This window comes from Phoenix dactylifera, chromosome 17 (assembly GCF_009389715.1).
Source record: "Phoenix dactylifera cultivar Barhee BC4 chromosome 17, palm_55x_up_171113_PBpolish2nd_filt_p, whole genome shotgun sequence".
NCBI lineage: Eukaryota > Viridiplantae > Streptophyta > Magnoliopsida > Arecales > Arecaceae > Phoenix > Phoenix dactylifera.
Genome location: NC_052408.1, coordinates 356,557 through 428,645, shown reverse-complemented (window position 1 = coordinate 428,645; position 72,089 = coordinate 356,557). Strand labels below are relative to the sequence as shown.

Here is a 72,089-nt window from a genome sequence, read left to right as displayed (position 1 = left end):
TTTCTATGACCATTGTGGAGTCAGCTCTCTCAATTTTAGGGGTTGAGTCGTTTGGTAATAAGAGTCGACTCTTTAATGGACTAAGTTTTGGTGATAAGAGCTCTTTCCGCTATGGTCGTTCAGAATTGACTTATTATTTTTTGGGATCGACTCTAATTTCGCTAAAGCTCGTGTTTCTAATAGGTCACCTCGCCAATGCGATGAATTTTCTATCTCTCTATCTTATCTCTATGGCCATTCAGAGGCCGACATGTTTGTCATGGGCTCGACTCTTGTTAGACTAGAGTTAGCTAGTGCTAGAATTCCACAACTCTTCATGTGCTTACTCACCACAACTTTGAACTCCATAGTTTCTTATCTGTCTTTTGAGACCAATTTAGAGTCAACTCGCAATCTGCTGGAGTCGGCTCGTGAAAGTGTATTGGATAGTAATAGTGTGCCATAGTCAACTCATTGTAAACCTAGGGTTGACTCTTGAGGTAGCTCAGAATAAAATTTTCTATAGTTGTATGTGAGCTTCCAATGATTGTTTTACGGCCTTTTTGGAGTTAAGCTTCTTGATGTAGAGCTTCAGATAGATGATCTACTGTTAAGACTTTTTAAAATAAATCAATTAAACTCAAAACAATAAGTTAGTTACTTTTTTACTTAATTATTTTGTATCATCAAAATCAACCCTGTAAGGTTAACATTCTCTTCCTTTCTGATGATGATAAAACTTTTGATTTCCAAAATAGAGTAATATAAACTAGTGATAATATCTTTTAAAACTGAGTGAAAATTTGCAATTGAGAGAGTGATAATGTCTTTTTAGACTTTATATCATTCACTCTTTGTACTTGATTGATTGAATTTACTTTTATAATAAAGTTGTCTTAATAAGTATTCTCCTCCTTTTTTATGTACAAATAGAACTTTTTTAAAGAGGATTTCAAATTACTATTTTCAGAGATTTTATATTAACTTGCTTGTTTTTCTTGAACTTTTCTTCCTCTTTTTAGTCTTCTTTTTGTTTAAACTTTTTACCTTAAACTTTTCTCCCCCTTTAAACTTTTCTTTTACTCTTCTTTTGAACTTTTCTCCAATTCCTTTCTTTTTCCCTTATTTTTTGTCATTATCAATAAGGAGGAAACTTAAGAGATGAAAATTTCACAAGATAAACAAGGAGAAACATTGAAATATCCATTCATTAAATAGAATTGCAATATTGAAGTATATCATAAAAATAGATAGATAAGCACAAATCACTTAAATTTAATTTGTAGATAGTCATTAAAGAAAATTCCCATAGATAAACACATGTCACTTGAACTTAAATAGTAAATTTTGATTAAGTAAAAGAGTTTAAATACAAGTATGATCTTTCAAACTAGGAGTATGAAGTATGGAAGTTAGTTTCAGTTCAAAATAACTAAAGAATCTATACAAAATGAGAGGAAAAGGAAGGTTCCTAAGTTCTAGATTCATTTGAGGAGGTAGAAGAAGATGAGGAAGAGGGTGAGCCATGATAAGGATGATAGATGGTGAATTTTCTAGCTATAAATTCAAGTGGAGGACGAGGTGGTCGAGATAGAACAGGTTGTTGGGTTCGACCGACTCTCAACTCTTGTGTGAAGTATCTGATCATCTCAATAAGAGTGGAGGCCAAAGCAGTAAGAGATTTTGTAAGATGCCTGATTCATCTTGAACTTCTTTGAGTGTTTCCAAAATCTGCTCACTGATCTACTAAACATTTGCAATGAATTCACTAATTTCTCTTCTTACTAATGCATGCAAGTGTCTAGTCTCTCCCTCATTATCTGCAATCCTCTTATACTAGCTAGTCACCAGGAACTGAATGTCACAGACGTCATGCCTCAACTCAGCAACCATCTGGGTCAACAAAGAAATATGAGGCTCCAACCTCTGATCAGTAGAAAGAGTGCCATGTGGTGGCTCAGGGGCTTGTTGTCTCCCTTGACTAGTAAATCCAGCAGCCTTCAGTCTGGTGAGCACTTGCCATTCTGATAGTGTGACTTGAGCTAGTCTTTGGATGTGGAGGTTGAAAGTTAAAAGATACCATGAAGTCCTCTTCTCTATGCTCCTCAGCCGAATGCATCTCCATAGGAGCAGGTGGCTCAATGTGCTCATCAATAGGGGCTATGGGCTCACTCGGTCTAGCCTCTGTAAACTTATTATGTCTCCCAGCACCACCACGTCGTATCCAATAACCGTCTATCTTGGAATAACCCATTCGATATAGGGACCGATCATTGTAGATGCCGGTGTGCAGCAGTGCCCTTGAGGTTTCTCCATCAAGCACTACACCATATTCCTTGAATACCAAGGTTAGAATCATGCTATAAGGTAGAAATACCTTCGACCTACTTGTTGCCTGGTGTATATGGTGGAACATGAGTAAAAGCATATTCAGGAGACTCACCCTGAGCACATGAAACATCACCAAAATGTCTCTCTCTAAGACAAAATTAAATCTTCCCATCTTAGGGAAGAAGATCCTGCTGATCATATAATGAAGAAGTCTCATCTCCACTGAAGGTTGGCTTGCACTGACTTCTTCTTGTCATGTACTTCTTCTTTTTCCAAAATGAGTTGTAGTCCTATCCGACGCTCTTTAAAGTAGTCATTTGAAGGTCTAGTAATCAGCATGTGCAAAATTCTTTCCAAACTCGATATGTCTAGCTAGATGTGAGCTTTGACTGTGGACTCCAAACTCCCAACCCCAAACTTTATATGTCATAGAGCTCTCTTACTAGGTTGGGGTACATAGGAACATCTAGAGAGCACATGAACTCCCAACCCGTCTGCTTTAGTTTACTTCCAATAAAGAAACCCTCTCGTTCCAAAAATTAAAAATCAATCTTACGGCGGGTAGTTACTGCTCTTGAAGAGAGGGAAAGGAATAAAGAGAAAAAAGGAGCAGAACAAGGAGAAGGAACCGGAACGAAGAACCAAGGAGGCCTACTGAAAGCTTAAAGCAAAGAAATTTCAGTAGGAAAATAGAAAAACAAACATCAAGAATGAAGAAGAGAAAGGATTTGAGGAGAAATGCTGGTTCATCCTCAGCCACTTTTCAGACGACTGGTTGTAGAAACTTCAAGATGAAGATGAAGCACCAACCACAAGCATTATATAAAGCCTCGAGTGGTTCGAATCGACATGGCCATTTAACCAATTGATCCGATCTCCACCATATGTCGACTGGGCATTTGATTCCAAACCATTGCTAAACTGGTATGCTCCAAATTGGTACAGTACAACATATCTCATACTATTCTGTTTGAGTCGGTATAGCGTACTATGGTCTAAACTATAGAGTAATGATATCATCCGTAGTTCTTTTTTTTTTCCCTATAAGAAAAGTAATACCATACGAATTTATCAACTAAAAAATCCCTGCTACTTTGGTTAATATCCACTACTGCTTCTCTCTCTTTCTTGTTTTGATGTGTAATATTATTTAAATATTCATACACATTCTATTTTTGATTTACTCTTTTATTTTTAGTTTTTCAATTTTCTTTTAAAAATTTAGCTTTTCCCTTTTTTTTTCCACCTTGTTCATGTGATATGCACTCGAGTATGGCTTCTTTAAGCATCACCATTCACTGAGCTGCATTAAAGACAGTCTAAATATACTTGGATGCATTTGCCATCAAGGAAAAATCCTCCCTTATACCAATCCCTATCTCCTTCGTCCCTTCACCTCCCCATCTCCCCTCCTCCATTGCGTCAAACTTCCAACCTCCAGGGCCGCACAAACATCCAAAACAGAAAGAAGAAAAAAGTCGAGCACTTCTCTAACAACAATGCTCAACGTCACGACCACGACCACCCCTCTCTCCAATCCACAGAAGAAGATTCCCAACCTCCTCCCCCTCCTCCTCCTCATCGCCTTACTCTGCTCCGCCTCGTACCTCCTCGCCGCCTTGCAGCGCACCTCCGGCGGCGGCGCCGCCCCCTTCTCCTACTCCCTCCACCCCTCCCCCCCATGCACCAAACTCTCCTCCTCCTCCTCCAACACTACCGCCACCGCCATCTCCTCTACCGTCATCGCCGTCGACTTCACCGCCCACCACGGCTCCGCCGCCGCCGCCGGCCGCCGCCACTTTCCCGTTTGCGACGCCATGTACACCGATTACACCCCATGCCACGATCACAGCCGTTCGTCGAAATTCCCGCGCGAGCGGCACGCCCACATGGAGCGGCACTGCCCAGCGAAGAACGAGCTCCTTCGATGCCTGGTGCCGCCGCCGGCGGGGTACCAACGGCCGCTGCCGTGGCCGGAAAGCCGGGACGCGGCGTGGTTCGCGAACGTGCCGCACCCGAAGTTGGTAGTGGACAAGGGGAAGCAAAACTGGGTCGGGGTGGAAGGCGACCGCTTTCGGTTCCCCGGCGGCGGGACGACGTTTCCTTGGGGAGCCGACGCTTATATCAAGGAGATCGAACGGCTGATTCCTCTTCGTGATGGGTCCATCAGGACAGCGCTGGACGCCGGATGCGGGGTGGGTTTAGTTCTTTAATTTATTTGCTTATTTATCCTTATACTTATTCTTCTTCGTGGTAGTTTTGTCCCACATATATCTGATAATGTCGTTCATGGGGTAAACCCAATTTTTTTTGGCATCAAATATGACCATGGATGATTTATTAGGGATAAAAATACTAATTTTATCCTTAATGGTTGACATAGAAACATATGTTTCAAGGATATTTTGGGAGAGATGAAATTGTTTTCCTAATATTTTTGAGATTATAGAAAGAAAATCAGTATAATTGAGGATAAATATAACCCTGAACTTGTGTTCCTCAACACCTTCTCTCAATTGTAGTGTCCAAGGGACAAAATCCGGAACGAGGGATGATACTCGTATTAATAAATAAGAGCATGGAGGTTTTGTTAGGCAGAAAAAGATCAGTGGGCTTTGATACTATGTTGATGAAGATTTGGAGAATCAGTTTGATCCCCCATATCAGTATCATTATCATGCCATAATTAAAGGATAATCCTGATTACGTAACATTATTTGTAAAGATTGATGAGTTTCTAGAATTCTTTTGGAAGAAGGAAAAGATAATAAGAAACCGTATGATGTGTACATATTAGCTCAACTTCCTTTCAACTTGGCTGCCATTTAACCTTTAATACCTCTTGGCTGAAATTTTTATTTCTAATCCTTAATTTTGATGATTTTTTTTTCTTTGTAGAATTTTGACGCCATTTTATGTTTAATTCCTCTTCCATGTACAAAGCTGGAATATCTGTTTGTAGAACAAACATAATTACATATAAAATATGCCTAATTATGTAGATGTGAAGTGTGCAATTTGTATTAGAAGTAAATATAAAATACTAATTTTGCATCAGCTAACCATTCAAATAACATCCCAACAAAGAACTGAGGGGTAAGTTCCCTGAAAATTTGTAATACCATAGTTGTATATCATCATTATTGATAAGTTATCCTGATAAACAATTAGCTATTTCTAATTACCAAAAAAACCAAGAAGCTATTTCTACCCTTCTACTCCAGTCCAAACAAATTTCACTTGTTGTGGATCCATGTTGTGGACTAAAAATGGCTGCCAGTTTATAGGTTCAATCCTAGTAGCATGAGAATTCCTCTCATAGCTGGCATGCAACAAAAGAAAATTGAGGAAACAAACTACATAGAGCTAGGAAAATAATCATTTTTAGATTTACTAACATTGTGGACTAGTAGAAAGCATGGCCAGGAAATATGCAAGTGCTGATAGCTGTGCTACTTAAAGTTTTACAGAAGGTGACAGATCAAAGCTGTTATTTTAGCAGTTATTTCCAAGGAACAAATATATGCTTCATAATCAGAAAATCCTGTTTTCTAAGTACCAAATTTGTGAGGGCCCATCCATGAACAGTTCGCATACATATCTGTTCAAAAACAACTTACATGCATGCAATGAAGGCTCCTCCTTCCTGCTGGGCTTCCAATGGAAAAGGAGTGAGAGAGAGAAAGAAAAAACCCAAGGAAAAATCAATATTTCTAATCTTCTTTTTCTTCTTAATTTCTTCTTTCTTTTTCTATGTTTCATTTTTTTCGTTTGAATGTTATAGATTTCTTACCTTGTCATGTTGTAAAGGTAGCTAGCTGGGGAGCTTACCTTCTATCTCGGAGCATCCTTACCATGTCCTTTGCACCGAGGGACAGCCACAAGGCTCAGGTCCAGCTCGCCCTCGAGCGCGGCGTCCCTGCGATGCTTGGCATCTTCGCCACCGATCGCCTCCCCTACCCCTCGAGGGCCTTCGACATGGCCCACTGCTCTCGCTGCCTCATTCCATGGCACCTCTATGGTATTACCGTTATCTCACTCCCCTCTTCCACCACCTTTTGATCTCCTTTGGCCTCTAAGAATCATCATTGCTGATGTTTACAATCCTTGTCATGCTTCGATACAGACGGGCTCTACCTAATTGAGATCGACCAAATCCTTCGGCCTGGGGGGTACTGGATTCTTTCAGGGCCACCAATCAATTGGAAGCAACACTGGAAAGGCTGGCAGATGAAACAGAAAGATCTAAGGGCTTTGCAATCCACCATCGAAGCCATCGCAAGGAGCCTCTGCTGGAAGAAGCTGAAGGAGAAGGGAGACATCGCAATATGGCAGAAGCCCGCCAACCATATCGAATGCAATGCTACCCGAAAGGCCTCGCTGATGCCGGGGTTCTGCTCAGCTCAAGACCCGGATGCTGCATGGTATACTTGTGGCTACGAAACTTTATCGGCTTGAGCTTGCTAAAGCTACTGTTAGTAAGTTCTGACTGAATTCTTTTAAGGTACACAAAAATGGAAGCCTGCATCACTCCCCAGCCTGAGGTGGCTGGAATGCAAGAGAAAGCGGGAGGAGAACTGAAGAAATGGCCTAAGAGACTGATGGCAGTGCCGCCAAGGATCGGTAGTGGAAGCATCAATGGTGTTGCACCCAAGATGTTCTTGAAGGATACTGAGCTGTGGAAGAGGAGAGTGAGGTACTACAAGGAAGCAAGTACAGAATTAACGCAGAAAGGGCGGTATCGCAATCTACTCGACATGAATTCAGGGCTTGGAGGATTTGCTACTGCGCTGATTGATGACCCAGTGTGGGTCATGAACATGGTTCCGACCATTGCGACGGCTGACACCCTTGGAGTCATCTATGAGCGTGGATTAATTGGAACGTATCATGATTGGTGAGTTCTCAACTTGAGAGAGTTGCTGAAGCGATTCCTCCTGTGATTCTTTAAATCATAAATGTTTCCTTTGGTTGTAGGTGTGAAGCCATGTCTACTTATCCCAGGACTTATGATCTCCTCCATGCTGACTTGGTGTTCACCCTTTACAAAGACAGGTAGTTAAAGGATGCTGTAAGCTAAAATTTTAGTTTGGATTGATCCTAACGTGCTGCAAACTGCCATTCAGATGTGAGATGGAGGATATTTTGTTGGAGATGGATAGGATCTTAAGGCCAGAAGGCACGGTGATCTTTAGAGATGATGTCGATATTCTGGTCGGGATCAAGAGCATTACAGATGGCATGAGGTGGGATACTCGGATTGTGGACCATGAAGACGGCCCGCTGCAAAGGGAGAAGCTTTTGTTTGCTGTAAAATTGGTCAATCTCTAACGCAACACAGGGACAATCAAATGGAGCTGCTAACTTAAAGAAGCATTCATAATTGAAGTGCTGTCGAGAAGTGCATGGTCCACTGAATTATTATTTTTTAACGGTACCTTCATTGAGCTTCCTGGCTCTCATCTTTTTGGATACTAACAGAGAGATCAAAATGGAGAGCATCAAGACTTGATGACAGCATTTAGCTAAGCGTAGATACTGAATTCGAATTGGCCTGTAAAGTGGTGACTAAGTTGTCTGTCCTTAAATCGGTTTCTGAAGGGGCATAAGGTAAGCAGATTTTGTAGATCATATGCAGTATTAGCGTTCAAATGTGCTTGTTCAAGTCCCAGAGATTTCATTCGACTATTCCTTATGACAGAGATGCAAGTCACAAAACAAGTAAATTTAGGTGCCATTTTGCATTATTTTCATTTTTCATATTTTTAAAAATAAAAAATAAAATTTATATTTCTTTTATTTCTATATTTTAAAAAATATAAATATATTTGTTTTAGTCAATTATTTTTAAAAATACAAATATGATACGGCAGCGGCAAGGTTGCCAGTGATGCAAGGTAACATTGTTTTGTGGTAGTTGGGAGGGGAGGGGTGCGGGTGGGAGGGATGGTGGTATAGCAAAAGTGGTAGGGGGTATAGTAAAAGCGGAAAGGGGTGGTAGCATTAATGGTTGTGGCATAGTGGTGGTGGCAACAACAGTAATTATAATGAAGACAATGGCAACAATGATAATGGTCCTTGAACTGATGAGGGCAAAAGTAGCCGCAATGGTAATGACGGTGATGAAAGCAACAGCAGCAATAGTGCAATGGTGGCAGTGAAGAGGTTGGCGGTGGCAATGATGACAGTGACGGTGGTAGTGACAAAATTTCTTATTTTTGAATATAGTGAAAGTAAGAATATTTTTCTAAAATAATATTAAAAAAGAAAAAATAAAAGTAATAGCATCTAAGTTATCTGATTTTATTTTTAATAATAAGAAATAAGAATAAAAACAAAGCCAAACATATTCTTAGTTACAAACTACAACTACTTTCAAACCATTCTCATAATACCAGCCATTTCCATATACCTTATTGGTTGGTAATCTAACTAATATAAAAAATGCCTGTTGTTACCGTAGAATCTGGACCAAGGTGGGAGTGCAGGTCGGACGATGTGAGGACCCGTGCGGGTGTGTGTTTAATCCCACATCGGTTATTCGCTGAGTAGATCTTGGGTACTTATACAGGATCAAAGAACCCAAATAATACCTTCTGGCTAGCCATTTTGGGTAAGGTCCTGGGTTGTTACAGACGATCCTAAGGTTAGTTGGAGACAAGCTGAGCAGGCTGGTTGAGGCATCGGGCACTAGTCTCCTCCGCTAAGTGGCCTGCAAGAAGTCCATTTGCCGAAAAGTTTTCGATAGAAGACCCTTTGATGCCTAAGTCAGAATAACGAGACAACAGTGTCGAAGAAAAAGATCTTAGTAAAGGGTGGTCTCTGTGAATGATAGTGAGTGCTTATTATCCGTGTACCTCAAGTCCTCGATGGAAACAAGTCTTGTTATTATCTAGGCCTACATGACATGCAATGATGCCAGCCAGCAACTAGTGATACGGTCGTGGTGCAGGGGTCAGTTCGCATGGGCAGAGTGCAGCGCAGGTCTAACGTAGGACAAGGAGATGCCATGAATGTGGAATGCTAAGGTTGTCAGTCCTAGTCGATGCATGCTGATGGTTCTCATCGGTTGGCTACTCCTCGATTGGAGCTAAAGTCGTTGACCTCGGTTTATGTCTGAGGTCAAGGGGTAGTCTAGCCTGAGGTCGAGGTGTCCCATATTTTTCCCATCACTTGTCCTCTACTTCTAAGGCCAAACTATATTTCGGTTTCGGAGATGGAAATCTAGTAGTTACCTCAATTGAGGGCGAGACTTTCGTCCGGGGTGTTAAGTGAGCCAATCGGTTTTCTCAAAGTGTATTTTGACGCTCGAGGGGCAATGCAAGGCGGCTATAGAGCGGGCCAAGCTAGCTGAGGCGAAGACCATGGTGGCCGAGGCAAAGGCCAAGTTGGCCGAGGATGAGTCCATGTCGGTGGAAGCCCATGCCTCAGCCGCGCGTACCTAGAAAGAGGTGAAGGAGAACCAACTGTCTGCGGCTAGGAAGGCCCTCAAAGCCACTGATGAGAGAGCGGCAGATCTTTCTGCGAAGCTAGCCCATGCCGAGCAAAGGGCTCGAGAGGCTAAACAGTGAGCCAATGAGGCGAACCAACGACTTGCTGAGGCCAGCGAGCGGGCCCTTCATGCCAAGGCGAGGGTCGCGGAAGCGATCGAAGAATATTGTGCTTTGGACAAGTTCCAAGAGAAGGCTTGGAGACTGCAGCTAATGCCTTTGGAAAGGAATTCAAGGCATGCTGAGCTCAAGCTCAGTGGCTTTTTCTAGAGATGGACTTCTCCATCCTTGACAACAACGACGACGACGTCGGTGAAGGCGGCGACAGAGGCAACAACCCCAAAGTCCGCAAAGACGTTGAGGCCGATGACGGTGGTAGCAACGATAGAGCCATCGAGGGGGAGGGGCAATGGAGCTAATCTAGAGAGATGCCCTCCTTATCCTGAATCCTGGCCTTGACATCGCAGATTGTGTCCGAGGACCTGACCCCCCAGACAGCAGGCTAGCCGGTGGGGCTCTCCATGAAGAGCCGCATCTTTTCAACCGAAGGAAACTAGGTACCTCGACAACGGCGGGGCAGTGGAGGCGAGAAATGAAGCTCTTTACCTCGTTGCTTTTGCTTTTTCTTTTCGCTCGAGTGAACCGAGTTTAATGTACTCTTCTTTATTAAAAATTCACAACTTTATTAAAAACAAAGAGTTTCCAAAGTATCTGACTCCGAACCTAGTTTGCATTGTGTTGTTATTTGCTCTTTGTTTGAGTTTGCGCTAGGCCTCGGCTTTTCACTGTAGCACTTCTTGCTCGATTTGAACCCTCCTGCTCGTGGAGCTTTAGCTTGTCTTGGGCTCTTCAGCTGATTTTTTCAAAGTCCAGCTCTCGAGAAATTCCACATGGGCTCGATCTTCGGCTTCGGCCATTTCCAACCCAAAGAGGTCGGTTGGCATGTCGAGCCTTCAGTGCGGCGGTCGGTTATCCTGCTCGGATCATTCTCGACCTAAAGAGGTCGGTTGGCATATCGAGCTTTCGGCACGGCAGTCGATTCTCCTACTCGAGCCATTCTCAACCTAAAGAAGTTGGTTGGCACGTCGAGCCTTCAGCACGGTGGCAATTCTCCTACTCGGGCCATTCTCGACCTAAAGACGTTGAAGAGGTCGGTTGGCATGCCAAGCTTTCAGCGCGGTGGCCAGTTCTACTCGGGCCATTCTCAATTATTGGCATTCCAAGCCTTCGGCGCGGCGGCCGGTTCTCTTGCTCGGGCATTTTCGACTTAAAGAGGTCGGTTGGCACACCAAGCCTTTGGCGCAGTGGCTGGTTCTCCTGCTTGAGCCGTTCTCAATTTGAAAAGGTCGGTTGGCATGCCAAGCCTTCAACGCGGCGGCCAGTTCTCCTAGTCAGGCCATTCTCGACCTAAAGAGGTCAGTTGGCACTCCAAGCCTTCAGCATGGCGCTGATTCTCTTGCTCGAGCCATTTTCGACCTAAAGAAGTCGATTGGCATGCCAAGCCTTCGGCCCGGTAGCCGGTCTTCTCATCTCGAAAGTATACTCCCCAAGGCATCCCTGAAGTTGGCTCCTAGGAAAAATTTGAGTGGGCTCGGCCTTCTCATCTCCGGAGTATGCTTCTGGAGGCATCTCTGAGGTTGGCTACCTAGTGAAAATCCGAGTGGCCTCGATCCTATCATCTATGGAGTATGCTCTCGGAGGTATCTCTAGGGTTGGCTACCTAGAGAAAATCCAAGTGGGCTCGATCTTCTTATCTTTGGGGTATGCTCCTAGAGGCATCTCTGAGGTTAGCTACCTAAAGAAAATCTGAGTGGGCTCGATTTTCTTATCTCTGGTATATGCTCCCGGAGGCATCTCTATGGTTAGCTACCCGGAGAAAATCTGAGTAGGCTCAATCTTCTCATCTTCGAAGTATGCTCCTAGAGGCATCTCTAGGATTAGCTACCCAGAGAAAATTTGAGTGGGCTCGAACTTCTCATCTCTGGAGTATACTCGTAGAGGCATCCCGAGCGAACTCAGTTTAGGAAGACCCCAGGCGTCCCTGGAGCGTCTCCTTTATTGGAGCCCAAGCATCCTTGGAGTGTCCCAAGTAGAATACGCTCATCATGATCATCCGATCTGAAAGACACGAAACGAGAGAATTTTTATTGGCAATGAGTTTGGACTACATTAAACCTTATTGATGACAGGCGCAAAGGTTGTCGTAGCTCCAAGCCCGCAAGATCGGGGCACCGTCGAGGTCCCTATCTTGTACACCGAAGGCCTCCAATTGTCGAGTTCCGAGATCTGGTACAGAGCGCCTCGTACTCGATTTTGTTACTTCATGTGGAGAATTCAAACTGGAGGGCGCACTCCATGATTACTCCGCTAGGGCTGGTAAGCGTGAGACCAGCCCTACTACCCCCCAGACTCAATGCCCCATCCACATGCATGACTTGTGGCCGTTCTGTGGTCTTCCTATTGAGGGGTTCGCTCGCCCGAGGCACTGCCAGCGATGGTGTTGATGATCCGGCCGTCAAGCGATTGTCGATTTGCTCTGGAGGCAATGGATCAAAGGTCAGGGCATGCACTCCTTGATCCCGCTGGGCACGCATGTACCGGTCTAGTCGCCCACACAGGAGGAGTGCTTCGATTTCGTCCTTAAGTTGAGAACACTCCTCGATGTCGTGGCCGCAGTCCTAATGAAAGCAGCAGTACTTCTTCTGCCCCCTCTTGGTCACTGGGCCTTTCATCGGATGCGAAGGGTGTAGGTAGCCTCGACCCTCAATCTCCATGAAGATCTGGACCCTCGAGATAGTGAGAGAAGTATACGTCTCAAACTTCAAAGGAGGGCTCTTGGGTCGTCATGGCCCCCTCTCGCGCCAAGGTGAGATACTCCTCTACTCTCTTTGCTCCTCACATCCTCTCTTGCTTCCCCAAAGGGGTCTCCCGTCAGCAGACTCGTGGCGGGAGGCCATGGCTTCCTCGGTATGGGCATATTTGTTGGTCTACGCCAACATTTTAGCAAAGTTGTTGGTGAAGCGCTTTTTCAGAAAGAAGAGGAAGCTCGACAGCCACATGCCGCTCTTCATTGAAGACATCGCTGCCGACTAGTCCAGTTTGTGGACCTCCAACGCCGCTGCGTCGAAGCGAGTGACATATTCCCCGAGGGATTCCCTCTCTCCCTGTTTGATGTCAAGCAGTGTTTCAAAGCCGCAGCATTGTCTTCGGCTAAAGATGAAATGTGCATGAAGAGGCGAGCGAGATGCCCGAAGGAGTGGATGGATTCAGGTCAAAGCCTAGAGAACCAGAAGCGAGCCGCTTTGCGAAGGGTCGTAGGGAATGTCTTACAAAGAGTGGCGTTGATGGCTCCATGCAGCATCATGAGAATCTTGAAGCTCTCAAGTTGATCCAAGGGGTCTGAGGTACCGTCGTATGGCTCTACTTGTGGCATCTTAAACTGAGGTGGGATCGGTTTCTCCATGATCTACCAAAAAAGGGGGGATCCAAGCTTGTCCTTTGAGGGCCTAAATTTGCTAATCCATTTCCTCGATTCTCCTATCGAATCGGCTTCCTGCTGGGGCAGGGGCTCCACAAGGCGAACAGGTGAGAGGCTCTAGACAGAATCCCTACCACAATGAGGACTTGGAGTGCATTGTTTTCCATTCTGGCCGGGGGCGCTCCACTAAGTGCGCCAACTCTGATGCAACCGCTTGAGATCCCGATCCTGAGAACAGTGGCTGACCAAGCGCATGCTTTGCACCTATTGAGCGCGGGGGCTAGGCTGGTCGGATTCCAGTCGGGCTAGCTCCGATCACACTACCGCTTGCTACAGGCTCTGAACCACCGCAATCAACCCCTGCACCATTGAGTGAGCTTGTCGAACTGCTCCTTGTCTACAGGAGTGGCAAGCTGTTCTGGTGAAGTGGGTTCGGGGCTCTACAACGACCCTCAAGAGGTCGGGGCGCAGCGTTGCAAAGCACACAATATGTCGTGGGCTCCTCGTGACCTCATGCCAATTGTCTCTCCCTCCAATTGAAGTTGATGTAGCTGGGTGCTAGGCTCTTCCTTTAGCGCCAATCTATTGTCACAGAATTCGGACTGAAGTGAGAGTGTAGGTCGAACGACCCTAAGGTCGATTGGAGGTGAGCTAAGCAGGTTGCTTGAGGTGTCGAGCACTGGTCCAGACTGAGGTGGGAGTATAGGTCGGACGACCTTGAAGTCGGCTAGAAGCGAGCTAAGCTGGCTGGTTGAGGTGTCAAGCACTTGTCTCCTCTGATAGGTGGCTTACAAAAAGTCTACTTGCTGAAGAGTTTCCAGCAGAGAACCCTCCGATGCCTGAGTCAGAATAACGAGGCAACAGTATGGAAAGAAGAAATCTCAACAGAGGGTGGTCTATGTGAGTGGTAATGAATGCTTATTCTACGCATACCTCAAGTCTCTCAATTTGCCCCTTTTACATAGGGGAGCCAGCCTTGTTACCTGGGCCGACATAACATGCAATGATGTCAGACAACATCCGGTGGTACGGGCACAGTGCAGGAGTCAATCTGCGTCGGCATAGTGTGGCGCAGGTATGACGTGGGGCGTGGAGCTACCACGATTGCAGACTGCCAAGACTGTCGATTGTTCGGGCAGTTAGCCCTGGTCAACGTGTGCTAATGGTTCTCCTCGGCTAGTGACTCCTTGGTTGGAGCTAAAGGCATTGACCTTGATTCATGTCCGAGCTAGGGGGGTCAATCTGGCCTGAAGTCCAAGCATCCGATATTTCCACATCACCTCCAGTTTTAAGCTGTAGAATAGCAAGCAATAAACATTCAACTGACACGAGTGGTAGAAAAAGGAACTATTGCAAGAGCCCATAGGCTAGTGCTACATGGCTTTTTGCCATTGTGGCATCCCCCACCACACAGGGAGGCAAAATGAATCATCCTGCTCTAGCGTAGAACCACCCAATTTCTGCCGAGCAGACCTCAGAGCTGAGCAGGCCATGCCTCAGTTCCGTTGAAAGCCAGGCCGACCTCGAACCCCACCGAAGGCTGAGCCGACCTCGACCAGAGGCCAGGCCGACTTCAGCCCCCGCCGAAGGCCGAGCCGACCTCGCCAAGCATATGTCGCGGTGCTGGCCACGCCTTGACATGCTAACCAAGGACCATACCTTGTTGCCTCAGCCATGCTTGCTATCAAGAGCTATACCCTACCACACTTGCCAAGAGTCATACACTGCCACACCAGCGAACACCATGTCGTGCGCAGGGACTACCCAAACCGTGTGCCTCAAACGAACCCTGGCCTTAGCCAAACGCCACCTGCCAAGGACCATCCCCTCCCATAATGAGGATAAATCCCAGCCACCCGAGCACCCTTGTGAGGGCTATAAATAAGCTATATCAAAAACACTTAGGAATTTTTTTCCAAGAAAAAGGCTGGATAAACTCTAGCTTAGCCATCGGAGGGCCTTTGCCGAAATCCCCAGCCAAAACTTTGTATAAATACCTCGGGGCGCAGGAGGTGATCCTCCATCCCAATCGGCGTCTTCTCGATTTCCTCCGGCGTGTTCACCCTCAAGCCAAATTTCAACCCCAACAATTCTAATTTTGATTTCTCTGTGCATCATTATATACGAACGAAGTTGGAGTTTGTCATCCATAAAATTCCAGGCCACCTTCACCCTATGAAAAGAGAAAATTCCATTCCCATCTGGCCGAGGTTTCCAAAGCTTGACCTGTATCTCCAAATACCAAACATCATCAATAAATAATTAATCTGCACCTAGGTTATAAACTACAAAATTAGCTCAGAAACTCTCCATCTCTATAGTAGTATGAGCTAGAACCAAGACCACCCCTCTACATATTCAAATATTTGAATCCAATTTAATTGTTGGACTTAATTGAATCAGTCTCCTGCAGACCTGCAGCCAAGCTACCCATTGCCTTTCTCCCTATAAAGCTTAACCTCAAAAAGAGTTTGAATTACCTAATATCTGACATTAAAGCGGACCACCTTGGCAGCTATTGCAACTTTTCTGACTCCTGTATTTTCAAAATAAATGACAGTATAAATCCACAACCACAACCGAATCACCATGTTCTTTAAGTGACAGGGAAAGAAAATAAAGTCTGTCTTTTCTATTTTTTACCCTTTTTTATGTAGCCAACATGGGTCATGTTATCTGCTTGGGTATGAGTTATTTGCATGTATACATCAGAGTTGCTATCTGGACGATAGAAATAGACACAAAACTAGACTGGAAGAGCATTGAGATCTCATCAATGAGAAAATCATCTGGTGAGCACTGAGTTCAAGCCTTTGATCCCCACAGCTTCCATTGAGTGTCTTCTCTTGATTCTTTTTGGGCATTTCAATCAAATGCCACAATGATTTCAAATTTCAAATGGTAAGTTTAGCTACCTCTGCTTGCCATTGAGTACACCTTTTGTTTATCAGATAACAATTCTAGATTAACTCTAAGAATAATGCTTCTTGCTTGCCAGTCAGACCCAGTTGACCAAGTGAAAGCTCACTTTCTCCCTCAGTGAATGCACGCCGTGGATATGGCCTCACCTGTCAAATTCAAACAAAGCAATTGCATAAGAAATACTTCCTGCACCTGTTACCTACAACCAAACAAATCCAAGTCAAGGGAAAATATCTGCATGACATCACACGATGTACGGCTAGCAGTTTACTAGAACTGCCATGTACAATGACTGATTAAAATAGTAGATAAAATACTGACTGTTCTTCAAGACATCATATGAAGTTGCGCTGACAATTGTTATTCGAAGTCATTGCTTATCCTCAATGACCTGCTTCTGGGATACCTGTGGCATAACTCAACCCCCAACCTTGTCCCATCTCTGCGTCAGAAGCAGCTTAGGGCTATTGTCCAAAAGAGTTTGAAAGGATTCACAACCCACTCGACCTAAGGTCAACTTATTATGGATTGATGTCAGATTTTGGAACAAGGTAACTTGGCATGAGGGGCAGTCATGACACCTAAAAGGCTAGTAGACAAGTGCGGACCTGGCCTGTTGGTTATACAATCAGCACACATGAATCCAAGGGAAAACCCTTTTATGTTTCTCCCAAGACTCGGATGGTGTAAAAGAGAAGAGAACAAGGTAAGGTCCAATAAAGGAACCACAACCATCTCCAAGGCACTAATAAAAAGATGTACTCTGCAATAACTCTTTAACCATGAGAACCACCAGTTAGAGAATGCACAAGCGAAGGCAAGTTCCAGTCCTAGACAAAATGTGGAGGATCAAAATGGTTTAGCCATACATAGCAGCTAAGTACCTAATCAATTCTTCATGATGCTTGGGTGCTCCCAAAGTTTCATGTAGCCCCTTGATCACTGAGAGAATCCTTTAGGGCAATAGCCTGAGAAAAGCTTTTGCCTAGTTATGATTATTTCAGTTTGGCATTCCTTAAGGCATCTTTATCAACCAAACCTTGGTTTACTTTCCACTTCTTGCCTAAGGCAATTGCTTGAGAAAAGCTTTACCTAGTTGTGATTATCAGTTTGGTCTCCTCAAAGGCATCTTTATCATCCAAACCTTGATTTACTTTTCACACTTACCTTCCTCATTTTATAATTAGTTCGATTTATGATTGTTAGAAGGGTTATTCTTGAGAGAATACAAGTGGTCTTATGGAAGCATTATCCAAAATAATGTATGCATGTAGAAATCAAAATATCCACCTCTCGTTATCAAAATTTAGATAATTTTCATCTTTTCTTCTCAAGTTCTTCCATCTCCATCATCTTTGCTTTATGGTCCCTGCCGATTCTCATGTTCCTGCATGTTCTGCCAATATATTACCCTTTTCAATGCAATATTTTCGTAGTTTATGATACCTGTTAACTCCCATCAAAAGAGATTTTACATTACCATTCAACTTGAGAACTGGCTCATTTTAGCAAAGCTAAATGCAGTAATCCATCCTTTAACAAAATTTATAACTCTGGCATAGTCAAATGGTTTCTATCTTGAACCTTTCAATCTTAGTGCACTATAAATGACTCCCCTCTACCCAGTGAATTTACTTTCATACCTCTTATTGTTCTAAAAAACTACATTCCCACCCAATCTGTACGATGATCAACATATTCCTCTTTTCCCTTTCATATGCTCTCAATAAGTCTTGAATCAATTTGTAATCTTTGATTAATACTTGGTAAAAGTTAGCTCTCTTGATATATTGGTGGCCTCCCCTTGTCATCTTTGAAGCCACATTCCTAACCGCAGTAAAAACAGACTCGTGATGGTTAATAACTAAAACCACTGTTATGTCTGATTTGTGGAACAACAAATAAAACCTCTTTCCCTGATGTCAAACACAGAACCGCTTTTGATAAATCTCTCAATTTACAGCTGCCAAATCTCATCTCAACTTTATCAAATTCATTAACAATGAGGTTGTTGACACCAGTGTCACTCATCACAACACCAGAAATTCAAGCATATCCTCAAACTTCATTCTGAAAAGGAATCTTTGAACATTTTGAGAGGAAAATATAAAGCTGTCTTTCATGGCAGTATGCAAAGAAAACTATAGTAAAATATATCTTACTCGATATAATGAGTATTTTGTCTCACATTTTTTTAACAAAAAAAGGGTCTTCCACGCCACACTTTAAAAATTGTTCCTTTGGTTTTATATCATGCTCCATTCTTGAGAAGGACAGATCCTGAGCACCCTGAAAAGCTCTACCCGCAAAATATCAAGAAATTGTGATATCCAATCTTCTACATCATTCTAGTGCCTAAATCTTCTTTCTGCCCTTAAAATTTAAGCAAGTCATCAAAAATCTCCCATCAAAAAATGCATCAAAAATGTCAAGTTGGAAGGAGCAAGGTTGTTGAATTGCCCAGGCAATCCTAGGTGTTGACTCCTGTAGAGGCTCAGGTCGAATGCCAAGATGGCTATGCAGGCACCTAAGTGGGAATTGCATGTTTCCATATATAGTTATATATACTTCATAAAAAGCACATCAAAGAAAACCATATTGATAAACAATAAAGTTGTCAAATTCTCAGGTAATAATGAAATCTTTGAGTTGATTACTTTAATTTTACTTAATAATTCTTCTACTAAGTGAATTTAAGTATTTAAAGATTCTTAGAAAATGTTCAAGCATCAATTAGTATCTAAGGGAACATATTATAAATATATTCAACTTCTGTCTCTTCAAGCAAATATGTTTTTCACTTAAAAGAGAAAATTAGTTTAGTATCTTCAAAAAATCAAGGAACAAGACACATGCCAGAGAGAATGGGGGTTCCCATGCGACAAGATGCCCACTGGGCACCAATCTACAATTGGCAGCTGTCTTGCTTGAAGGGCTAGAAAGAACAAGGCCTAGGCAGTTGAATTATCCAAGGGTCTAGGTAGGACTTCCTAATGTCATAGACTTGCAAACCAAAAGCTTAAGCTGTTAGAAAGAGGACCAACCCATGCTAATAAACTCATGTGACATCCCTTTTTCAGTCAATGTGGATTTATGACAATCTCCCCCACATAATCTCATGACACCCTCATCCTGGTTAGCTCCTCTTCACGAGAAAGGGGCCCACCCATGGCTCGGGTCCTACTCGACCCTACCAATTCCTCCTCGATCCTAGTATCCCTGGGCAGCCACATGACTAATAAAGGTAGTGACATACAATGGGCCTGGCTCTCACATCCCAAAAGCTTAAGCTATTAGGAGGACCAGCCTAGGCTAATAAACCCATGTGGCACCTCTTTTATTAGTTAATGCAGGACATAGGCACCATGGTGGCTGCTTGTGACAACCTAGGGAAAAAGATGAGACCATCATCCCAAAATTCTTGGCTACTTCTCAAACTTGTTCCACGTTGCATCTGAGCAAACTTGCTTCCTATACTAGGTTCCAACTTGGTCACATCAACTGATTACACTTGAACTTGTTACTTTCAGAGTCAGTGTGATGAGAGTAGTGGCGAGTCCATAACAGCCAAAAAACAGTTATTGGTGAATTTCTTATAATCATATGTCTGACAGTAGTTGCCTTGATAATGTTGCAGTAATCAGATTTAAGTCTGCACTTTTGCAATATGCTTAATAGCCATACCAGCTAATTTTCAAATCATTTCATCTTGTCCCCATAAGGGACTCCATACACTTATCAAGTGAAGTACTAACTTTCAGAATAACAAACGGGGCATCACATGACTAGCTCCTAGAACACATTTCTGCACTACTTACATCATGGTCCTTTCATATTTTTGCACCAGAGCTTACGTAAATGAATATTGAATGACTAAAATTACTAATTTTGATGATAAAATGGTAGCACAAGGTATCTTTATGCCAATGACACCCTAAATAAAATTGCAGATTAACAAGTTACTGCTATCAATTGGATTGCTTTCCTTGAAAGAATAACAAAATCAGAACATTCCAATCAAGAATCTAAAAGGCATATAAGCTATTCCCAATCAGAAAGGTTTCTGTTAAATATTGAAGTATTGAAATATGCCAGAATAGCAGAAATCAAATGGATGGACCGTGGACGGAAGAATTACCAATCTGTAGGTGCCAGGCTTAACCACCCTTCCGATGTCTATATAATCAAGAAGGAACTGCAGCAAAAGTCAGCAGTGACAATCAAGTCGGGAAGAGAGAGAGAGGGAGAGATAAGAGGAATTATTATGTTTATGAATCATGACCAGTTCATAAGATTTTTTTACCTGAAGCTTGTCGGATTTCAGAAAGCGACGTCCACGGCGGCTGCCATCAGGCATGCGGACAAGAAGTGTGACAGCATTTTCATCATCTGGAGAAGGTTCCTGTGGAAGAAAAGCTTCTTTTGCAACAAGTTTCCTCTCACGCTCCTGTAAATCAACACACATTTAGAAGAAACAACTATAAAAATTTTATAAGAAAACGGATTTAAAAAAAGTAACATTTTTAAATCAGAAAGCATCATCTTGCTGAGACGGTTTGACCATTTTGAGTGTCAAAAATACAATTCAGAAAAAACAATATTCCAAGGAAAGCAGGGCTCCATATATATTAGAAATGTTGTAGTATACAGCATACAAGAACCTGATGTAGTAAGTTTGGAACTTATTCAATTTATAAGTTACTGCAGGACCGAAAGTGCATGTTAATGAAGTTTGCATAAATATATTGCTAGGCCTTCAAAATAATGAAAAGTAAGTGGATAATTGTCATATTGTTAACTACAACAGCCCCAAAGTGTAGGGAGATTTTCAGCTATATGTTAACTCCTGCAAGGTCCATTCCTACTTAATAATGGATCAAGCTGTTTCACATTCCAAGGTTGCAAAATCAGCCTTCTGGTTGCTACATCATGAGAATGACCCATATCCAAATTGACCCTAGGACTGTACCAGTTCAACAGTAAAGCCGAGGATAGAGTCAAGAAAAGATCTCAAAAATAAAACTTGAACAACAAAGCAGAAGTATCTGACATAGCCTAGTATTAGTGAGGATCTTAGAGTTATCAATTTTAATTTAACATTTTTACTTTCAGTTAGTTTGCTGCTTATTTGAGTTTCTGGAGATGTTTTCTGTCCTAGGGGTTTATTTATATGAAGTTTCTGTTTGGGCATTAGGTTTGAGTTCTTAGGTTTCTTTAGGTTAAGTGCTTATTACATCTCATTCGTGGTCATTTCTGTAGTGGTGGACTAATATTCTAAGGCATGCTTATCCTACGCATCCTAAGAAGGCAGTTGGAAGAGTGTCGTGACTATAGTCTACCCTCTGTCAAGAAGAAAAAAAGAGCATCTGGCCTCTCCAACTCAACTTGCACCTAAAAGGTATTAGAATGAAGGTTTTGATGTAGACCAAAAAAAAAGAAGTCAGGAGCATGAAGAGGAGAGGGGTGAGAGAGAAGTAAAGAACAAAAACGAGTGGAAAACCCTCCTGTATAGTCATTCAGAGCCCCAGCTTTTTATGAGAAAAAGAGAAAAAGGGAAGTTGCAGCTCCATCCATCTACCTTATGACCTCCCTCCTCTTTTCCTCGTCGTCTAGTTTCATGTGACCTCATTCTAACTTGCAGCAACATGATCATAAGAGAAGCCAAGGATCTGAATATTTATGGAGTGTCAGTTTACTGTTACTGTTACAAAAGGAGTTCATTCTTTATAAAAACTTAACGAAAAACCCCGCTTTTCCTAGCTATCTCTATTCCCTATATTTCGCATTCTGACTTTTTCTTTTCGACCATGGGCTTCAGAATTCACCTTTCAACAATAAATCATCGCTCATGCAGAATTTCAAGCAAAATCTTAAGCAAACCGCAGAGAGAATTTTAAAAAAAAAAAAGATCAGAACAATTTCAGTTCCAAACTTTGTGGGTTCAATCAGTCAACATTTCCTCTCTCTCTCTCTCTCTCTCTAGAGATTCAACTTTATATTTCAAGAGAGAATCATGAAGTTTTAGCAAGATTTTACAACTGCTTCTCAACATGATGTCAAATGTCTAACTAAGATCCCAGTAAACGAAACCTTGAGCAATACTAAAACCGCTATAACACTTAAGAGGCAAGTTAACAAGTAAGAAAATTTATCTATAACCTAAAACTAATGAGCAACTAGAGATATGGTTGAAACTTGAAACAAGTGAGATTAATTTTCAAAAACTCCCAAAGATCCTCATTCATTCATAAAAATATATATATAGTGCTTATGTAGCTTGCTAGTCAAGTTTCATAATATATGCAAACAACTTCCTAGGCTACAACTTTCCAAATACACAAAAGCATACCAAAAGATATCTAACCTAACACATTAAACGACATTCAAATTTAAGCAACGAAATAAGACTCTAAATCAAAACAAGAAATTTATTTTACAAGCTATGCTCCTGCAGCACTTCCCTTCTTACTTTTCCTTTATTTAAAGAACTACAATATAATGAAACCAAGAATTAGAAAAAGGAGAAAAAGACTTGCACATTTCTATAAACATAAATCAGTATATGTTTTGTCTAAACAATTAAAGAGACAAGTTTCTGATTAGTTTCTACAACTAGAAACAAAATATCAGACTGAAACTCTACAGCAGGTATATATAGAGATCTCAAACTACCCTATAAGTTATGCTCATTAAAAAAATGAACAAAAGAAAACAACTATTGACAATTTTCAATAATCTACAGGGCTGCCTACCATAATCCTTGTGCATATTCAGGCACAATATCACATAGATCGTGTTGCTGCAGTACTGTCACATTTGCTTTTGACTGGGAATTTCAGTTAGATCTTACAGTTTCTAAGTTATTAAAAAAAGAATCTTTTTCAACAACTGAAATGAATACAACCAAAAAAAACGTATCTGCAAAAACAATTAAATTTTCACTTAACATGCAAGATTCTTCCAATAATTATTTGCTTTCTCAATTTGATATTATACATTGTCTGCAGCAGTTTCCGAAAACAAACTTCCTTGATTTTATATGAGTCTTCTTACATATACTGAAGATACTTCAGGATAGTTTGATTGATGTTAGCAGCCAGTGCAAAATTCTGAGTCACATCAAAATCAAAAGAAGTTATGCAAATGAAAGAGAACAGAAGAATGTATTCCAAAGGCACCTGAAGAAATCAATCACCCAAAATTGAAATGTTTAAAAATAAGAACTACACATTTACATCTGGCAGTGTGTAAAATAAGTCTTTTTAATTCCAAGAAAGATTTTCTGAAAATGAAAAAGATCATGAACCAATCAAGGAACTTCTGACCGCAGATTACCTCTTCCTCAAGTTGTTTCCTGCAGTTTTCTTCCTCTTCCTGTTTTTGCTTTTCAAGTGCAGCTTCTCTGGCAGCAGCCTCCTCCAAACGCCGAAGTTCAGCCTCCTGCTGGGCCTTTAACTCTTTTTCTTGATCTGCTTGCAATGATGCAAGATACTCGTCATCCTGCAGAATTAAAGCAAGTTATCAACATGTCAAAAAAACATACCAGATTTGAAAGTTCCCCTATGAGGTAGAATATAGTATTTTTTCCCTACGACATTGAGGCCTCAAACTCATCCACTCATAAATTCTTGGTATAATACATACTCGTAAATGAAAATCACTGTTTACCACCAATTACTACAATATAACATGTCCAACCTGTTGCTCCCTTAACAAGCGTTGTGCCATCAGTGTTGGCGATGGTGGACGAGGTATACGAGGATAGAAAGTTGAGCTTTGATCTGAACCAGTTTGCATGACTTGATGAGATGGGTATGCAAAATGATACGATGCTACTTCTGGAATGCCACCAAACATTGCAGCCTCAAGCATGACAGCTTCATCATGCTCTTCAGAAGATATGCCACCCCACTTGTCCAAAATAAGGCAGGACAATAAGTTGAAAAAAGGACAAATATGGTGAATTAATCCTATTCATACAGGACTCAGTACACAAGCAGCTTTTCATGATAGCAAATGGTACCTCGTCTGACCGAAAGGCATCTCCATTATATGAAGGACGACTGCCAGCATTGTTCTGCCGAGGACTTGATGGAGGACTATAACCCAATCGTCCAGATTCTGCTAATTCTGCATTTCCCGAAGAAATGCGTCCGGAACGGTGCCTCACTAGAGGCTGCTCCTCCACATCTTCAGTTTCCTCTTGGACAGATATATTGCCTTCCTCTGATTTTAATTGACTTGAAGATCCAGTCTTCGCAGAACCAAATCCTTGCCTCCAGTAACAGAAAAGACACATACCAGTCATTTACAGTTAGAAATTTGTTTACAATGACCTACAGGGTACACATGTTTACCATCCAATAAAAAAAAATGTGAATTACGCATATGCATAGCTCATAACTTCATTTCTACAATGTTATTTACATGCACCAGCATTTGGAACTATCCAGTGTTAAGCATTGTTTCATAGCGAAGTCCACAACCTAATAGTTTCATGCTAGTGCTGCCTTCTGAATAACTGGGCCCACATATCAGCGGCTCCTACCAACTCAATTTAAAGGGTATTCCTATGCATTATGTCGAAATGCTATGATACGATAACAAAAATGCCAAATAAGTCAAATAGACTCACCTAGAGTCTAAATCTAGAATAAAATCAAATTCAGTCAAGGTTCTGAACAAGATTTCTAAGCAAGGAATTTTTTTCTTTATATCAAAACAAAAATATGCCCTTAAGCCACTCAATAGATTCAAAAGGCAAAAAATCCACTGACTGACGGATATAACTGAACCCCGAGATAAGTAAGAAGATATGTATTTAATTCATTTTTTCAAAATTCAAGATATCGGGGAAAATCAACCATGATCAGTATACTGAATAAAATTTTGCCATATCACATGGATAATCTATCTGCAGAACCAAATCAGGTTTTTGCTTAACAGATAATTCTCAATAAGTTATAATTACTCTCCCTATGTAATGAACGTGATTGGTCAGTGATGCACATTTCATGGATGATCATGATTGCATCAATAAATATAACGTTACTTCACACAAATTTCATAGTTATTATTTGATGAATGTCTATGATTCTAGAGAAGGAATACTTGATGGATGTCTGTGATCTAATAATCAAGCAAATTGTCCAACATTTGTTACCATGAGATTTTTTTCATCTTTATTCTTTAAGTTAGATAAATCACTAATCCGAAAATCAAGTGAATTTTCTAATATTTATTACCATAAGACTTTTTATTTAAGTAAATTCATAATTACACTCCACTTTTTAGTTGATGTACCTGTCTATTTTAACTCAATAAGAAAAGATCAAGAAGAAAGCATTTTGAGGAAGAAACTGTTTAAAAAGCTAAGCATCACTTTTCATGCTCAGTTATCAGAAGAAAAAGAACCAGAATTTCAGGGCACATGATCTGCCAGCTATATGAAGTCTAATGTCGTATCTAGGACAATAGAAAAAACGCCTCAATCTAGCATGTCAATATCATGATTAGGTTTCAGTTTACCGGATGATTGTTCTCATTGAACATAATAAGGTTTTGACTTTTTTGCATATTAATAATCAGGATTTTACCACATCAGATACTAAACTATCGGTTTATGTACTAATGAATTATTAAAGTTCTCAAGAAATTTTTTTTTCATTGTTATGTAAACAAAAATTAATATGAGGAAATGGTGTGTTTTATAATTCTTGCACTTTACTTAACTCTTATGAACTGACCTTAGGCACATGTTATGAATTGGAGTTGAAACTACTTTTCTATTTCTAAAATTTCCTTGCATTACAGGCTAAGCACAAGATCCTGTAGGAGAACATAAACATAATTGAATTAAAATTTATGGAACTGTTCCTATAGCATGATATATTTTTACGGCCATGCATAGTAGCATTCCCATGCTTCTGAAATTAATACGAGAGATTGGCTAAGTCAAGTAAATGGCAAAGGTTCAAAAACAAGTGCATGTGACACTACTAAGCAAATTCAAAATAACTGTGTAGAGAAATAGATATCTCCCTCAGATCTAAAAGAATCAACAGGATATCATATCAATCAATAGGTCAGCATATTAAATAATGGTCCAAATCATGTCGAAACTAGGCATATGATGCTAAACAGTATTGCCATCCTGTAGACAACCCACAGAAGAGAAATTAAATCATGAGTCCATATGAGCCTGTCAAAACCAAAACATCACTTTTAAATGTGAATATGCAAAACCACAAAACCGACTGTAAAGCTCTGAATGGACAGAAATTCATGAGTGATATTTAGTAAAATGACGACTTATCCTACATGTAACATGCAATCACTAATTATCTAGGTGCTCAGAATCACACAAGCCAAAGCTAGGTGCTGATGGTGGCCAGAAATCATCAACAGTGAAACAAAGTTGCCATAGTCATCCAGTAGTAGAAGTTTTGGACTATCAAACAGGAAGGAAAGGTGCACATGAAGATTTCTAGCTTTAAATAATGATTTTCTTCTTCAGTACTGCAATAAAAAGAATAAGAAAATATCCACCTTCCTTCTGCTGCAGTAACTCTGTCCACATCATCCACTTCCATGACAGCTGAATTAGAAAACTGATTCTCTCCAGTATGCACCCCCTGCCCCTGAAATGCTCTTTCTTGCTCTGCAGTCTGTAATATGGGAAATCAGAATAGGACCAGCTGAAAAAAAGAAAAAAAAATAGCAAGCCTGCAACAGAAAAGAATAATATCTGACAGAAACCTTTAAGGACAGTGAGACTGCACGTGCAAGCTCAGCATCCTCCAATGCAGGGGACTTCTGATCAAGCTTGGGACCATTCGAGTCCTGCATGAAAAACGATTAGGTCCGGACAAATGGCAAGAAAATGAACGGAAAGGTATAAGACAAAAGACCTACATTAGGAACATCAAACTCCTGACTAGGGCGCCCCTCAACTTCTCGTTTGGAAGCTTCAATTGCAGCTTGTAGCATTTCCTCTTCGATGTCATTGTTATAGTCAGTCACATCAACCAATGGAGAACCACTTGGGTTGTGATGCCTTCCGAGAGGACCACCAATAGAAGTGTTATTATGATCAGCAGGAGCAGTTGGAAGGTCCTCATCTTCATCATCATCATCAATAATGACAGTCCCATGAACCTCCAGATCATGTGTAGGTATGTTTCCAGTAACATCCTCCATGGTAGGCCCTAGACCAGAAGAACCAGGTTGCGTATTCCCATCCTTAACTTCAATAGGTATCTCCCTCACCTCCCTTGGATGTGAAACTCGTGGGGCAATGCTCGGAATACCGGTAGCTCGTCCATCATCAAAAAAATTTCGACCAAAAGTTGAATCAAGGAGCGAAAATGGGTTCAAATTTGGAGAAAGCTGTGGAAGAGTAGGTCTTAGGGCTTCATCATCAAGTGGATCATCCATGTGCATAAAATCATCGCGGGGGGCTGGAATGGGTGCTTGTTGTGTGCTGGACATTCAAACAACCAGATATTTAATTAACTATTTACTAGAATTGATGATGAAAATAGTAAATACCTGAAGCATTTCAAAGAACAAAAAGGTTCAATTTCTTAACAAAAACCAAATGATGCACTTCAAAGACTTACTTTATCCTAACTCCTTCATTGAAATGTGCATTCACAGCTTCATTCAGGTCCCCACCATGTTCCTGAGTGCCATTCACATGAAAAGAATAAGGTAAGAGAATAAGCACAGAATTTCACTGAAATGCAACTTATAGCTTCATCTAAATAACATAAATTATAAAACAATATCTAACACCATAAATAAACACAGGGGCCAACAGTCATGTGGATGGGATACTTGGTGCAATCAAAAAAATAAAGGGATTGTATGGCACAAGCATCTATTATTTCTTCCATGAAATCTCAAATTCGTTTCACATAAATCAACAAAACTTTGTAAAAGTAAGCAAGAAAGCCAAAGGTGAAATTGGCTTTACATTTCATACCTTAACCACGATATAATGTGAAATTGGTTTACATTCCATACCTTAACCACGATATAATGAAATCACACCTTAACCGTCATTGATAAACATTTGATTAATCTCTTAAGTATGGCACACCCTCTGCTGACCTTCCCTCCACTTACAAATAGTTTTCATCTCCACATTCCTCTCCACCAAAAAGAACATGATGAGAAATCAATGAACGAATTGCTTCGTACTTGCAATCTTTTGGGAGGGCAACATACAAATATATAAAAAGATCATAAGAATGGTCCATAAAAAGTTGAATCTACCTTAAATAAGCAAAGCTTGCATTGTCACCAAGAGGACTTCCATCAAATCAAAGGTTATAGTGCCTCGTTATCAAGCCAAAGTTTCTTTCTAATAACTAAAGGCCTGGTATATATAGGTTCCTATGTATGTATATGGAAGATAGCAGTCAAGTTTTGACCTAGAATATCAACATCTCAAGAATCTTTCAGCTTCTCCTCACATTCCTTCAGTTTGCACTTTCACCAATAAGACTCCCATTAGATCAATTAGTTGTGAGTCCCTCTTTATCAAGATAAGTATTTTCTTTATCTAATAACTGAGAATCTAGCATACATACAAACACATTTACACACATGCACAAACATATAGTATCCTCAGTAGAGGAAATCTATAATAATTATTTTGTATTCCAGGTAATTTAAACCATCTAACAAACTGACTACCTCACTCTTATGGAAAACTAATTAATTACCATAAGCTTGCTTCCAAAGCACCATCCTTACATGTTAATACACGCCACTCACAATGAATTCTATTTTCTACCACTTCGACCTCAGCTAAACCATTTTTCAAATATCATATCTCCACATAACCTTTGAGATCAATTTTACAATGATGGACATGCACAAATGCATATATCTACTTCAGGAGACATTTTCTTAAAAATAAAAGATAGAAAATCCCAGTCAAATAATTTGAGCAGGCCCCCCATCATCCATATGTTGGCAGTTTTCTCTTGAAATACCTCTCTATGCCTATGGCTTAGAAACCAGCAAAATAAGCATGTCTCCCAGGCAGCATTTTCCTACACTTCTTACCTCCCATTTTCTTTCCACCCAAATGACAACCACTCAAGGAATTGATTATTGACATAGTACATCTATGGTGAGAGCTTTCAACATGTAAGTTCCTCAATTGTTCTCTTTAGACTTTCCTGTTGATGCAAAAGTTCTTAAAGTTTTCAGGAAACTACAAAATAGCCTGTGCGATAATATAGAATCTACAAGAAGGTTTAGCTTTAAACAATTAAGAAAAATGACATACAACATAACAAAACAATATGCTTCTTTTTTTGTACTCACTCAAAATATATCAGACAAAAAATGACACAGAGATTTCCCTGACAGATAGAGAGTTACTTTTACTTATTTCAGCCAAAATTAAGGCAATCATATCCATTATTTCTTCCTTGGTCGAAACATATCCATCACAATATCTATTTTTTTATCTTTCTTTGTTAGTGTTATATAGATTTCATTTAAAATACCATAAGCATTTCCTGTGACCCCTCATAACTCCTTATACATGAAAGCTGTCAAAACATTGTGAGTGCTTATAAAAGACAAAAATATCTTGATCTAGTTATATGAAAGATAAGGTGTTTGGAACTTGGAATTTAAACCTAGTGTCTGTTCGTTCTTTTTTGCCCATGGCATATCAAAACTGTTGGAATAGACACACACTTGCACGTGCACATAAAGCCAGTGTAGGTTTTGAATGGCATGTATGCACACACATGTGCATATAGACACACACATAAAAAGCCAGCATGAGGATTCAATTACACATACACCTTCTCTTAGAATATAGAAATTCACTTTTACAAAAGAAAAATAAAATCTATTTGTACCACGAGGAGGAAAAGAGAATATATCTTCTACAATCAAGCCCAAGAGAATTCTCTTCAAAGTTCAAACTTACCATACTTGATAAAACAAAATATAAAATATTAATATACTTGATTTTGCTACCACAATGCCACTATTCTTAACCTAAGTTGCATATAACCTCACGCATATAACGCATGACACATGTCTCAAAAAATTGACTATAATATACCTCAGAGATATCCAGATTTTATATTTAGCATCACCTATCTCCCTCAAAGATATCTATAGCTCGAAAACATACATTGCCATAAAATTAATGGGCAACTGAATTCTTTTAGAAATGTTCAGGATTATCATTTATATATGCAAGGACGATATCATATTTCAGTCACAAACTACTTTACCCATCAAATTTTGTTTCGCTGCCACAATTCCATCTTGCACCAAGAAACAATCAAGAATCCATTATCATTTATTTACTCAAAAATGATATCACATTTCAGTAATACTAGAACATACAATTAGATTCCAAGTCACTTTGGTACATAATACCAATTTAAAAACCAAACCCACCAGTCCAATCGTACTACAACCACGCCATCAAATCCAAGAAAACAAAATCATCCCAAAGATCAAGAACCACAAAGTAAACCCGATCCAACGTCACGACTTCAAATCACCATCAGTAATACCAAACAGAAACCCTAACCCATAATTCCCAGCTACCCATGCATCAAACCCGAAACCTAGATTGGAAGAGAGAAAGAAACAGAGAGGAGGGTGGCGATCGGAGAAATCAGAGAGAGAGAGCTCACCTCGAGCTTCTGCAGCGCCACCGCCTCAGAGGCGCCGGTGATGCTCATGAAGGTCTCGATTGCGTCCTGCGGCGGCCTCGCCATTCCCTGAATTCAACCACGAATCCTCCTCCACCTAGGGTTTCTCTCACCCTCAATTCTAATAGAAAGCGACAGAGCGAGAGAGAGCAAACGGAGAATAGAGAGTGGAGAAGAAGTAAATCCTTTGGTCCTATTTTAGGTTTGTAGCAGAAAAGCGGTGGGATAAGATTTTTATAGGACTTAAGGGCTCGTTCGGAAAAGATTTCCTCAAATATTATTTTTTAGAAGATGGATTCCTAAACATACAATGTCCGAAAAAAAAATTAAATATATTTAGTTGATCAAAAAAAAATGGGCATATTTTAGAGTAGTTTATATTTAATTAGGTATCTATTTTTTAAAAAAAAATTGTACGAAATATTTATTTATGCATAAAAGGTGAGAATTTTATTCCTATAAAAATACTATTTTTTATTTTTTTGAAAACTCTAATTATAATTTAAAATATATATATTTTTACTATATTTTTTTCTCAACTTCCACATATGTCTACAATGCCATGGTATCGAGACATACCAAACCTTGCCCATCTATACTTGCTAGAACATGGTTGGATATTTGCTGCAAAGTGATCCACTCATATAGGCATAGAGCATGGTTGGTACTTCATTTGAGCCTATCAATACTTTAGGGGAATAGGGTTTTTGGCATAGCTGGTGGCGTCCATCTACCAGAACCATTCGATTAGTTTGATATAGTTTCTTGGTGTTAAATTGGTTATATCTTGTACTATGGATCAATGGTGTTTGGTGGGCTGGGTGGAGCACGTGAAAGTTGATAGGAGGAGAGAGAAATGGATCGCAAATAGAAGGATAGAAGAAAGCAGTTGCGCAAGTGTTGAGGTGATAGCAAGAAACAACGGATCCAATGATTCTTCTTTTTGCTGCCAAAGATCCAACAAATCATTTTTGCTTCCTAAGATCACAGTTGTCCGTATAAAAATGGTTCAAGGAATGCATCGAATCTTGTTTAATAAGCAAATATTTTGCAAATATGGGAGCACTACAAGCACATTTTTATATTTTCCCAACGAACAAAAAAATCCCACTAATGTTATTATGGAAGTCCCCTCTTATATGTTTCCTCTTCATCATTCCAATGATTGATGGGGACTTTAGAATGTTAGCACGAGTACATTTAGAGATTAGTGTGTAAGAAATATGGCTGGTCTAGAAAGGAGGATATTTTGGAAACGGGTTTCATTGATCTAGAAAATATATAAAGTATATTAAAGGGCAATCTAGAGGCATTCTCCATGCAACACATATCCGCATTATTTTTTTACTGCATGGGCATGGCTACTTCAATTGACATTCGTTCGAGCTCACGGATACCACCATCCAATCGATCCTGCGAGAACCTCCACAGGTCAGCTACAAAAGCAAAGATCGGTAGGAACGCATATAAGGGGAGACGGGTGTCCATCTCCTTTCGTACATTTGTATTGATAGAACATACTAACATTCTGTAGACCTCTACTCCTTTCCGTTCAGCTTTTATATTCAGGTGAGAGAAGATTTATCATGACTTGCAGGTAGGAGGAAAAAATAAAAATAAAGCTGGCGTCTGATGCATACCCAAGTGTGCAAGGAGTTAGGTGCATGGTTGTCTTTCTCCTTCTATGAGAGTTTCTTCCAGCAACTATTCGATCAAGCTTGAGAGGATATCGAAGGATTGACCGAAGCAAAATATGTATATATATAGAAAATCATGGCATCGGATGCGTAGCACCTAAATTAGCAGTAGGCATGTAGGAGGAGAGGGCGAAAGCATGCCTCCATCTCCTTTCTCTTTCTATATTTTTTAATTGATAGGATGTATCATTTATGGGACACATGGCAGTTCATCATCGGTGAAAAGGATGGAGGGTCAGAGCTTGCTTTGTAGGTCCCTACTCTTCCTTTTCATTCAATTACTATGTTCAAGTAAGGGAAAAGTCAAAAACTCTTCTCTATAGAGAATGGATGTAAGTCATCCTCTCATTGCTTCAGCACAATTGTTGTGTGCGGAAACATGCCATATAGAGCAGCTTTTTGGGCTATATATTTACCTCGGGCTTGAACTCTACTGCACCCCCTCCCTCAAGTTAGGTATTGGCTTTTCTTTTCTTTTCTTTTTTTTGTATTTTTCCTTTTTCCACCTTTTGGCTTTGTATATGCGTGAGGGTTGTTGCCAGAGGTAGCGGCCTTTTGCTTCTCGCATAGCATCGAAGAGGGGGTCATAAAGAGGAGAGAAAAAAAATAAGGAACAGAAGGACACAGGTGGACTATAAAAAAATACAATTCTAGATGGATGATAGCAAAAGTAGGGCATGTGGAACAGTGTGGACTATTTTTTTTTTTTTTTTTTTGTTTCTCTACCCTCTCAAGTCTCGAATCAAGACAGACGAGACACATCCCTATCACATGTGGGAGCCGCTTGGGGGTGCAAATGGAGGAAAGAAAAATCTTATGCTAAATTTTTTAACTCTTAACAATAAAATTTTCATTGTTTTTTTTTTATTCAGAAAAAATCTATCCATCCACCTCCTCCACATCAAAATATTATATAAATTTATAGTTCAAGAAAATTACCGAGTATCAAAACAGGTTGCCATATAGTACTTTTAACTATTCTATTGAACACATATCAAACTTATAAATTATTGCTTAAATACGTGCATGTATCGATGTATAGACTCGAAACACCAATTTGCTCCGATTATATACATGACACATGAAGCACAAGTGTCTCTTGAACCGCAGTAAGAAATGGTGACTAAGAGAAAAATAATAAAATATTTTTTGGAATTGGATCTAAACAAATTTTATGTACGATATGAAGGAAAAAAAGTGTACTGCATATGCTGAAAATATAAAGCTAAGAAATAATGGCCATAAGTTGATGTGGAAAATTAATTTTTAGGTATTACCTGGCTATTATGTTTTGATACAATGATGGTGAAAATAATATTTTACTTTATTTAGGGGGTGAAATTTATATGCAAAGTTGTTTTAAAGACAATCGGCTCCTCTTAGGTTTGGTGGTATAAAGCATGCTATAATTGTAGAGCTACTGTAAATATTTATGTAGATAGTTTTTGGTATAATTAGTGTGATAAAAATGAACGACCTCTCATACCATGGCAAAATTATTTTGTTCTTGCTTTATTATTATTATTCTTAAATGCAAAAAAAATTTTAAAGCTCGATATTAAAACATATTTTTTGTTAACCTTTTCAAAGGTACAAACTTAATGAAACTATTGAGGATAGAACCGATATTGCGAATTTCATGTTTTTTTGGCAAACTGGCTCAATAATTAATAGGTGTACCAATGCCACTTATATTTTTCAGATTACATTTGGTTTGCAAAACTTTAATGCTGATGCAGTTAAGTTCAAGGGGATAAAAATCTTCTAGGAAGGTGAATTGTAATTGGTTAATCCATATAAAGTTTTGATGCAAGATCCTCTTCCTCTCGAGCTTTGGAAGAATTTATTCTTTCAACCCCTGAAAAATGCATTCGTACTGAACTTTTTCGAGATGAAATGTCTGTAAAAAATATTTTCTACTGATGAATAATATATCTTCATTATCGATCCTTTTCCTATCACATAGTAACAATTAATTATTTGGAATTCATAATTTTTTTTAGGTGCGGGAACCAACCTGATACACCTTCAGAAAAAAAGAAATGTATAAGGTAATCTACCGTGCATAAATGAAAAATCTTGAACATGCTTCTCCTTCGACTTTTATGTGTTTTTTTTTCCTTTTCTACCTGGTTGATAAACTACGGAGAAATGATGAATGATGCATGATGGATAACACAACAGAGAAATGAGTGTGTGTGTAACTTATCAACTGAATATTTCTTTTTTTTTTTTATCTATCAAGAAACTGCAGCATATCACAACTTGGTGCTAGTGAGAACAATATGAGTGACATTGGACTAGAACTAAAATTTTGCATAATCAATGTAGCCCGAACTAGGCACCTTACTATTTGGCAAAAATACTGATTGGGTAATCCAGTAGGATTAGGTTGAATTTTCTGCAAGATTCGTAAATTGGGTTGCCAATTTAACCATGGCTCATATCAAATTATTACCTCTCAACCCGAGTTCTATAGACCAACTGGACCACCGGCTAGGATTTAGATGGGGACTTAGAAAACAAGCATTTAGAAAATATAGGTTAGTCGGGCCAAGAGACTGGATGTTCATGTGGGAATATTCAAACATGCTTCATTTACTTTACAAGTCCTACAAGATGTAGAAAAGATTTTTCTTTATTAACTTTTTATTTTTGTTCCAGAAAATTGTATTCATTTGGAATTAGGATTTTTATTGGTCTTGGAAGCCCACTCCTATAAATGAGCCTACATATTCAATTTTAATTATTCATTCCTATTCCTATATAACATTTTTCACCTTTGCATGTAACTACCTTATAATGGTGTAGTTACTATAACAATTACAATTGTTAATTTGCAATGTTTTACATATTTAACAATTCCTAATTAAATATAAATCAATAATTATGACTTTTTTTTTTCATTTGCAAATTCTAGGTTTTAATTATCTTGAATACGATGATCTGTACCAAAACTAAGAGGTATTTATAAATTATAATGCTACAAAATAGTATGTAGAGCAAGCTAAAGAGTGGTTGGTTTGAGAAATAAGTAGTTTCAATGAAAGATTATTCAAATAAGTCTTCCATATTTTTTATTATTATTTATTAATATGTCCTTTTTACTTGCATATTCTTATAAATATCTAAAGTTGCATTGCAAATTAGCTATTTTCATATATACACTTATAAATTATTTTTTTAATGTCTAATTTATAGTTAATATACTATTTGACACCATGAAAAAACAAGTTATTTACAGCTGAAATGATTGAAATATTCTTAACTTAATAAAGATAGGCATGCGGAAAGAAATAATTTATAAAGATATATATAAATAGCAAAATTTGCAAGGGTATATGCATAAGTTGTGGTATTTATAAGGAAAATCTTTAATTAAATGCCAGTCAAACTGAAACAGTTGAGCGGCATGTGAGATTAAGAATAGACATGCGATCAAATTATTTACAAGAATATATATAGTTAAATAATAAATTTATAAAGATATATAATTTCAAATATTTACAAGAGTGTATATGAAAAGAAAATATATAATAATAGGAAAGATGGAACAGGTTCGTGGGTTGCCTTCCAATTTTTATTCGTACGCCAACGTTCGACCGGTTGAACCGTAGATCGAGTAGGTGAATAGGGGTCTTTAGCCACTTTGATGCCGGTCCGGTCCGGTCCGGTCCGTATCTGTACCAGAAAAGGGCCTAAAAGGGACGGAGCGAAGTCATTTGCCTTCCGATCCCTTGTAAACCCTATCCTGTCCGCCGCTACCGGCCTCTCCAAAACCCTCTCTTGCTCCATCGCGGCCGCGCTTCTCCCAAACCCTGAAGCTCGCGCCTGCGGCAGAGTAGAGAGAGCTCGTAAATCTAGGGTTCTCGTTAATGGCGACCCGAGGAGGTAGCATCAAGTCCACCTCCATTAATGGCGTCAAGCTTTACTCGGTCTCGGGCCAGCGTTCTCTGCCCACATGGCTCCCACCCAAGAAGCTCAGAGCCCTTCGTAAAGATAAAGGTACTCCTTCTTTTTTTCACTTCTATTTGTTGGATTCGGTCTTTTGTTCTTGATATCAGATTGGCACTTCCTTTTTTTGGAGCTTAATTTCTTGTTGATAGGTTACCTAATGTCTTTTGTTGTGAGATTTTTGGCAATGACTGATGTAATTTGACCTAGTGCATGAGTTGTAACTGATTAAATAATTTGCTTCTTTTGTCATTAACTAGATTACCTTCAAAGGGTGGACATAATCCAGGATTTGAGGTTCGAGACTGCGACTACCAAAATTAAGGTGACTCCTGATGGAGAGTATGTCATTGCATCAGGTATGACAAGTTCCAAATATCTTGCCTTTTCTTTTTGACTGTCAAACAACGAAGCCTTAACAGAGCCTTTTAACTTTGTTCTAATATGTATTGGTTTCTAGTACATTAATAATTCCGTTGTATGGTCAAAAATTTTTCTGCTTGAGTGATCAAATCAGTCTATGAGGCTCAAAAATAATAAGGAATCTACGATGTGGTAAGATTTTGCTGAAAGTGTTTCTTTCATTGATTATTGGGGGTGATTGCACAACGAACATAACATCTCACTTTCCCCTCTTTTTTAGTACTGGGAAGATATCTTTCTGTAAGTGTATAGGACAAGTTGTGTAATAATAAGTTAATTGAACTCATACATTTTCTAATGTATAATGCAAAAGGGTTGAGTCTAGCTGTCTGCTTCTCTCATGTGTGCTAAAGCATGTGCAAAGAGAGGCTGAGAGCCCAGCATTGTGATGGATTTTGAGGTTTGACCCATTATGTAATTTTTTGTTTACTGACAATGGGACTCATATCCAGCTAATGTTTTCCTTACAAATAAGCACATGCAGCAGTACAGGTGCAAGATACTAGTCAAGAATAAATTGTTATTTATCTTGTGTTCTTTTGTCTTTCTTAATACAAAGTTGAAAGACAGCATACTTGAAGATATGCTTAGACAATGATGTAGGCTCAAAGTTATGTTGTATTAGGGAAATGAAAGGAAAAAATAAAATAAAATTTCTTGCATAAAGCTCAAGATGATAAAGTCTAAGCGGAGGATCACGAGATAAAGATAGAGATAACAACAATGGTATTTGTTATCTAGGACTTTGTTAAGGGTGTGGATTTAGAACGAGGTTTACTGTCTTGGTACTGAACCCTATAATAGTGTCGGTACGATATGGTACGGAGTTCGGTACGTCACATGTACTGGTATTGGTACTGAACTGGTATAGTACGATACACCCCGTACCGTACTATCTACTTACAAAGTACCATTTGGTGACTTGAGAAGAGAATTTTTGTCATGGGATGGTGGGCCTAGGATGTTACAAGATTACATGAAGGTACGAATCATTGGTATGGAGTGGAGAACCAAAATATTTGTAGTAAGTGGAATTCTAGATGATCGAAAGAAACCAATTATGAAAACAATATTTTGAGGAAAACATTATCTGAATTATTTAAAATATACATTCAAGGGGGAACATATTTTGTCCTCCAAACCATTAAGGAAGCTTGAAAGACTTGTAATCTTCAATGGAACCTATTGGGACCATTGAAAAGGAAAAGAAAAAAAATGAAGAGTAGAACCCACCTGAATAGGTTTTATTTAGGCCCCAACAACAAAAGGAATGGTAAAATGATTGGTGGGGTTTTTAAGCCAATTGAAGGTAAGCATGTAATAAATGTTTCTAAGAGATGTATAAGTCCTTCTGCATATTGGTGATCAGAAATTGTCAAGTTAACTAAGGATGCAAAGTCATTTTGTTTTCTATAAATATAATGTTTTATTACTAAATCATACCAAGTGCTATGGGATGTACAATACTGATCCAGTGTAATACTGGCATGGCATGGGGCTTGTTGTACCTTGTATTGACACATGATAAAACCGCTGCCATAAACTAGAACCCAGCGCTGCCAAGTCCCAAGAGTGATTGCAATTACAGTCGAAAATGGCTCAAAATCACTTTAATTAATCATCATAGAAGCATACTATTCTCCAATCAAATGTTGTCATTTGATTATGATATAGGCGGTTATTTTATTGAATGAAGCAAACTAAAATTTCATCCAGTGTCTAGTAATACACAAAGTAATGCTTTTTACATCCTTCATGATAGGTACATTACAATACACAAACTAGTTCATTATGGGCAATTCTAAAACACCTTATCTTGCAATACACCCTGAATTTGACACTAAGATCTTTTCTAATGTAGGCTCTGTTATGCAGAACCAAAATACTTCAAACTTCTAGTCAGGTAAGTTAACAAGTTATTCGCTCTGAAATACACTAAATAGGTGCGTGAGCTACATTACTCAACATAGCTAACAATGTAGTATCAGGACAATAGAACTTGGAAAGCAATAAGGATCGATACTTCTTAAAACTCAAATAGTTAATAATAATATTCTGTAAGAGATATCAATAAATCATTTACCAATATAACTTTGTTTTGAAATATTGAATGATTTTGAAACAAATAGTATCATCAAGATACATGCCTTTTGGTGCAAAATTGCTGAAAACATGAAACACTTGTTTGACTAAAATACACCTAGAAATACTTGAATATGGTAGAGTACACAACCTTCAGTGCTTGCTTGGATGGTATGACCCCTTACTTAGGCAAGGGAGTAGGGGTTCGATTCCATTAGTAGTCAACCCTCGAGGGTGGGGTGGGTACAGGGTAGAAAAGGTTGAGATTAGCTTCCCTCTATCTCAAAACATACAATGAGATATACTTGAAAATTACTTGGATACACTGGAAGCTTTAGAACACTTATTACTATTATTTCAATATCAACTGGTTAGTGACCAACTATATATGCTTGTTGGTCATGGACTCATTGATTCATTAGCTAAGGGTTCACTTAGACCAACTCTTGTACCCGTTGGTCGATGCCAATTATTATACTTGCTAAATGGAGTTCACTAATGATCAACTACGATACCTGGTGGTTAGGGGTTTCATTGAACCCTACTAGTATACCCATCGGTAAGGGATTCATTGAACTAAAAGATTCCAACCGTATGGGGATGAGGCCATCCCACTTTTTTGTGGAATTGTATGTGACATGTTATTCAGGACGCCGGATGTCCTATCTATTCTTTCTTGGTCCTTGTCTCGTCCTGTCCTGACACTTGGGATGGTGGGATGTCTCATCATCACATTGGGATGTAAAATCCTTGTTGAAACCAACAATTACATCCACTGGTTAAGGGTACACTGTTTGACCATAATTTTTATTTCAATGATTAGAATATGAGATTTTTCATTATTACATAATTGTTAAAGCACTTCTAAGTTCTAATAATAACATATAGTTCAACAATATACTTGCACCATATAAGTTTCGAATAAGGCAACTTAGCTGGAGTCGTAAATGCAAATGTTGCTAAATCATTCAAAACACAAGGATGAAGCTTCTGAAGTTAATTTATGTATATGTTTACAAGAGATTTTAGAAAATCATACAAGTTATGATCATTTATAATAAAAATTGAATTTTGAGTTTTCTTATAACAAAACAATTGCTGAATTCAATGTCTTTATGATGATTCAATCTCCAATAGGAGTGAGATCGTGAAGCCAATGTTGAACAAGAGATGGAAGGAATAAGAGTTCTAAATAAGGTAAGAGGAACCGGTATTGGGTACCATACCGGTTCTCTGGCGGGACGACTCGGTATGGGCCATGTCGTGCCTATACCGAGAGAGGGCACGACACCGTAGGAGTTTGGGAAAGAGAAAAGAGAGAAAGAGCGCGAGCGAGGGAAGAAGGGCCGGAGGAGGGCGGCGGACGCTGGCGAAGGGCCGACGAAGGCTGCAGCAGGCGAGGCAGCGGCTGGTTCTGTTTTGTTCTCCGGCCGCGGCTAAAAAAATTTGCATTTTTAAGTGAAGTCGGCAAATCTATTGTCGACTTCACTTAAAAATCGTGGAATTTTATAATTTTACGATTTTTAAATGAAGTCGGCAAGCGCTTTGCCGACTTCACTTAAAAATTGCAAAATTTTTTAGTCGTGGTCGAACTTTTGTTTTGTTTAAAACAGGAGAACCGGCCGCGACTTCCCCTGGCGCAGCCTCCGTCGACCGCTTGCGGCTTCCGTCGGCCTCCACCGACTCTTCGCTGGCGTCCGCCACCTTCTCCGGCTCTCCCTACCCCGCTCGCTCTCTCTTTCCTTTTCCTCCGGCTCCAACAATGGGTCTCATTTTTGTTGCTGGAACTGTACCGGTGAGCCACCGGTATGGCTCGGATCAGCAAGAATCATCCAGTTTGGGACGGTTCTGTCGATCTTGGTTCTAAATCTGTGGACATAAGTAAATAACTTGTAAAGTGGAACATCAGCTATTTCAGGACACTTACTGATTCCTGTTCTAAAACTTCATGCACCACCTTCTTTCGTCTTAGAGGATTGCTTGGTATTCACTTCTTCTTTACTTTCTCTCCTTTCCTTCAATAGTTGTCTACTTTATAGGTGGTTGAACTTGTAGGGTTTGCAAAAATGGCGGAAGAGTGCTGCAACCTCCTATTTATAGATGGCTTGTAAGCCTTTGGTGTCTCACCATGGGATATTAGCAACTAGGTTTCCAGTATAGGAGAAGCTAGGTGGCTGAATTTCTGGTATGAGGCACTGCTTTACCAGTAATAAGCATGAGGTGGTAGCTTAATGAAAATTAGCATGAAGTGGCAATTAATAAATATACTAGAGGTGGCACAAGCATGAGGTGGTTGTTTAATACTTAGCATTTTTGATGAGCATGAGCTGGCAGATGTCAAAAGATGCATGAGGTGGCAGATGTCAAAAGATGCATGAGGTGGCAGATGTCAAAAGATGCATGAGGTGGCCACAACTCTAGCATTGGCAAGTTAGTTCTTGAACTTTTTTTTTTTTTACTTAGACCTAGGATCTTATTAGTCATTAAATTCGATACTAATGCAATTCTCATACAAAAGCATCCGTCTCGTGATGTTTCCATTCACATATATTAGTACTTGCTACAATACACTTTGCTCACATATACTGTAACTGATCATGTAATAAGCACTAATATGTAGGGCAGTAGGGGTATTACAGATGTGTGTCAACTTCATCAATCTACGTATGCGGGTGTGGGGACATGTTGTTCCGTACCAGTAAGCATTGAATGGAGGTCGGCACTAAGTTCAATGGTCTCACATGACGGCACATGAGGAAAGACAAGGATCAATTTAGTAGTGAAAGGGTTTCAAAACAAAAGCTACCTAGTTGTTATAATTATGAAAGAGTTCCAAGAAAAGAAAATTCTAGACTTGTTGGAGTTCCAAATAAAAAAAACTACTAAGAAAAATCTAACTTGAATGTGCTATCCACATGCATTGAGCATGTTAAATGCCAGTATTTATATTTTTATATATGTATATATCTATTCACATTTTTATATATGTATATATCTATGCATATTTTTATATGCATGTATATATATATATATATATATATATATATATATATATATATATATATATATATATATATATATATATATATATATATATATATATATATATATATATATATATATATGCATGTTGCAATGAACTTTACTTGGATTACTCATCTCATTAGGGTAGGGAAAAATTGAATATATTTAATAATATGTAATTTCCATGTATTCTTTTGGTTGTTTAGTGAACAAGGTCCCATACTCAAATTGATTTTGAGTATTAGCTGTGCATTGACACAGAGTTAATTGTTGAGGTCAACTCTGGTGGAGGGGATTGGAGTTTTGATGGTTCTAGATAGTAAGAGATGATGACCCAATTGTAGCGTGGCTTACCTTCCTATCATATCAGATGACCAAAGGTCGAGTCCTAGCTGAGGGAACAATGCACAAATAGGACAGCTGCATGACGTCTTTGCAGACATCCAGCCAACCTTTTACCAGGGAATGGGAGAATTCCTGCTACTGCTGGTGGGCCAGCAGAGCCTTGAGCACTGTGGGAACTGGCTTCCGGAAAGCCAGCCTCAGCCGGGGTCAGAATAGAATGAAGGGGATGGTCCTAATCTTGTGTTGGCAAAGAAAGCAGTTTGCAGGCGGATAACAGCAGACATGTTATTGGTTTGACTCAATAGTCCTTAGTGGATCCTGCTCTAATAGCTCTGAATAAATTAAGTGCATGCATTAAGATATGAAGGCTTCTTATTCTACAAAAATGAAATCAGGGTGGAATGAAACTTTTTTGCGATAATGAGGGATCATGTAAACAAAGGTTTTATCATCTTGTTGATGCAAAATCAGCGGTCGCATGTTCAAGTTAAATGGTAAAGTAGGAGCTGGGAAATGTTTTACTGGGAAAGTTAGGACCTTTTAGCTAAAGAGGTGTGAAAACTGCCAAAAACTTCATTTTCCTATTAGGGAATTTGAGCAAGAAGTTCGTTTCTGACTCTTGCTTCAGGAATCTTTAAGTAGTGGTTTGGTTTGGTGTTGAGAGTTCATGGACAAAATCTAGGGGTGATGGTTATGATTTTGCAGGTCCCTAAAGGCCTGTAATCAATGGCTAGATTTGATATTTTGTAGGCGTGCAAAAGGGTATGGTTAGCCCATGACCTGATTCAGTCTGTACATAATTAGGCCTGATCCAATCTGATTTTTAAAGTGTACATCAGGTTTTGTCTGAAAAATGATATGTTTGAAAAATTGGGTTGGGTTTGATCATACTATATTTCCTACCAACCAGTCCTGACCCAACCTGTGTGCTAACTGGGTTTAAATTTAATCAAAATCCATATGGCCTGACCTGAACCAACCTGGTCAATTTGACTCAACCCCAAAATCCATGACTTTGAAATTTCTCTCCTATATCCACCGATGCAATTTATTTGTAGATTGAAGGCTTAATCAAGGCTGAAATGCATCCTTGTTGACAACATTAGTGATAGCAAGGAGCACTAACACGTTGCCTATCATTTGAAGCAGCATGCCTCCAAGTGGACTGGACATTGTGTGCCGAGTGTGGTAAGGTTTGGATCCTTTCGATATCTAAAGATTTGTTTTTAAGGAGACATGTACAAGTGTCATACCAGTGCCTGTTTGTAAGTGTTGGGTGTGTGTACTTTAGGCTAAATTGAAGGGCCCGTAATATAGGTTATTTGTAGGGTTAAGGTCAATTTAGAGATGAATGCTCTTTGGTGAGTGGGAATTTAAGAGGAAGCAGTTTTGCCTTGGAAAGCAAAATATTAAGGATATTAATGGGGTCCTAAATCACGTCGAATGTGTGATATATCACAGGATTGTAGCTGAAATTTGTTAAATCTAGCAAGGATGCGATAATGGCTTATTTTGAGATCAGTAGATCCTTGTACAGACTCCTATTCCTGAGATAGATTGCAGGGAACTAGGTATTACACATCTATTGGAGTTGTTATGTGATTTGTTGAGGTAGTAATCCAGAGAATTTTGTGTTAAAATCTGATTGCGGCTTGTACGTGGACTCCTACAAGTTCTTATAGTTGAGGAACACAATGCTCTCACAACAAGCATTTATGGTGTAATGGCAGTGCCTCTGTTGCCAATGCATAATTCTGGACTTGTTCAGAGGAAGAATCTTACATTTTTGTGGAGATGACCTCAGCATATTGAGATGCAGGAATTGCATATTTAATATATTTTTGTTTTATGAAGTGGTAATCTTTAGGCACATGCTAGTCTCTTGACCTGATGTGTAGATCCTATGGAATCGAGTTGGGAAGTTATGAAGGACCATATTTTTTGTGTTAAGGATGTTTTCCTTTCTAAGCGTTTAGGGAAGGATTGTTCTAAACAACAGAAATGGTATTTACTTATTCCTATGTGCAGCAAGTCGATCAATCCAACTGTGAAAAACCTTATGGCAAGGTACTCTAATTGTCGAGACAAGAAAAGTGGGGGGAAACAGAATATCATTGGCTTTTTACAGCATTGTTTCGTTGAGGTAAGTGGCTAGTGTTGATATGTTCAGGTATAGTCTAAAAATATTGCGGAGTCGGTACCTTAGGAAAGGCACCTACCTTAGCTAATCTAGAAGCCAAGTGCAGATAGTTTTGTTCTTTCATTTTGTTTTTTTGTACAGAGCTTAGGATCAAGCTTTCTTATAGTTTCCACATAGCAATTTTTCTTATTGTTTCACTAACTAGGTACCTTTAAATATAAAACCAAGCCATGATGATATTTTAAGATGTGGTGGTTCCTCCATTTTTCTTGTTATTTGCTGGGTGGGTTGTATTTGTTGGAAGACGATATAGGCATTTTCACTGTTAATACATGGCCATTGACCTAGGTGGCTACTTGATTGTTCGAGGCATGGTCGGTGGAACCGTCCCGAATCGCCTGGTTCGGGGTGTCTCGAGCTGTATTGGCGGCGGAGCGGGACGGTTCCGGCAATGAAACCGAGACTGGTGATGGAGGGGGAGAAGGAGAAGAAAAAAGCGGAAGAGTGAAAGCGGGGAAGAGAGGGAGAGGGAGAGGAAGGAAGAGAGAGGCCGGGTGGGGCCGACCGACGGAGGAGGGGCTCCGCCTTCTTCGCGCGGCGTCTCCCTGACTTTCTTCTGGTTCTTCGTCGGCCTCCCTCGGCCTCCCCCTTCTCTTTCTTTTCCTCTCTCCCATTCTCTCTCCCCCCCATCTCTTCTACTGTGTCGATACAGGGCGGCATGGCACGCCGCCGGGCCGTACTTACCTGTGCCGCCGGGCAACCGGTCCGAGGCTCGGTACTAGCACAGCAGACGTTAATTCGATGTATGTTTCTTTCCAATTATTGGTACAAGAGTTTTTTTTATTTTTTCTTTCTTAAATTTTTGAAATTAGTACAAAAGCATGGTTGATATTAAAACTTTTATTGAATGAGAATGGACCTGGTTCGCACCAAGCATTGAGATGGCTTGGGGCTGTTTGATGGCATAATTAGGGACAAATACCAGTTTCTACTAAAGGAGATATCAATATGATGGATAAATTGTGTAAGTGTGGAGTGGCTGTCTTGTGCTATGATCCTGAGGAAAGCTGGAGGCTTTTGGGGCAGTTTTTATCTTTCTATTTCTTTATCTTTGCTACTTTTTTTGTTTCCAGTTTATTATTATTATTATTTGCCATAGCTTGCAAGTGAACTGACATGTGACTGTTGAAGTTCTTGCAACTTCTAATTAATCATGCCACTTTTAAGTGTCCTATGTCATAAACTTCTAATTGACTGGGGTTAGTTTTGTCATTTTGCAACAAAGTTTCTGAACCATGACTCTGTTAATAATGTGAGTCAATGGTGAAGGTACATCTCCTGCCTGTTGTGCTTCTCTAATCTGCTTTACTCTCTCTCTCTCTGTGTGTGTGTGTGTGTGTGTGTGTCTGCTATTAAATGGTTAGTTTGCTTGATCACAGAGCTCACAATATACTTGAATCTCATTCTGGAATATACTGTCTGAAAGTGAAATATCTGTTCTAAACCCTGTCAGTTTCACAATGATTCATGTCTTCCAGAAAAATCCAGCAATGTATGATGTTGGAATGAAATTGCTAGAAGACCTTTATTGCAGATTTGCCTGTCTATATTGTTGACTAAATTTTGACACTGAAATCCCGAATCATCAAACTCTGACCCCTACCATGATTATCACATTTTGACATATCCTTAATGATTTCCTACTTATATAGAATTTAATTGTATATGATGTCACTTGGTGTAAATTTATGAAGTAGTATTTGGATGGTTTCATGCTAATTGCTGTTTGGATGAAAACATGCATAGTGTGCTTATCTGATCTTGATATTAGGTATTTATCCTCCACAAATTAAAGTGTTCGAGTTGAGACAATTGTCATTGAAGTTTGAAAGGCATCTGGTTTCAGAAATTATTAATTTTCAGGTAACTTACTATTTAATTAGTTTATTTTTTTTTCTAACGGGCTATATGTTTCTCGTACTTTCCAGGAAAATCTATGCCCTATTTTAAGCCTATTTGTCGCATGCAGATCTAGTGGTTGTTCTTGGAACTTAAATTTCTTTGTGACTTGAGTTTTCTGTTTTGATTAAAAAAACAATTGTAATTCCATTTTATGCTGAAATTCTCAAAATTCAGATTTCTCATTTGATCATGTTCGTGCTACTTATTCAAGTTGCAAACTCATTATGCTTATTTCTCTATGCAAGGATGAAAGTGCTGGTAGCAAGATATCATGCTAGTGTGTTGCTGGCGCTGGCATGATGCTAGATGCATGCTACTGCATGGCATGTTTTTATTGCCAGTGTATGCAGTGCACTAGTATGGCATGGCATGTACCATGTAAGTGCCATGAAGACTGCCACAGTATCCCTTTATTGTTTGTTTAACACATTTTACTGCTAGGAATTTAGTGAATGGCTAGTACCTGGTGTCTTAATGTCCCTGTTAGTCGATGAAATCTTTGATGAATGGGGTTAATAGTTATTTGTAATTGCAGATAAACTATTTTTAGATGTTGGTATTTTGTTATTATGAAGCTACTGCATTATATTATATCACATGATAATACCTGCATATATTTTTTGATATAGTTGAGCCACATTTTGTATAAAAGAGATCTTAATTGGACAGTAGCTATGTTTTCTTGTTTGGAACATAGTGGTGCTGGAAGCAATAGGGGGTCAAACAAAAGAGCGGAAAGAGATCAAGGTAGAGAAGCAAGTAGGTGGAGGGAGTTAACAAGTGAAATCCACCACGAAATTCAAATAGAATAATGCAAATAATCTACTTCTTCAATCTGTTTATTTTTGTGCTATGCATCTATCTATATATAGATATAAGATGACTCTTCATACCCTTATTAATATATCACAATATTTAAAAAACAAACAATAATTACTTTCACAAACTCTAGGAGACATATGCAGATAAACTATTTTTAGATGTTGGTATTTTGTTATTATGAAGCTACTGCATTATATTATATCACATGATAATACCTGCATATATTTTTTGATATAGTTGAGCCACATTTTGTATAAAAGAGATCTTAATTGGACAGTAGCTATGTTTTCTTGTTTGGAACATAGTGGTGCTGGAAGCAATAGGGGGTCAAACAAAAGAGCGGAAAGAGATCAAGGTAGAGAAGCAAGTAGGTGGAGGGAGTTAACAAGTGAAATCCACCACGAAATTCAAATAGAATAATGCAAATAATCTACTTCTTCAATCTGTTTATTTTTGTGCTATGCATCTATCTATATATAGATATAAGAAGACTCTTCATACCCTTATTAATATATCACAATATTTAAAAAACAAACAATAATTACTTTCACAAACTCTAGGAGACATATGCATGAACCGTAATTAGTAAAGCTTAGAAACTCTAGAAAACAGATTCCACCTTTATAAGCATATAACCAAAGCTTATAACCACCAGCTATTAATAGCATAATTAATATTTGACTAAACTTTGACTTTTGGCTAAATAACGGGCCACTTCAAGATGGGCTGAACCAAAATGGGCTGATCCCATATGGTTGGACCATCTTTCCTGCATTGAACGCTTCCATTGTGTGGAACTCATCCTTGAGTTATTTGATTGTTATACGCTTGGAATTTCTCACCTTCTAAGTGAGCTAACTTGGTCTTGTGTTGTTGTACAAATAATTTGATTTTTGCTGAAAGTTGATGATGCAAAAGGAAACCAAATGGTGTTGGTGCTTTTATGGAAAATGGGTTCTGGAAGAACAGATTGAATTAAATTGAACATAAGACTTTGATAATCACTCTCTATAAAGTTTTTGAGGCATGGACTTTTATCATTGAAAACTTCAAGTTCCATCATCAAATAGGAATTTGAAACTTAAAGTTCACTCATCTTAAATCGAACTCTTATTTCCCATTTGGGTTGATGAGTTCATTTGCATCATGTCTTTTGATTACATGAGCTTCAAGAACTAGAGGAGGTGTTCTGAAATCTCTTGGAGGAGAATTGAGGGATGAGATGTCACCACAACGTGAGTCCTTGGAAGTGAATTCATGATTTCTTTCGGCTCCTTAATTGATGCCTTTCCCTTAAGTTGATCGTGGCTAAGGGGAATGAACAACTTTGGAGGATCATGGTTGCTCATTTGCAGAAGTTTTAGTGATCAGGAGTTGGGATACCATGGCTTGAAGTTGTCTAGAGCAATCTCCAAATTTGTTTGCTTGTTATTTGATCTGATTGGTTACTTTTTTGAAACTTTCATCTAACCTTCTAATCTAGCCAAGCAGTTTTAGTGTTGACAAAATAACTCTTTGTAATGTGAAAGGAATCCATCAGCTCCTCGTCGATGTGAACCATAGCTTTATAAAGGAGCTGTCTCTTGAATAGAAAATAAAAGAAAGGATGAGATTGAACTGATGCTCTGATACCAACTAATGCCAGAAGTATTAGAAGGTTAAGCAAAAAGAGAGGAAAGAAATTGAAATAGAGGAGAAGCAAGTAGTAGAGGGGAGATAACATGTGGAATCCACTATTAAATTCAAATGGAATAACATAAACAATCTAATTCTTCACTATGTTTCTTTCTTCATATCCTTCTCATTAATGCATTACAATAATCTAACAAACAAATAATAATTACCTTCACGAACTTTAGGAGGCACATTCATGAACTATAATTAATAAAACCTAGAGGTTGGCCGTACCACCTTGAACCGGGACAGTTCCCCCTGTTGGTTCTGAACAAAGGCCATACCCAATCCCTCGGTTCAATTAAAATGACCTTCGGCTCAATTAGCCTGGCTCAATCCCTGCCTGCGGCTCAATTAACCCCCATTCATCTCAGTCTCTCCTTGTCTCGAGATTTTGAGAGACCCACACCTTGCCACTTGAGATCGTAGCACTCCCTCCAACCCCTCCCTCATCCCCCAAGGCTTTGCGGCTGCTTCACCCCTCTCACGCTCGCTCGGGTTAGGGTTTCCCTTGCCCTCCCCCTTCTTCCCTCCTCTTTCTCTCTCCCCCTCATGCACTTGCTTGGGTTAGGGTATCCCTCACCATTCCTTCTTCCCTCCCTCTCCCTCTCTCTCCTTTTTTGCCTCTTCGGCTCTTCCTGTGTTGGTATGCCCTAGAACGGCATGGTATGAATTTGTACTGCGCTGAACTAGTTGCTGGTCGGTACATCCTCTGGTATTGGTTTGGCTAATTTTGCCAGAAACTCTAAAAGACACTCCACATTTATGAACAAACAAGTAAAACTTGTTAACTACCAACTATTGATAGCATAACTAATATTTGACTCGACCTTGACTTTTTGAGTAAATATTGGGTAACTCCAAGAGGGGCTGGCTAAAATGTGCTAACCCCAAATGGCTAGGCAAAGGAGCAAGGGTTTGAGCATCGTAGGCTCATGATCGCCCGGAATATCCCTGGTGCATCACTTGCAATGTCGGTCTAAGAGTTGTCCGGCATCAAGGATGCACATGGAGAGAGATTGAATAAGGTGGGAAGAGGAGGGGCTTGAGAGACAGAGAGAGGTGGGAAGGGGAGGGGCAAGCTAAATGATTTTGTTATGTGACATTTCCCAAATGCCTATTTAAGAGAGTGCGAGAGAGAGGAGAGTGGTGGGGAGGGGTCAGGAGTGGGTAGGTGTTGAAGGATTTTTTTTTTTTTTAATAGAAGTGCGGAATGGAGTTAAAATGAGAGAGAGAGAGAGAGAGTGAAGGGGAATGGGCTTTGTCTCCTAGATCAAGTGTGTGGGATGTGGTGGGGAAGGTGATTTAATGTGTATCACATTTTTGACACCAATTTAAAAAATTAATGAAATTATAACACACGACTTGAATAATATTTCAATTTGATTAATAGCTTTGAGTTACTAAAATATTATTAATTAAATAAGAATAAGCAAGAGGCTGATGTGATGGTAGTACAATATCGGCTTATTTATTTATTTTAGATTGAAATATCATTCTTACTATTTAAAGATATGTTTGGATAAAAACAAATAATAACTAGAACTGCAATAATTAATTTTTAATAATTTAAATATATAAATTTGTATGGATCCTCCTGGGTGCTTCCAACCCTTATTGCACTCGCCCCACACCCACTTTTGGCTACTTTGGGTTGGACCATTCCTCCTGCATCTCTCAAATGATGCTCAAGTCCATCATGAATATTGTTGTTGTCTCTAGTAAAATTCATTGTGATGTTGATAGTCTATGTGACAGTGGCATGTTAGTCTAGGCATTTAGCAAATTGTACGACTGGAAAATTTGCATTTTGCCTTGAGCACTACAATAATTGGGCTTTTCAAAGTAGGGTGGTTCTATTCAAGATTTTAAGTTCCGGAGGGATGGAGGGCGTCCCAGCCGTCCCATCCCATGGGTTGGGACTTGGAAACCCCTACATGGGGAAAAAGAAAGAGGAAAGAAAGAAAGGAAAGATGAAGAAAAGGAAAAATTGAAAGGAAAGAAGAAGAAGAGAAAGGAAGGGAGAAGAAAAAGGTGGGAAAGAATTCAAAAGGCAAGAGACGAAATTGGCATTGGTATGGGTGCCAAGATGCCAAAATCTCATGTACTAGTACGTACTGGCCATACTGGTGCTTATCGATGGCGATGGTACCTTACTGACTGTACCCGTTTGTACATAATTTTTATTTTGAAGCTATCAGTTTAAGTGCATGAGTATCGGTACTATATTGTTCTCATGGAATAATGGCAGGGGTTCGGAACTAGTATTTAGAACCTTGCTCAAGGCGCATGACGAGGACATTAGCGGATGACATTTGTGGCAATGCATGGTTGGATGCAAAGCCTTTTACATTACATATAGTAGATATTAAGACTGCAATATACAACATTTGTTCTATTCAATTTTTTCCATCTTTGATGAAAAGGTTGGGTGGAGACATGGATGACATATTTCAAAAATGAATTATCTAGTTTATTTGTTGTCTTTACCATAATATTGGGCCTCAAACCCCTTTTATTTTTTACCTTTTTTCGTGGAGAGAGTTAGGGGGTGGGGGTGTTTGATGTTGGGGGATTTGAGGGTTAGGAACTTAGGATAACATTGATCTAGTGTAAAGCTTGAGTCAGTTTAATATCAAGTATTGAGAGCCTAGACCAATTTTACACTCCAACATCAAGTTATGTATCTGTAATATGTCGAAAAGCTACATCCATTGACACCCTACTTGAAGTAGAATATCTCGGTTCAACTTTATTACATCCGGACCACCTCTATGATATTCGTGTCAGTTGCTTTCTCCTATTCAATAAGTAAAACATGTATATTTCATTGTTCCTTAATAGATTTTTCTGTTATTTGTTTATGATGGTTCCTCAGCAATTGACTTGTAGTTGGAGGATCCTTTATTCAATATTTACCAAAGTGCATTTGTTTTGAAGCAGTTCTGGAATTTCTCTTATATCATCGATTTTTTCATTATAATATTAATACTACTGGTGAACATATTTTATCTGTTTCTATTTTTACTGTTTTTAACAACTGTAAATAAGCTGAAGTATGAAATGACAGTGGGCAAAAATGTTTTTTTCTATAACATCAAGTGGGAACTAGGAAGTGTTACTCATTCGATTTGGCTATGAAAAGCTAAATGGAGGTTAAACTTGGGCTGATTGCTTGCGAGAATCATCCTAGTAACATGCCAATAAATTCTTCTCATTCTGGCTTTTCTTGAAATAGTTGTGCATATGTTAATAGCTTTCTTTAAATTCTAACATGGTTTCTTGCTTCTCTGGTGGCATAAGCAAATAAAAAAATTACACCCTTTGCTATTCATTTCCTAACGGAAAAGACTACAGAGCAGCTGAAAGATCTCCTGATCCAATGTGGAACTGGTTTAGTGGGGGTACTTAGAAAGCTACCTTGAAGAAGCTACCAACCTCCATAAGTTGCACCATTTCACCTCATGCCACATGGGATGTGGAAGTAGTGGGAGAACTCTGTAGTGTCCCCTAGAGTTATTCTTGGATAATTGCATGCACTGTGCCTGTGTATATATTTCTAGTCTAGTCTGGTTCTTTATTATTTTCTTTTTATGTTTCTGTTCATGCCAACTTTTAGGCTCGTTTTGTTTATTGGACTTGTCTTTGGATTTCTAGGGCTTTTATAGATGATTATTTTCTGAATGGAAAATGAACTTGCCCTTGAATAGGTACTAGATGATGATTATTCAAAGATTGCATTTTTGTGTGCTGACCGTTCTGTTTGCCTCCATGCAAAATATGGAAGTCACTACAGCTTAAGGATTCCAAGGTTAGTTTATGCTTTCCATGTGTTTCTATGCCAGATTACCATACATGTATTTATGCTAGATGCAGAACCGCAGAAATCACTAAATTACATGAAATTTATAATGGCCATTCTTTAAATAAACTTATTCTTTTCTGTTTCTCTCTTTTTTTTTGTCTGTATGCATTTCTATCTCTCAGCTATGCACACATAAATATATAATTCCTAGCACTTATAATATACATTGTAGTTCAATACCTGCAGTCCTGTATAGATGGTAATTTACTTGGAATTAATATAAGTATTGCTGTATTTTGGATATGTTGCTTTGTGTCTTCTATCTTGAGATGTATGCATTTCTTTAGCGAGTACAAGAAATAAACTGTTAGAAGGCTACATGTATAATGTATCTTCTCATTGATTCAAACCTTTCAAATTGGTCAGAAAGTTGTTCATATATGTTTGTTCAGTTATTGATGAAGTGATCATTCATTTTATGTTTCCTTGTTTGATTATACTTCACATCTGAATGCTATTTTATTACATTGGAGTATTAGCTAAGAAATGGACATTGGTGAAATATGCAGATCCCGTGAGTCTTAGGCTAAACATAGAGTGCCATGATTTTAAGTTGAACTGGCTTACAAAAGTTCCCACTGTGCTAACTATTTCAAGGATCTCAATTATTGCTCACTTTCCATGTTCAAAACTCCAAATTCATGCCTATCTGCTAGAATCACAAACCTTATCATTGAGGGATCAATTGGCATTTCACAAATTTTTTTTGTTTATGCTATGCAGATACTTGAAATTTGTTATGTATTCATTGGAAAGAAAAAGATATATTGAAACCGGAACTAGATAATCTGAATAATTTGCTACTTCTACTGTAGAAAATCCTCAACCAGATAGTCCAAAGTGTCATACAACAATTTTTTGTTTAGATGGAATCCCTTTAAATCCATGAACTTTATGCACAACCACAGATTTTTAATAGAGCGGTGGCATACAACCAAGATCCGCCGAACTGGTACATGAATCCGTACTGGTCAGCGGGCGGCACCGTACCGACACATGGTATGCTTGGGTGTGCCGGTTCTGAATCGGCATGCCCATTTTTTTTTATGTTTTTCAAGTTTGGTTAATTGGTGTTTTTTGATGTTTTTATGATCCTGGTATAACTTAAATGATACATCTTGTTGTTTTAAAGTGATACAAAATATAAAATGATTAGTGAGATCTTGTATGTTATAAGAAGCAACATAAAATATCCAAAAATCAACTAGTGAGGTAGAAGATAAAAAAATAATATAATCAATTATATATATTTAAATTACAACATACATACCGATATCTAAAATTTCGTCGAGTGGCATTCCGCACGAGTCTGTTACCAAACCCAACCTCGGCTACGATGCCTCTTATAGATATTTGTATTATTAACATAGTCAGAAGGCACATCAGCCCACCTTTCTAATCAAGCGGCGCTGTAGTTTTGTACTTTTATCCTATCAAGAACATGTTTTAGATTATAAGCACTCTCGGATCTCTTGTTGAAGCTTTGGCTCTAAGAGGTGTTTTCTGTCTGATAATACAATTGTGGAGGGGCGCATTCGGATATATTGGCTGCAAAATCTGACCCATAAGATGCTCTAGATTGCGTAGGATAGTAGTCACTGGAAGATGATGCCTCAAGCATATCATATCTATATCCATATCCGTATGCCATAGGCTGCCTGTGGCTATGGATAGTAGGATCCGGTATACGACTCAGAGCTTGATAAGTCTATGGATGCTACCTACTCTACGTGCGAGATCATCTGCAGCTGTATCGTGTTCTCCTGAATGATCTCGAGGAACCCATCTCCTATATGCAATTGTATCCTCGTGGGCTCTACTAGGTCGTGCACTTTGGTCCCTATTTTGTGTAGCATGTGAACTAAGATTCATCGGTGAATTGGAGACCACCTTGTGACTGTGGCTTTGGCTCATAAATAGTGGTCTCATGTCTTCCATTTCTTTTCTGGCCAGCAGATGCATGACCGCCAAATCTGTCACTTATATATTTTTAATAATTTTTAAATTTAAAAATATGTTCAAATTTTATAAATTCAAAAAAACATATGTTTTCTACTGTAGAAAATACTTTTGAAATATGTATTACGTACTACTAATTTTTCATAATTTTTGGTATTAATTATATATTTTTAATTATTTTTATTTTAAAAATAATTTTTAAATATAAATATTTTAAAAAATTAATTTGATTTCAGATTCATGTAGAACCCTACAATGGATGCTATATATATTTTTCTAAGTCCATGGGCATGATCAAATGCTACTTATTTCTCATTTTTTTTCAAATTTAGGCTTAAGCCACTATGCGTATGATTGTATCAAAACTTGAATAAGTGAACACCAAATTTAGCCGGAGAGTAGCTTGCATGCCTCTAAATACGTTTCTGATTTTATATTTGAATTTTATGTTATTTTTCTATTTTTCTATTTTTTAGTTCGAAATATATTTTATTTTTAAAAATTATATATAATTTGAAAATTAAAAATTTTTATGTCTTCGTATAAATCATCCATAGATCTACAACATATCATAAAATCAAGCCAAAATCAAAAATTTTGGCATGATCTTTCTTTATTTTGCAAATTTCAAGGTATTTTTTGGCATCTATAAAAAAAGAGAGAAAATGAGATAGGGGTGAGGAAGCGTATCTTATTTAGAGTTGGATCCTCTTTCAATCGTGCCGAATTAACGTATTTTTTGCGGTCGGAAAGGGGGGGTATTCGAATAGGATAGGAAGGCATGAGAAACTTCTTGGGCCTTCCCAACCGTTCTTTAAAATAAAAGGAAGAGGGAGGAGGGGGGTTGGTTCAAAACTGGTTCGACTTGGGTGCGAACTGTTTGGTTCACAGTGGTTATACATGGAACTGGCCGGTTCGGATCGAGCCCGAACGGCTCGTGATCGTGATCGATTCCAGTCGGTTCTTGTTGGTTCCTATCGGTTTAAAACCGGTTCCGGCCAGTTCGGAGCTAGTTCTGAAAAAAAGGTGAACCGACTCGGTCCCCTATACGGTCGGCTCGGTACGGGGCAAATCAGGTGGTTTGTCTCTGTTCGGCGGACCTTGCATACAACCATGTCTAGCAATAATCAATTAAGTGTTAGAGCTTCAAACAAAGTTCGTTACGACTACTATAGCATTCCAATAAACCTGGTCCTACTTGGCTTGTGAGTCTATGTGTTTCATTACATCTCTGTATTGCTTCCATGCTGCTTTAAGATTTAGAAGTTTCCTAAATTTTTTGCATCTAGACATGTGAATAATTTGTTTTTGTATTCTATTACCTCGAATATGCATCTTGGATATACATCTAGACTTCTGAGTTTTGTTTTTTTTAATCAGAATGGGAAGGGACATTGCATATGACTGCTGGTCCTGTGACTTGCTATGTGCTGCTTCTTCCCCAGATTTATACAGAATAAATCTGGAACAGGTTCTCATCATATTTTAATTTCATTTGAAATGTCATTTTTCATTATTTGAGCTTGCCCTGTGAATCTATAATTCTTACTTCACCGTAATAATAAGATGCTAAAGTATGCATCAACTTGTTGGCAAAGTTTTGAGTTTAGTTTTAAATTTGTCTTTGTCACTTTTTGGAGAATGTTTTCACAGTTATACTAAATGCGTTCTGCCAAATTTAGTGTGTACAACATTATATTGAAGTATTTGCTGATTTTCTTTTGGTGGCTTTCGATCTTTCTTTTTGTGTGGATAACCAAAAATTGGTAGGGGGAATTTTCTTACTATGAGAATCATAGGCAACTATCTAGTTCATCATATTGGCTTGAAGGAACTGCTGTCCTGAAATGGTAAAAACAAAATTCTGTCTATGATATGCAAGCATATGGGTTGAATCTAACCATCATTAGTGCTCACTCAGTCTTGTGGAAACATATAATTGGTGTCATGTCATATCTACAAACACTTAAAAGCTCTATCAAGCAGTTAAATATAACTCTCCATATATGGGCTAACAAGTGCCAGAGCAGCCTCTTTATATTTCTGTTTGAGAAACATATATTTGTTCAAAGATAATCACTAGATGTCTAGTCAAACTTGAAGATATGGACCCTAACATGTTATAGGTTCATATGCAGGTTTAGGAATTAACTTAATCCTAGTGTATCTGCTTCCTATAATCTTGATGGTTAAGATGAACATAAATTACATGATTATTGGTGGAATAGCAATCAAGGAGATTCATTGGGAGACACATTGGATATGAAGCAGCTTAAAGAGGACTTGACATGGTTGACAATTAATATAGTGAGTTTGTACTTTGTAGTGGAATAACATGAATTCTAAACCATTTGATTTATAACCATATTTTTTATTAATAAAACTTTTGTTATAGCTGTTCATCTTCTCTCCCAATGCCACAGTGATTTTTCAACCCATGGATACAAATCAATATCTTTTTCTTCATGGACTAATCAATTTGGAACGGAAAAAATTGGCACATGCAGAGTGCAAAGGTTGATGAATTGACCAAATCTCTCAGTTAATAAATTCCTCTTGTTACAGCTGCTTAAATCTACTAATGCAAACCTGACCTGCATTAAGTGAGGCCTTTTAATCTCTTTCATGGGTAATTTCCATATACTAAATATCTGATTGTTTAATCTCTGTTTCTTGAGAAAATGAATATTGTTACATTCTACTTTCTACATGCTTTACTACCTGCATGAGTTGAAAATACAATTATCACCAATCTTTAGCTTTAGTTTCTTTGTGTATGCACCCAGAGGATTTGAAAGCTTGACTTAATTTCAATTTTCATTCTTTTTCTTTATGTAATATCTCCACAGATGCTAATATTCTCCTGTTTCAATTTGCCAGGGTCGTTTTCTGTCATCACTTAACACACAGTCACCTGCTATAAATGCAATTTCTCGAAGGTTGGATGGCATTATTAACAGTTGCCAGCACTTTTTTTTTTCATTATAAGTTATAATAGTGAAATTGCTTGTCCAAAACTGATCAAGTTGTTCTTTACATTCTTTGATCAATTCAGTAGCGTTCATGGGCTCATTGCTTGTGGTGGTGAGGATGGTGCTGTGGAATGCTTTGATTTGAGAAGAAAATCTTCTGTTGGTAGAATCAATGCTGTCATGCCTGCTGGTGATGTTGACCATGTAATGCTCTGGCCTATCGTTCTCTTTCTCTTTATATGATGCAAATTTTATATTCATTTCTTTGACAAAGGTTTTAATGTCTTGCGCATCTCCAGGAGGTCACTGCTGTGCAGTTTGATGAATTTCAAGGATACCTCATGGCTGTTGGGAGCAGTGCTGGAAAGGCATGAATATACATCATTTATGCATATTATTCATTTTTTAATCTGCGAAATGGTTTTCTTTGGGAAATATTTCAATAATTTTCTTTACCTGATTTTACAATATTGCCTTAACTTTCAGCAAAAGACTATTGTCATCTGAATAATCTATTTTTAGATGTTCCACAAAACTGGATTTTATTTCTTCACAAGTTCATTTTTCAACTTGAGAAGGCTATTATTGCATAGCCTTAATCACAGGATTTTAGAATATAAGCATTATCAACTAATAAATAAAATATCCAGTTGGACCTAAATATAGTAATTAATTTTACCAAAAATATTCAGTATATATATATATATATATTTATATGGAGTAACACCTTCATTATTGGTCATTTTCATTTGTTAAGGAACCACTTCCACTAGCAATAGGTCAGAATTGCGCTTATTGTTAGAAGTTCTATATATATATATAGGTCAAGCTCTAATACCGTGTCAACTAATGACTTTAATCCAAAAGCTTTAGCATTGGGAAATGAGTGAACAATGTATATCAGGCTTAACTCTTTCAATGATGATTTTTATTGCCATCTATTCCTTATATTTTGTCGGTATATTTATCTGGCATGTGCATCACTTATGCCATTTAAACGAAACTTGGCTCATATGGACTGGCCAGCTGGTTAGACCAGTCCATATTCTCTTATACTTCATTTCTTTTCCTCTCTTCTTCTCCTCTCTTTCCTGCTTAATTTACATGTTTTATTAAAAGAAAAAAACACTTGTTTCTTTCTCTATTTTTTTTCCAATCCCTTAAATTGAAAATCTTCTGTTGTTGATTTCATCGATTTCTGCTGGAATTTGTTCTTAGTATCTTAGATATGATAGTCTTTTTCTCTGTCTTTGACATCTTCCCTTATCAGATTGTTGACCTATTGTGTCTTTTATGCACATAGTTCTCCTGAGTAATTTGTAGTGCAAATATTCTTACTTCTCTTATGGCTGAAGTGCAGATATCAATCTATGACTTGCGTATGTCAGATCCTGTTCGAATTAAGGATCACATGTGAGTATTCTGTTTATATTCAGTTCAGTGTGGAATATTTAAATAGAAAATATAAGCCTTAGATTTTAGAAAAATTGCCTCATTGTGGCTTGCAACCACTTTAATTACATTACAGGTATGGAAGCCCAATATTGAACATCAAATGGCACCAGACACTTAATTCTGCAGAACCAAAATTGGTCACCGCAGATAGTCATGTTGTTAGGATATGGGATCCTAATACGGTAAGAATTATTTTATATAGAAGTAATGTATATTTTTTATGTCTGGTATTTAATAATTGCTGGGCTTTATATGTGCATGCACACGCACACAGCAAGAGAAATACAAACAAATGTTTATATATGGATATATTTATTATATATATTTCTAAACTAATAATGAATATGCATATATACACACATACATGCGCACACACATGCGTGTATCTATAAAAATATATCTATGCATATGTGTACGCATGTATGTATAGATACATAAATGTATATGTGTATGTATGTAACTCAACTCAACTCAACTAAGCTTTAGTCCCAAACTACTTGGGGTTGGCTATATGAATCCTTTTCCTCCATTCCGCAGTGTATGTGGATACGTATGTGCATTATTAATTTAGAAATGAACAGACATACATATGCATATATATGTGTGTACAAGGCAATTTGGTCCTTTAACACCTGATGGTTGGTAATTATGTTCATGTAATGCATTCTGAAACTCTGTGAGGTTTTTGCTGTAGCCATGTTAGGCTCAATCCCTTGACTTACTGGGGTTAACTTTTGTTCTATATTTTTAGGCTGTGTAGTTCTTGTTCCTTGTTGTTGAGATATCAAAAGAAATTTTCATGGTAGCTTAGGTGAATATATTAAAATCATTTAGCAGCTTCTTAAATTGGTTATTTACATTATTAAGCTTCTCATGCATCTTTTTCTTTGATTATTAGTAAAGCTTTCAAAGTATCTTTGACATGTGCTTGACTTGCCATATCAATTTATGTTGTTTCTTGTAGGCATGAATATTTTGGACATCGTTTGCGAACTAGTACTGTCCAAAATGGTCGGCCAATTTTGTTTCTTGACTAAAATTTATTCAATCTAAAATTATGTTCTATTATGATGCATGAGAGATAAACTTTTAAAAGAATTAAAGAGAGAAGACAGTTAAGATATGGAACAAAAGTTAGATTTCGGCAAGGTTCTATTGTTTAAGACATTTACTCACCAGAAGATACCCGCAAACCCAATGACCAGTTTATGTTTTTAAAACAATTTATTAAGTCGTGTCCATTAATAAAAATGCGATACAATGATATAATTAGATACCATATCTCAACCTTTGGTTTAATATTAGCAAACAATAGCCTTTGTTGATAGGAAATGAAAGACAAGAGGACCTTGAACTACCCTAAATGTTATTTTAAGTGGAAGATGCTCTTTGCTGAGCTCAAATACATATGCACTTAAAAGCAGCTTAGGAAAAAAAACCCTTGCATATGGCATAACCTATTCAGAAAAATAATGTATAAACATGCAGCATGCACCTATTGTATATGATGCACCTTGTTTTTGACCTATGTGCCAACTGTACCTATCTCTAAGATTGCCCTTGAAGCAAAAGCAGAGACATTTTGTATGATTTGCTGACAGTGCTTTTGTCAATAAAAGAACCACTCTGCCAATTAGTAGTCACTTTTCTTAATACAATCTTGGGCTAGATTCAATTTAGCTTAAATCCGTTATCGTCCATCATAGGCTAGCAACATGCCAAACTTCTAATGTACCTGGAACTAAGAAATGATTTAATACTCCAATGTTTACTAAGTAGGACTACCCAAAATCATCCACCTGAAAACTTATGGCAAGTTGATAATGCAACAACTTTGGAAGCTTAACTCAGAAGAGGACATTTTGAACTCTTGGGTACTTTCCAACTGGTTAACCTCTGTTTCATGAATAAAAATCTTCCCTGGTTGTCAAATATTGTCAGAGAGAATAATAAGGATCACAGGAAATTGGTAATTTAGATGAGTTTGTCTAAGGCATGCTCCTCTATTTAAACATGACTTTTTTTTTGAATGAATACTTCACTGTTTGCACGACATTATACATGATCTTTCTTTGTACATGGAAGATACGAGTTAAGTTGTTGATATGACCATTCTTTGCGTTGATATTATTATCTACACTATCCTCGGCCAAAATGCGCATTTTCTCCCTTGTAAGTAACGCTAGATGGTTTATCTGGAGCTGGAAAGTATAGATACTTCTACATATGTTGTGTGTGTATTGCATACATATGATATAGTGATGCTTCTCAGATACTTCATGGATACGTGTGAGATACTTGTGTTAAGTATCCTATTTTATAAAATTAGAAAACTATTTGGGATACTTTCTAGATACACTTGAGATGCTTCTCAGATACTTTCTCTTTTTAAGGCTAACCTCTTAATGATGAATGATCAAATTTGTAGTCTATGATGTTGATGTTAAATATGAAGTATGGATTTGGTCTTTGGATTTGAATGATGGCTAAATGATGACTTTGTATGAGTTGATGCTATTATATAGAGCATGGACTATGTTACTATGATAGCCTAGTATCCTTTATGGATACCCTTTTACACACATTTATATCTAGTCATATAAGTGTACATGCATATATGTGTAATGTGTGTATAAAATACATATATTTGCATTGGTGTATCCTAGCTGTATTGTATCCTATTTTTTCAAGATTTGCTATATCAATGTATAAGTATCATATTGTAGCCATTTTTCATATCCATGTTCATGCTTCATAAGTCTGGAGTTTATGATATTTTTCATTTTCGAGGCTGGACAAGGTTACAAGGTTTGTCACTATGGTGTGCATTTAATGAGAATTCCTAGGAATCATTGCTATATGTATCCTTTTTCTGCCCATGCACATATTTCATGCCAATAACTCCTTAAAGGTTATACAAGATATTATCTACTATTTATGCTGCTAAAATGGCATTAAAAGAAAGCATTGTCTTGTTTACACTTTTTTGTTAGTATTGATTTTCATGAGATCATCTGAGTACTTTAATCATCAAACAACTTGCGCCTTACTAGTAAGTATCCTCAGTCCTCCCACATGTTGATGGACCTCTTTAGGTTTTTAAAATTTTTAGAGTTATTTCCTTAAACTTTTTATGAATTTAAATTTCTTTTGACTAGCTCAGCTGGATAATATTTAAGGGGATCATATGATCTTCTAAAAAGTGATTGTAACTTCTTATTGCTCTGGAAATATTTATTCATTTTCCTTATATTGCATTATTAGTGATTCATCCACTTGGTGTTCTATATTTTCATGAGATTTTGGTTAGAAAATGATTTTTGAAGGTACTAATGTTTCACATTTCCCGTTCAGCCACATTCTGAAAAAAAATCGTGGTGATTTAAAATATATGTATAATGTAAATTAATAGCCATCTTTGTACCTAGTGCTTGGCAATTTCGTTAACACCATTGCACAATTTAGTTGAAGAATTTGGTATGAGAGGGCTTTTACCTTTTTTTTCAGGGAGATAACATGACCAGCATAGAACCAAATGCGGGAACTATCAATGATATATGCATTTTCCGCGAGAGTGGCTTGATGTTACTGGCTTTGGATTGCAGCCAGATACCAGCCTACTTCATACCTGCTCTTGGTCCTGCCCCAAAATGGTGCTCCTACCTTGAAAACATAACGGTGTGAAAGCCTACCATGTTGTGTTATCCTTAAAATGAACATATTATTTGGTTTTATTCCTTTTATGCACTAGAGGTGTATTCTGACTCTAAAGCTCGTCTTCTTCTGTGACTTTCTTGTCTTGTAGGAAGAGATGGAGGAAGGATCACAAACAACCATATATGATGATTACAAGTTTTTAACTAAAGAAGACCTTGAACGGCTCAATTTGACAAATTTGATTGGCACCAATCTCTTGAGAGCTTATATGCATGGCTTTTTCATTGACTACCGATTGTATAAGAAGGTACTGATTTCTGACATTAAACTTTAAGTCTGTGAAACATGTAGTATCTGATTCCATCATCTCCTGGGTAGCCCGTTTTCTGACTTTGAAAATTCTTTTTCTTGTGGAGAGCAAGTCTAAATCTCAAACAGCTCTACGCTGTTTAAGATTTTACTGTGTCAGATTGTTGCATTACTGAGTTCTGGATCCTATTATAATGTTTCTAAATAAAGCTGTTTGAAATAGAAATATGTGGAAGTTTCAGACAGTTCTTTTTTAAACCTGTATAGGGTGGATTAGTTGGATTCTTGATGTTTAAGTCTTTTAAAATTTTATGAGAGTTTTAAATGCCTTTATATGTTGTATCTATGCTGCATTGAAACTGTACAGGCATTATATGTTCATGTAATATAAAATACATTGTACTGCTTGTTCATCCTTTTTGCTGTTTCTTTTCATTTATCAGCATATCCTTTGTTCCTTTGCCCCTGTAGCACTACTAGTTTAGTAATTTTTGGCATTTATATATTCAAATCTTATTTTGCATAGATGCTAGGAAACTTGTATTCTCTGTAACCTACTGTTGCTGGGAAAATGTGTTGGATGTACTTGCTCTAGTTTTCCTGAGCAGGGAAAGTACAAAAATGCATACCCCCCCCCCCCCCCCCCCCCCCCCCCCAAAAAAAAAAAAAAAAAAACCATCGAGAAAGTTGTTTTTATATACACGAAATTCAATAGAAACCACTACAATCTGGTGTCCTGGTATTTATGTCTTTTTATACATTTCTCACTAAGTTTTTGATACATTTTCCCTGTTTCCACTGCAAACTTTCTCTGACACATGTCGCCTATACTATCCCATCTTTGTCTTTTCCTGGTTTGCAAATTATGAACCAATGTTCACCCTTGTTTCTTTTAATGGGAAACTTCTCAGTTCCCATTTGATTTTGATCAACAGTTCCAGTTCCGTTGGATCTAAATTAGATAATCTCTTCTAGCCACTGAAGTGTAGGCACTTACTGCTTGATGTTAAGTTAGAGCAAACTGTAGTGTAATGATTATTAAATGTCCATGATGGAGGGTTACATATTGAACATGAAGAACATAAAAAGCAAGTTCTAGATTCGTGAAAGATATTTCAGGCCTTGTTTTGGAATTGATAGTTGTTTCTAGGTTCTTCAATATGTTTAAAATATGTAGGATATTGGTGCTCAAAGTGGTGCACTATACCTCAAGCCCAGCTCAAAGAATTTCAGTTAGCAAGCTTATAGTCCACTGGGTACAGTTATGGCTTATTCAGGTTAGTACGTATACTAGGGCTCCAGATTCCAGAAGAATGATGTGATTAATCAAGTATAAACACCGAAAGATAATGAAGAAGCATATGCCTCCTATGTCCCTGAAACAGTTAACGGTCGTTGTTTGTTATTTGATGTTCTTAATTTCTTCCGCACAAGGATTTAAAAAGCTCAAACTCCAGAAATATACCAGTCACCAGTTGGTATGGTACATACTTCAGTAAAGGGGCAGTACGGGGTTCCTACGGTTAAGGTGCTGGGCGTGGTTCTAATAAACCAGAAGAAAAAGGTAAACTGAGTGGGGTGGGGCTGTATAGGGGGATTGATTTGCTGTCCTGGGAGGTGCTACATGCCAGTTCTGGGCCAGTATGGCATGTACCAAGCAGTACAAGGCTGGTACAAGTGGCACCTTAAGCCATGGTTTCACAGATATTTCTTTCTGGTTTAACTGTACTTAAGGATGTTTAAGAATTAAAATGTCCTACGTTAGATGACCATTTTAATGGTTTTGCAACTCAAAAAATGCTTTTAACAGTAAATTTTCAATGAAACTGATCGATTCCTTTTCCAGGGCTACCATCTCTTATCATCTAGTAATCTGTAATAAGGAAGTTGTGGAATAGCTTAATTACTTCTCAAGAAAAATGGACGAAAACTGGGAGACCTATATTTAGATAAGCTTCTAATACTGAATAGTGAACTAAATAAGGATTCAAAATAGGCTCCTATTTGCAAATGGCTATTATATTGAACTTGATATACAGACAGGGTGAAAACTGTAGAACATTGCGAGAATCAGTTGAAAGATGAACTATGCATAGGTGGAAACCCTCTAAAGAATGGGCCACTAGGTTTCACTGTTCACTTTTTTGGTGCTTCTAGGAAATTCCCTTTTTGGTGCTTCTAGGAAATTAGACTTGACACATGATCTTCCTCAACCAGTTCTTCCCACTTGTTATTAGGTCTCTCCATATAGATCTGTTTATATATTCTTGCCTTAGTATTACTTTCATCCATTTTTTCCTTCGCTGCAATGACTTGAGAAGGATGATGAAGTGAACTCCTTCAAATTGCAGTATCTTATATTGCTCCTGTGGCTTTCTTCTATCTCATTTCTCATGTGTATGATCTATTGTCCTTTTTTTATTGTGCTTTCTAGTGCAAAGTCTCTCCCTCACATGGTCTTTTTTTTCTTTGAATTAAGTTATCACTGGCTTTGTTACTGCCAACGCAATGATTGTCATTGCAAATGTTTCAGGCACAAGCTTTGGCAGATCCTTTTGCATATGATGCTTACATAGAGAAACGGAAGCAAGAGAAGATAGATGCTGAGCGGGCTTCTCGAATTACAGTATGTTTTTTCTTCTTTTGTTCTTGTGTTACTAAGTAACCTGTCTACTTCAACAATCTATAAATGGCGAACTTACTTGTGTTGCAGATCAAGAAGAAGTTACCAAAAGTGAACAGGCTTCTTGCAGCTCGCTTGCATGAAAAACAAGAAGCAGAAGAAGCCGAGACAAAGTTGGAAGATGCTGACACGAAAAAGAAAACATCGAAGAAAAATAGAGGATTAAGCAGTGAGATCCTGAGAGATGAGCGTTTTGCAGCAATGTTTGAGAATAAGGTACAACCAACGACCTTTTCATCAACCTCAGAATCCTTTTCTAATATCAAAATCCACCTACCTTCTTCATAACTGCCTACAAATTCTGAATTCTGAAACATCTTTTATTTAAATTGCAATACCATCAAGCGCTACTAAGAATTGATGTCAGCTTGAAGAAATCGACCCTCTCAGATGAATATAATTAAGAAGTTCTTGGTATATATGATGTTTATCTACAAGTGAAACAGAAAAAGACTTTACAAAGCTGACCTAGACGACAGTAGTGAATCTTTCTGCTTGTGAGTGTATCTGTGATTGTTTACCGTTATTTATTGCTACTTAGAGAGTCTAAAAGTTAATTTTTATTAAATGCTCATGATCAGTAACCATACCATCAATTGTTTATCTGATCTGTAGTAATTTACTTTTTACCACCTGAGTGTATTTCTAAAAACTGAAGTGTGCATGCATGAGTCTGGCACAATTATGTTTATTTCTTTGGGACAATTATAGTTTTCTCTTCAAATAATTGTTTATCATGGTTTATGATATTTCAGAGATAAAGCTATAAACCCACTGAAATGTATTGACATGTTCAATTGAGAACTCTGAGCTGGTCTTGGTAAGGTGAGGGGCTTGAGTTTGTACCAAAGGGTTACAGGAGAGGAGGGAAAGGCTAACTAAAACTGGGTAACTGACAAATTGATTCAAGAACCTGCATTGGTGAAAGATGTAGACCATCAAGGATTGAATGAAGTAGCTGTAGTTGGTAAAGGTTGTAAACCACCAAGGATTGGGTGAAGTATCTTTAGTTTTGTATCCTTTTGCTTATCTGGTTTTGTGAATTCTCATTCACCAGTCATTCCCATTTATATAATCCAACGCCAAAAATTTATTGTAGAGTATGTAATTTTGCACTATTATAGCTAAGGGTTTAAATCTCAGAACTGGGCCCCATACCTGTTTGCTTCTGAGACAGACAGTAACAGGACGGGACAAGATGGACCCAGATGTACTGGAACAGCCAATAACAACAAGAAGCAGCAGGAAAAAATTGAAAATTTGCATCTCGGTTCATCCCGGTGCGTCCAGATGCTCAGGACAGACTGGGATGTCCTAGTTTAAGAGAATGGTGTCCCAGGTCCATAAGGTACAAATGGTAGCAAGCCGGTTTGGCGGGACGTAAATTCTTTTTTACAGCTATATCATAAGTTATATATTAGATATATGTCTGTGTATGTGAGAGGTCTAATTAGTTGTATCGCTCAAGGTCATGTTATGTGACCCCAGTGAACATTAATATCCCCCTATTTAGAGAGTGAGTGGATTACCATCTTTGATTAATTATTTCTTCACCAAATTCTACTGCAACGTGATTGTGAGATGGATAATTTTGATCCTCACTTTTTACTAATTTCTTGATGCAGTATGTCTGTGCTGGACATACTGCATTTCTCTCCCTGATTTCAGAATCATTTGTTGCTGACATGGTCATCTTATGTACAAGTATCCATCAAGAGCTTCAGAATACATACACACTGAAAATTATGCATCTCTGCATCTCTGAAGCCATTTACTTATGCATGAAGTGAACGTGAAATGGAGGATATTATAAGTGTTACTATGTTAATGTACATGATTGGTCATGTAAATTTTGAATCCAGTCCATTGGTTATAATCTATATAGCTTAAAGCACGTAAGAACCACTCAACATGTTTGAGTGCTCGGAATTGGAAATCATATGGTAACATTGTATTGTGCAATTAAATTATCATTTTTTAGTTCGACGTCCAATTACATGATTTTTCAGATGATAGTTATTTTAAACTTTATAGAGTTTTGTCGGTGGTGTATATCATTGTTTTTGAACACGTGTGGCTGATTGCACCAAGAGAATCCTCAACACATTCAAGCGTAATCTACAAAGATAATTGATGGTTAATTACTGCTTTTCCTGTTTATGAGACTAAAAGTAGATTGATGATTGCATGTTAGCATTTAATATTTGCATGAATGTTGTCATGTTTTACAGTAATGTACAATATTCCTATTCATTAATTTCAGATCTATTATGGCACCACTCATAATAATTCTGTCTAATCTCCTCCACAGGACTTCGAAGTTGATGAACTTTCACCTGAGTATCTTGCGCTTCATCCACAAACTGCCAAGAAGCAGCCCTTTCTGATTGAAGAACATTTTGAACCACTTATTGAGGATGAGGAGCAGGAGATCAGTGACTCTGATGCTTCACAGGCCTCCCAGCCATCAGAAGATAAATCTGAGATGGATAGGAGTAAAGTGAAGAAATCGAAGCGCATGAGGTGAGATTTTCATATCAGTGTTCTGGAAACACAGACAAGTTTTTGATATTACAGGATTGGATTAATAAAATCGAGTTTCAGATTAAAAATCATTATATAGATATTTCAGTAAAAATTTAGAAGTATACTCCTATTAAAATCAAAAGTTTTTAACCAGATATTTACTCAATAGCACTCATAATTTTCTATCACAAGTCATTAAATAACTGACATTTTAATATATTGGCAAGTTAATGAATATTGTCAGCCTTTTTGAAGGTACTAACTCTTGGTACTATTGAAGTAAAAAGGGAATTAACTCTTGGTAACTTTTTGATAATCTGCTTTTTATTTTGATTATCCTTAAAGTACTACATCTCGTAAATAGGGGTGGCAATCGGGTCGGGTCAGATATAAACGGGTCGGGTCAGATGTTAAAGGGGTCAGAAAGTATAAACCTGAATCTGACCTGTTTATTAAATAGAAATTACAACCTGAACCCGACCTGTTTAATAAACAAGTCACCTGACCCGACCCGTTTAACCTATTTATTAAACAGGTCGATTAAACATGTCGGGTTGGTTTATGCTTACCCATTTAACTAAATATTACTGTAAATAACCAGAAATAAAATACTCAAAATAAAAGATGACCTTTTTCGCCTGCTGCCTTCTCGGCTTCTCCCGACCCATCCGCCGCTCCCCATCGCCGCCGCCCGCTGCCTTCTCCCGACCGCCGCTCCCCATCGCCGCCGCCCGCTGCCTTCTCCCGACCCATACGCCGCTCCCCATCGCCGCCTCCCGCTGCCTTCTTCTGACCCATCCGCCGCTCCCCATCTGCGCTGCCCGCTGCCTTCTCCCGACCCATCCGCCGCTTCCCATCGCTGCCTCGTCCACGGCAGCGCGACTGGTCCCGGCGTAGGCCCACTCCCAATCCGAGCCCCCGTCCGCCTAGCCGAAGCAGATGAGGACCTTCTTCATCTACCACTAGAAGCCTGGAACCCCGACGATCCCTCCAAGCCTCGGCTCCAGAGCTACAAGATCGATCTCGCCGAGTAGATGGAGACCGTCCCCCGGATCGTGAAACCCTTGAGTTGCTGCGCTGTTACCTCCATCGCAGTCCGTGGGCTTGCTTGGGTCCCTGCCGTGGTTGCCGTTGACGAGGAGGCGGAAGTAGTCGGCAAGGGGGAGGAGAGGGTGGAGGCAGAGGTCCGGAGGAGAGGCGAGGGGAGGGCGGAGGCGGAGGTTCGGAGGAGAGGTGAGGGGAGGGCGGAGGTGAAGAATTCGGAGAGGGCGGAGGAGAGAGGAGACTAGGAGTCGGGAGAGGAACATTGATGGATGAAATTGAAATAGAATCGGGGAAATCTCTAGAGAGAAAGGAGAAGTCGCAGTGAAATTGGGCCGAGCGGCGTGCAGGCCTTTTTTGGGCCAGAAAATTTGATCCAACCTATATTAAACGGGTTAAGCGAGTCAGACATATAAAACCCGTATCCGATCCAATTAATAAACAAGTTAAACGGGTCAATCTGTTTACGATCCAAACCTGTTTAGGCCAAACCCAAACCTGTTTATGGCGGGTCAAACACGGGTCGGCTTGGTGGGTCGGGTCATATTTTGCCACTCCTACTCCTAAATAAACATTTACACCGTGATAAGCAAACTGAATTATAAGATTTTGATAATAATTTGCATATTATGATTTGTTACAAAAGAAAATATCGTATATATTTTACTTGTTAGCGTTAAGCGTTTTAAACGAGAGTGGGCCTTGGTGCAATGTTAAGGTTGCTCCATTTTGATTTAGGTGTCACGGGTTCGTAACATGGAAACAACCTCCTTGCAGGCATGGTTAATGCTGCATACATCTGACCCTCCCCAGACCTTGTAGTAGCGGGAGTTTTATGCATTGGGACACCCTTGGTGAAAGATTCCCAACCTTCCAAGACGTGACCCTATTAAAATGAATCCGTTATTGGAAACTGAGTTGTTTTTTACATGTTATTTTTTCTGAACCAATGTAGGAGAGAATACTTTTGTGGGCGTACCTGCATGGTGCAGTTTGAATCTTTTGTTATCAGATGCCAATGTTGCCAGCTTCTCTTCCATCGCTGTCTAATTTATTTGTAATTAGATTCTAAGAAAGCTTTCACGCAATTATCTGTTGTCTTCTTTCTACTAGGGCATGATTGAAAAGAAAGAAAATAAGAAATTGCATGATTGGTCTGCCTTCTGCTTGTGGTATTTTTTTCTCTGATCTTTTTTTTGGATAGGCGTTTGCATGCTGTTGCTTTGAGGCTGCTTCGCCTTGATCATTTTCTTTCATTGACCATTGCTTTTGTGGCGTAAAAGTTGAGCTTTTGTCTATATCTGTCTTCTCTAAGAATATTAGAAGTGCAAAAGGTAGATCAATATAGCAAAAGCATGTGATTTGGCAAAGGTATTTAAAGCCTAGGCTTTTGACTGTCATATCCCATGGCAGGTTTATGGTCTCATCAGTATGACATTAAAGACTGAAGAGTGTTTATTTATTCTATAAAATGCCATCATCTGCTACACTTCTGTAAAATCAACTGAGATACTTAGCAAAACTGCTATCCTGCTGACAAGTTGCACTGTTTAAGTTAGATTCTTCAAAACTAAGGGTAGTTTATTTTATTTTATTTGGAAGATCTTTACATTTTACTATTCTAAATGATCTGTCAAATTCCAGAATATATTTGTTGTATCAAGTCCAGAATTTTGATATCAGGGAATATCAGTAAATTGAAGAAATATGACGATCTTTCATGTAAATATGCTCCAGAGTCATTCTTACAAAACATCAACTTGCAGGTTGTACGAAGTCAAGGATGAGCGCCATGCCGAAGCATTTTGGAATCGTGAGTCCCTTGCCAAGGAGGATTCCCTTTCTCTTGGTGAGAGGGTTGCTACTCTCCAGGATCGGCAGGAATCAGGTACTCCTAATGATGTAAAGTTTGGGGCAGGTGGCTCACGGGAAATCTCATTCGTCTCCAGAAGCTTGAAAAAAAAACGTAAGACTGAGGAGCCTCAAGAGGGAAAAAAGAGGGGCATCCGAACCCTAGGCCTAAAGCCTAGTAAAGCAGAGTTCTATTCCATGGGACAGGATGGTGGTAGAGGGAAAGGTGGTCATCGCAAGAGTAGAGGAAGGGGTCGGAGGTGAAAATGCAGAAATTTGTATCCTTGGATGTGGCTTTCATTGTGCAATTTTGGGTGATTTGAGCATTCAAAGTTTTTATCTTTGTGCAATTTTGGGCAACTTGAGCATCCAAATTTTTTTGCGCTAACAGAGTATCTTGGTGTAAGATTGTATCAAATTTTGATATCTTTTCTTTTATATGAGCTCACAAGTTAAAATTATATTCAAGTTTTTTCAGAATGTTGCTTTAGGACGTTCTCAGGAGCCACTTTTGATCTTCTGCATGAAAGAAATTAATACAAAGCATAGTTTGGTATTTACTCGTCATGCTTATGTCAGGTATCTCCCAGATTGCGGTGGGTTCTGGGTTAAATAATATATTTTCCTGTTCAGGGTGATCCATGATTTAATTGAATACAACAAGCATTTATTGTATTATTAGCTATAGATAATTACTCGAGATTTTTGCCAAATGCATCATGCTGGTGAGCTCAACTCTGGCTCTT

At 38.4% G+C, this 72,089-nt stretch overlaps 3 protein-coding genes across 4 annotated transcripts; 2 read left to right on the top strand and 1 right to left on the bottom strand.

Moving 5' to 3' along the window:
• Nucleotides 1-3,544: 3,544 nt before the first annotated feature.
• On the top strand, nucleotides 3,545-7,376 carry LOC103715077 (probable methyltransferase PMT16). Its single transcript, XM_026807678.2, has 5 exons — nucleotides 3,545-4,505; nucleotides 6,121-6,331; nucleotides 6,437-6,734; nucleotides 6,815-7,207; nucleotides 7,288-7,376. The coding sequence occupies exons 1-5, from the start codon at nucleotides 3,810-3,812 to the stop codon at nucleotides 7,367-7,369; spliced, it is 1,680 nt and encodes a 559-aa protein (XP_026663479.2). The 5' UTR covers nucleotides 3,545-3,809; the 3' UTR covers nucleotides 7,370-7,376.
• Nucleotides 7,377-15,867: 8,491 nt separating this feature from the next.
• On the bottom strand, nucleotides 15,868-31,110 carry LOC103715067 (plant UBX domain-containing protein 8-like). The gene is made up of 11 exons (XM_008802576.3): nucleotides 30,885-31,110; nucleotides 27,822-27,883; nucleotides 27,115-27,682; nucleotides 26,959-27,042; nucleotides 26,749-26,867; nucleotides 24,224-24,476; nucleotides 23,899-24,111; nucleotides 23,536-23,700; nucleotides 20,504-20,647; nucleotides 20,339-20,395; nucleotides 15,868-16,346 (listed from the first exon to the last, which is right to left on the bottom strand). Exons 1-11 carry the CDS (start codon nucleotides 30,966-30,968, stop codon nucleotides 16,239-16,241), a joined length of 1,857 nt encoding a protein of 618 aa, XP_008800798.1. The 5' UTR covers nucleotides 30,969-31,110; the 3' UTR covers nucleotides 15,868-16,238.
• Nucleotides 31,111-36,319: 5,209 nt separating this feature from the next.
• On the top strand, nucleotides 36,320-71,833 carry LOC103715066 (nucleolar protein 10). Of its 2 annotated transcripts, XM_008802575.4 has the most exons (16): nucleotides 36,320-36,604; nucleotides 36,814-36,912; nucleotides 46,399-46,490; nucleotides 52,736-52,836; nucleotides 56,230-56,320; nucleotides 57,730-57,788; nucleotides 57,905-58,025; nucleotides 58,121-58,189; nucleotides 59,182-59,234; nucleotides 59,350-59,458; nucleotides 62,784-62,954; nucleotides 63,082-63,240; nucleotides 65,776-65,868; nucleotides 65,956-66,141; nucleotides 68,237-68,448; nucleotides 71,259-71,833. In XM_008802575.4, the coding sequence occupies exons 1-16, from the start codon at nucleotides 36,475-36,477 to the stop codon at nucleotides 71,605-71,607; spliced, it is 2,094 nt and encodes a 697-aa protein (XP_008800797.3). In that variant the 5' UTR covers nucleotides 36,320-36,474; the 3' UTR covers nucleotides 71,608-71,833. The 2 variants fall into 2 exon arrangements, with proteins under 2 accessions (XP_008800797.3, XP_038970616.1); XM_039114688.1 differs by lacking the exons at nucleotides 36,320-36,604; nucleotides 36,814-36,912 and adding an exon at nucleotides 40,773-41,488.
• Nucleotides 71,834-72,089: the final 256 nt, after the last annotated feature.

Coding starts and splice junctions, on each gene's coding strand:
- LOC103715077 (XM_026807678.2), top strand. CDS start 3,810: ATGCTCAACGTCACGACCACGACCACCCCTCTCTCCAATCCACAGAAG. Junction 6,332..6,436: donor CATTCCATGGCACCTCTATG/GTATTACCGTTA, acceptor GCTTCGATACAG/ACGGGCTCTACCTAATTGAG. Junction 6,735..6,814: donor CAAGACCCGGATGCTGCATG/GTATACTTGTGG, acceptor AATTCTTTTAAG/GTACACAAAAATGGAAGCCT.
- LOC103715067 (XM_008802576.3), bottom strand. CDS start 30,968: ATGGCGAGGCCGCCGCAGGACGCAATCGAGACCTTCATGAGCATCACC. Junction 24,112..24,223: donor ATGCCTTTCGGTCAGACGAG/GTACCATTTGCT, acceptor ATTTTGGACAAG/TGGGGTGGCATATCTTCTGA. Junction 20,648..23,535: donor GGAAACAACTTGAGGAAGAG/GTAATCTGCGGT, acceptor GTTGATTTACAG/GAGCGTGAGAGGAAACTTGT.
- LOC103715066 (XM_008802575.4), top strand. CDS start 36,475: ATGGCGACCCGAGGAGGTAGCATCAAGTCCACCTCCATTAATGGCGTC. Junction 62,955..63,081: donor CCTACCTTGAAAACATAACG/GTGTGAAAGCCT, acceptor CTTGTCTTGTAG/GAAGAGATGGAGGAAGGATC. Junction 63,241..65,775: donor ACTACCGATTGTATAAGAAG/GTACTGATTTCT, acceptor CAAATGTTTCAG/GCACAAGCTTTGGCAGATCC.